General features: G+C 44.7%; 1 protein-coding gene and 1 pseudogene across 1 annotated transcript; one reads left to right on the forward strand and one right to left on the reverse strand.

Moving 5' to 3' along the window:
- Positions 1 to 14,830: 14,830 nt before the first annotated feature.
- Positions 14,831 to 15,518, forward strand: LOC136454210 (uncharacterized). The gene is made up of 3 exons (XM_066454718.1): positions 14,831 to 14,943; positions 15,028 to 15,180; positions 15,410 to 15,518. The coding sequence occupies exons 1-3, from the start codon at positions 14,831 to 14,833 to the stop codon at positions 15,516 to 15,518; spliced, it is 375 nt and encodes a 124-aa protein (XP_066310815.1).
- Positions 15,519 to 19,720: 4,202 nt separating this feature from the next.
- On the reverse strand, positions 19,721 to 23,005 carry LOC136451457 (uncharacterized; annotated as a pseudogene).
- Between the last annotated feature and the right edge of the window lie 49,084 nt (positions 23,006 to 72,089).

Consider the following 72,089-nt stretch of genomic DNA (forward strand, 5'->3'; position numbering starts at 1 on the left):
ACAACCACTGAGATTCAAGCAATTATAACTCAAGATCTACTTAACCAAAATTTATGATATTTACCTTTTTGAAAATCTTAATAAAAGTACTAAAACTCATGTATTATCATCAAGTCATGATTCATAACTTAACTGAGCCAATTAATTCAAACATGCAGAACTATTCAGAATAGGAGCAAATCAAAATAGAGCATTTGTTATTTTTATAACTCTTAAACTATAAATCCTAAACTCCTAAAATTTTTGCCAGACAACAACAATCACTTTATGAGCACTCCGTAAAAATTTCACATTTATTTGATCAAAATAACTACAGTTATGAAAAAGTCAAGACATAACTAGTATTACAAACCTAACTGCATAAATTGATTTTTACAGCAAAAAATTTAAACTAAATCATGCCATATTATAGATCTAGTGCATATAGAATTTCATAAGGATTCCAAAATGCCCTCATTTACTATTTTACGATTTTTCTACTAATTACTACGATTTTCCAAAGTTCAGCACAGAAATCTGCAAAAGAAAAGATTAAAACGAAAAAGGAAAAATACTTTTGCATTCAGAACCCTGGAGATCTCAGAAACAAACTAAGCCCATATCTGTAAATATATGAGTCTGGCATTTATGCAAAGTGAACACATGAAAAGGCTTCTATTTCCGATTTACTCCCTCTTCTTCTTCCTCTTGACGCTGGACGCAGGGAAAACGACGGCTGCGGTTGGGGAGGTCACCATGGAGGTGACCGGGCTATTCATCGGCGAGGAGCAGGCCAAGGTTGAGGTGCACCGGTCGACGAGGTGTGCTGGCAGCTGGCCTGATGACGCCGTGGCTAGGCCACGGCTGGTCGGGCTTTGCAACTCCTAGCTGTTGCGGCCGACCGGGCTTGGTGCAGGGAACGGCGAGGCGCGACGAGTCAAGGCCGCGGTGGCTGGCTGCGGTCCTGCCGTGGCTGGCAGCGATGGGCAGAGTAGCTTGAGAAAGGAGGAGGAGAGGAGCATGGTGGCTATCGCTTGCTGAAGAACGAAGAAGCACCGGACGGCCTGGCTTGGTACAAGTTCTTGGCAGCAGATGGGGAAAGGAGAGGGAGAGAGTGGAGAGGATGGTGCTGGTCCTGGACTTAAGCACGACAAGGTGGCAGCGAGGGCATGGCAGGTGGCAGCGAGGGCAGCACAGGCGAGCCACACGGCGCGAGCAGCCTGCACGATGACGACACTGTTCAGAAATTTCAAATTTCTAATTCTACCTCAAACATACCACTGAAACCCATATTTCGTGCCTCCGTAACTTCTAAACCACTTAGTTTTAGCACAATCCGTAGTAATCAAAATTGTAGAGCTACGCGACACTACAACTTTTCTTAAAGCGTCAAAGTCTGATTCAGCCTGGTTGGAGAGATACACAGCTACGAAGAGGGGTACATGAAAACTGAAATCATGAAATTCAGGCATCCCAGACTTAGCCAATTTTTCAAACTCTAAAAACCGCAGTAGATTCAAAGTTGGAGCCTCGGTTTGACTTGCTTACAAGATGATCTAGCTCTTGGTCCAAAAACAAAGTTTGTTCTACTCCACTCAAACTTCAACTTTTATTTAGGTTCCACTGCCATGCAAACACTCTAAGCCATAGTTCAAACTAAGTCAAAGTAGCATCATGATAAAGCTTAAATTACCATTTTTGATCTATTGGAGCATTTTCTGGCCACTTGTTCAACATGAACCCTTCATAACTTTTATTCACAAGTGTAAGTAGAGTTGTTTGAGCAAAGTTGCAATGTTTGTTTGTCATTACATGTTCTTATTCACCTAATAAATTAATTCAGGAGAGGACATAACTTGTCATTTCATGTGATTTCTTGATTCCAAACTTTATGAAACTTTTCCAATCATCCATGTGGGTGGAAATTGACGTGAGGCACATGAAAGAAGCACCTTCAACATTACTTAGGTATATATCTGAAAAGGGCCAATAAGCAAGCAAAGGTGTGTTGCCCAAGTTTAAGTTGGAGCTCGCTCTTGTAGAATTGATCTTGACACCGTCATCACCACTTAACATGTCATGTTTGAGCTCAAACCCATTGCTTAACTAGTGGCAAACACCTGTGGTGTTACATATAAGCCATGACGATACTTACAGATAAGCAGTGGAGGTCGACCGGATCGATGCAGTCGTACTTGCTGAAGAACTCGTCGAGATCTATTCTACTCCTACTCCTAAGGGGTGTCCGGAGCCAAAAAGTAAGTAACTTATATTTGATTGATTGTGTGTCCTTTACAATAGCCGGGGTTTGATATTTATACCCGGAGCCTAAACATGAATCCTACTCGAGTACGACTCATTACAATCTTCGACATAGAAGAAAATATTCCTAATTTAAGATAACTTGGACCCTAATCTTTCCCTTTTGTAGAGTCAGATATGTAGTTTCCTGGCGCCAACCACAACTCATCATCGCTATCTGCTGACGTCATTCAAAGAGATCTGACTCTAGAGTCATATCCGAATCAGCTGATATCAATCCTTATACAATCGATTCTTTGATTGGCACGATTTTGGAAGTTTTGAGTTCCCACGCTTTTCTCTCCAAATTTTGGTGTAAACACATGCCTCCCAATTTTAGGATAAAAATGATTTTATTCTAAAATTTCTATTTATCTGTTTACCACACCACAACCATTTTGCTCTAAGATATACGCGCGAGTCCTGACTTCCTAGGATGAGTTTTATATAACAATCCCAACAGTACCTCTTCCAATTGACTCGGCCTTTTCCCTTTTTCCTTTTCCTTAAACAAACTTTAACAACCGACGCTGTCATCGCCAAGGTCTCAAACCCTAGCAAATCCTATGTTCTATCAAGCCATCATCCAAGCAATCTTCATCAGATTCAAACCTATTTCGGTTGCAATGGCGACCATTGACCACATCCCTGAGGTATGCCTCCAAGTTTTTACCCTCCAAGCATCGGTCACCACCTTGTATTTCTTTTCTTCTCAAACTTATTTTATCCGATTCCTAGGAAACGAGGAACGAAATCTTGATTCCATCAGTTGTTGCTTCTAATATCTATTTTCTCGAGCCTATGGGTGATCCTGATCCATCCAATTTCATCCATCAGGAAACCAACCAGATCCCCTTCAAACAGTCCACAGTAGATTTATCTTTCTAGAACACTAAGACTCCCTTTAGAAATTGGCCCAAAATGCCCAAGGGATGGAGAGACTAGTTTTGTAGGGTGTCCGAGAGGAAGGGTGGAGATTGGAAACTTTATGATTTGAATCAATGCTTGACCCTTTTGTTGTCTAGGATGGAGAGGAATGACTCACTTCTGATTGCTACATCTTATTTCCGGTCTACCACCCTAAATGCATTTATATTTGGTCATGGCCCAATGACCATCACCCTGGCCGATGTCTACATGTTGACTGGCCTTAGAATCACTGGATCAATGCAGCCTTATGAGTACTTGAGTGCTGACTCTAAGAAATTAGCCAAAATAACAGATTGCATAGGATGGGCCAGTTACATTCTAAACCATGTTGGAGATGGATCATTTGTCAGCGAAAGGGAATACGTGGCCTTCTTGAACATGTGCCTAGAAAGGTTCATTTTATGTGGGTCATCTTGTGGTCCAACCTACAATCACAAACTCATGGCGGAGCACCTAGCATTAGGCAAGGATATCCCTCTTGGAAAGTATCTGCTATGAGCTGCTTATCATCTGATGTACCAGATGGCTGCTCAATTACTGAAGAATGAACCAGTGCATACTATTAGTGGCCCTTGGTGGTTGCTACAACTATGGCTTAATCTGTATATGCACAAGATTGTAAGGCCTAATCTCAGAAACCTGAGCTTTCCTTCCTCTAATTTTGATGAGGAATATGAGGGTGAAGATGGAAGAATCCACCAGTGCATGAGCTACGGCGAGGCTACATCAGCCATAGTAATTGATTTCGATGTTGGTCATCTCTTAAAAAAGTTCTACAAAGGGTTTGATGCAGAAGTCTTGACTTGGTTGCCATACGATGAGGATGAAAACAATGAGTTGATCTTTCTATTCAAATTTCAATTTGAATCAGGCTGTTCGGATGAGATGGCGGTTGCGATCTTCAATTCTTTTATCAAGCCATGCATCCATCTATTATCAAGCCATGCGTCCATCTAGTCGAATTTCATCATGGCCATGGCAAAATGGCTACAGGTTCCTTTACCCTAGGCAACCTTCCAACTTATGAGTTTTACAACCATTCGTTAGTGGCTCATCAGTTTGGCCTTGGTCAATTGCCTCCTCAACTGTTCTTCAAGAACGCACTGAAGCCATGGGAAGATATCAGTGAGGAGATGGAAGCCTCTAGAGTCTTTCAATTGGGATCAGATCTTCCTTCCATTCGCTTACATGACTGGATCAGGGCTATCTTATCTTCCACTCTTTTTTATTCTTGGTGGCAAGAATGATGCTCCCACCTCTTCTGTGGGCTGGTTCACCCTTTGTGTATAGCTCTAGACAGGAAATTTGCTTATGATAGTGAGGTAACTTCTATTTCCTTTTTAGAGAAATTACTTAGTGAATTTTCCTACCAACTGTTATAACCGACTCTTTCAGGATACTGTGTTCGATCCTCCAAGTTTGGATAGGAAAGGGCAGCCTATAAATTATCAGCCACCATGTCGAGTCTCAAGAATGGGTTCGGCTGCACCTTCACTGAAGAAGTTGATGAAAACTCATGTTGCCTCTACTATTGTGATATGTCAATCTTCAAAGGACAAGGTAGCTCAAGGGACGACCTAGAAAATTACTATTGGAAAGAAACTCCACAGAACGAGACCATCAACTGCTCAGGTAAACAATTTATCTTCTTCTTAAAAATGTTATCCAATTGCTAATCTCGTTCTTTCATAGTTATCAAGCATTGCGTCCCAACCTTCTCTAGGTGCGGGGCTGCTACCCCAGCCATTTGACTCAGCACCAACTGAACCCCCATCAGCTGATCCTCAAGAGGAGCCGATTTCGGTTGAAATAATCAATGCTTCCATATCAGCAGAAAATGTGAGTTTTATCCTTGATGCTTGTCAGAGCATTTTCTTTGACTTTTTATTTATTCGGCTTCCATTCCTCACCTGGCTTTCACCATGCCAAATACTTTTAGAGGAAACACTCATGCAAGAGCAGGAGCCTAACAATCCACTTAAGGACCCTACCAGCGTCGAATGTGATCCTATTAGTTCCCTAGCTCAGCATGCAACTGATGGTAAGGCAGTTAAACCCCCCTTTATTCTTCTGCAATAGTTATGAACTAAAATTTGACATTGTAGATACCAATGTTGAAAGCTCAGAGCTGATTCAACCAGATGCCATTGGTGCATCATCAACTGTTCCTTCTTTTCAGATAGAGGCTACTGCAGAGAAGGTACTGTATCCTTTTTGCCATCCATTCGTTATAAACTGATTTAAGCCTCTTAATCAAGATTTCTTTACACACAGGCACTCAATCTTCTAGCCCTAAGTTACTCATTCAATCTCGAGGAGTATTTTGATGGAGATGAAATCAGTTCATCAGCCACTTCCTCCAAGGAAACCTTGCTAGAAGAGATAAGAAATCAGCTAAGAGATGTCATGCCAATGTTTGAAAAGAATATAGCCAATCTAGTCCAAGACGCTGATCCAATGCATAGAGCTTTCTTGGCCATCATGGGTAATCCATCCCCAGCCCTCTCTAGAGTCTTGTCTCCTTTTTCCACTTTTGAAGATCAGGTCCTAAAGGTGAAACAGGCTCAGAGGAATCTGTTTGATCATGAAACTCTTTTGGCCAAGGGGAACTCAAACAGGCAAGAGGCTCTATCATAGTCAATTGATTACTTGAAGAACTCCTCCCTTAGTGTTGACCTAGAATTGTCTCGACTGGAAGCCTGACGTGCAGAACTTGAGAAGGAGCTGGGAGACATGAAAGCTGCCATTGATCATCATAAGTCCATCCTGGCTCAAATATCTGATGTCATTCAATAAAAGAAATGGGAACTACTGGTCAAAGTCAGAGAAGGTAGAGCCATCTAAAGTAGCCTCGAGAGCATTCTTGGATCAGCCGAAGAAGACAAACAACAGATCGCATAAGCTGATGCTATTCGGCTAGAAGTGTTGAAAGCGATCCAGGATGTTCTAGACCTATAATTCATAATCAACATATGTCTTGTGTAAAATCAATGACAACCACATTTTCCATTGTCTCACTGTGTTTTCTTTTGTTTCGGCTAAAGAGCTGATTTTGAAAATAGCTAATTCCAGACTCCCGATCTTAATCCCATTTAGGTCTAAAAACACGGCCTTTATTAAGAGATCCCTTCGATCTTCTATCCTTAGTCATCCGGCACTGTATTCTCTTTAGTATTAGCGAGGTGACACTTCGCCTCCTATTAATTATGGTTGCCTTCTGCGTGTCATGAGGCATCCACCACTTTGTTTTGTGGCTTCAAATACCAGCCGAGGGCTTCGGCCTTGAACACATCCACACTTGCAACCGTTTCCGTTCCTTTGCTTTTCTTTGCCCTCATAGAACTCTGTAGCAGCCTTTCTCTCTTCTTGTAGATCTAATCAACTTCATGGCCGGCGAGGAGAACCACGGCAAGCGCGTGGTGATGGAGGTCCCGGAGGAGAACATGTTGATGAACTAGTGCCTTCGACGCATGAGGTGAGATCAACATCTTTTGCTTGTGACGATGATCTATTTTGACTCACCTATAGTTTTGTCTTAAATGATAGTCTTCATCCCCTCCCTAGGGCCAGCAAGCCCTCTAACAGTGCATCTTCTGCGCTGGCTTTGTCGTCGGATTCTTCTAACTCATATAACGGCGATGATGCTCGGCGCTTCTTCCAAGAATGGAGGGCGACCGAGGACCGCTATTCTGAGGTGATTCAGAAAAATGGCTAGCTTGAGATCCATCTAGAGGTCTTCCAAGCGACCCTTAATTCGGCTGAGGAGGAGGCCATTGCTATTCAAGCGTGGTTGGCTGAGTCTGACGCCGCGATGGCAGGTAAGATGAGTTCCATGAATGCTTCAATTTTGATTTCCACTGTCTTTATCTTGATAGTTTTTTGTGATCGCTAGCCCTGACGGTGCAGTCGGAGTCTCTCTAACTGGTGGCGAACGTGGCCACGGACACCGTCAATGCTCGGGGTTCCCTCATTGACGCTCGTCTCCAAGACATCTTGCCCCGCGTTCAGGAGATCACCATCCACGACGTTTGCCACGGTGCGTCTGTGGCGCTGATCGCGGTGCAAGTCCAGACAGGGTATGAGCTCCATGCCATGGAGACTGGCTTCCCAATGGGCGATGGTCCTGAGGAATATGAGGACCTGCTCAAAGAATTCGTCGTTGCCACGGAGGCCATTGTGGACATTACATCCGCTCAGGATGTAGTGAACAAGGTCTTCGATTAGTTTGTACTTAGGGTAAACTGATGAACAAAGACTCATGTTCTTTCATGAATGTGTCTCGGCGCAATGCCCCTATATATGTCATGAATGTTTTTGTTTTATTCTTTGCTCTGGAGGCAATACATATCGTATCGGCTTTTATGTCTTTTAAGTTTCTTCATTTTTGAACTAGAGGCGATACCTTTCCGGTACCGGCTATTAGAGCCGATGACTAAATGAATTGGCTATCAAGTGTTGATTAAATGCTAGTGTAATATTCCTTCAAATATGTTTCGTCGATTGCTATTAATAGGTTGCACCAGAACTCTTCAAACCAAAGGTTAAACGATCGATCGATCCATAGCAAGCATCTCATCAAGTGCAACAAAACTTCATTTAAGAAATCCATCAATTCTGACCCGCACTTAGAATTCCATTTAGCATTCATATATCGGCCTAAACCCATATTCAGAACTAATGCTTATTTTCCCTTATTACAATGGCCTACGTGAAGCCATGACTACTAACTAAAACAAACTCTCGAAGCCGATTGCTTGCTTCACCTGTTGGCTTTCATTGCTAATCTTAATAAAGCCTCGTTCCCATAACTTGCTAGAAAAGCATTCAAAATCTCCTAGTTCCTAAAAGACTAGATTGGCTGTTGCGATGCTCATAGATTCATCAGCGCGAACCAGCTCGACATCATCTCCATGCCATTGAATCAAATACTGAGGCATGGTCAATGGTACACAATAGTTCGCATGAATCCAATCACGACCAAGGAGCAAACTGTATGACCCTTTTCCATTGATGATGAAGAATGTGGTGAGCGGAGTCTTACTCCTGATTGTTAGTTCGACATTCATTGCCCCCCGGATCCTAGACGTATTACCCCCAAAGTTTTTAGGCATCATGTTGGTCTCAATTAAATCTCCTGGTCCCTTGCCAAGCTTATGAAAAGTGGTGTAGGGCATAAGATTGACAGAAGCACCTCCGTCCACCAACATCTTATTCATCGGCTTCCCATCAACCAAATATTTTACATATAAAGCCTTTAGATGTCGATGCTTGATTGATTTATCAAATATTGCTTACTGTATAACTGTTAACTTGGCAACCATCTTTTCATACTCTGATTCATCGAAATCTGAATAAACTTCCTGATCTACCGAAGCTCTGAACTCTGATGGCAACAGAAAAGTTATTTGAACATTAGCCGATGTTTGCTTTCTATCGGCTGTTTGCTTAGCACGCCATACTTGAGATTTACTGGATGTCTTATCCTGTTCCAACTCTTTATTCCTTAGGCGTTGCACCCTTCTCTTCTGGCTTCTTGTTAAACCTCTTGAATACCATTGAACTTCCTACCAAACATATTCTTTCTCGTTGCCTTCTTTTTCATAATCAACCCAATCTTGATCGACAACTCTTTTTCCTAGCCGATTATGAATACTTCTATTTTTTGGCGCTGATCCATGTTAGATATGCACCTTGAGCATGGATAGACCGGCGGTTGGCTTGAGATTGCGTAAACTCCCAATACTGATCACTGCACTCTAGACAGTTACTCCTGGTAGGCAACTTCAAATCTTCGTTCTAGCAATGTTTGAAGAAAGGACAATTCCAATGCAATTTGGTTTGCTTTCTTTCATACCTCTCTTTTTCCTATTGACTCTGGTATTCTTGCTTTTCCAAACAATACTGATAATCTTTTTCCCTCTGCCGCTGCTATTTATTCAATAGAATTTGAGATGCAACGCGTGGCTTTGTCGCCCTTTCCTTTGACGTGTCTCCCTACTCATATCGGCTATTTTGCTTGTCGCGACGTCTTTTAATTCCCCTATATTCGTCGACCGATATTTGCCTCTTGGGATCGACTGTTCTAGCTTCTCTTGATTTGGTTGATGTTAGGACCTTAGTCTTTCCTTTGAGCAGCCTAGCATCAACCATGTTTTGATCTCCTAGGAAAGGATTATCATCAACTTTCATCTTTCGAGGCGTATCAAATTTGAGCCTTCCTTGCTGAATAGCCCTCTGTATATGCTGCCAAAAAATTCTGCATTCATTAGTGGAATGAGAAGTAGCGTTATAGAACTTGCAGAACTTCTTATTCTTCAACTGATCAGGGGGCAACATAACATGATTATCGGGCAGCTTGATCTGTCCCTTTTCGAGTAAGAAATCGAAGAGCTTGTCTGATTTTATGACATCAAAGTCATAGCTCTCCTCGACTCCTCTTCTCCAAGAATTTGGCACCATTACTGTCTTTTTGCCCTAATTCTATTTAGACGTAGCAACCTCTTCCTCTTTATCTTCATAGCCGTCATCGACTGAGTATGCATTATAAGCTTCAGCCACTATGGTACTCTTCTGGAATCAGGTATCTCTGCGCATACTCTAAAATTGGCTATTGAGCGCTGCCACTTGTTGAGCCAATTGACCCAAGTTGTTAAATTCTTGTCCCAGCAGTTTTTCTTTCCACATTGACAACATTTCTTGAACGGCTAAAGCAGCTAGCTGATCATCAGCCAAGTATAGTGAGAAGCATAAGTTCCTAGTCTCTTAGAACCTTTGAAGAAACTCAGTGCCTGATTCATTGGTCTTCTACCTTATAGTTGTCAGATCGGTAATCTTCTTTTCTCCAGTCCCAATATAAAAATATGTATGAAATTTCTTCTCGAGGTCAGCCTAGTTGGCAATAGAGTTGACTGGCAGTGATGAAAACCAAGTGAAGGCTAACCCTGACAGGGACAAGGAGAAAAAACAAACTCGATGGGCCTCTTCAACTGATGCCTCGCCCAATTGTGTAAGATACCGACTGACATGTCCTATTGTGCTTGTACTATCTTAGCTAGTGAACTTAGCAAGCTCTAAAAGCCTATAATTTGCTGGAAGAGTGATCAAATCATACCATTCTAGGTATGGGCGTTTGTACGAAAAGGTTAGCCCTTTTGACTTTAGACCGAACTGATTCTTCATCATCTCGGTCACCTTTAGCAACAACTCATCAGCATGTGAATTTGGATTCCTCTGCACCTGCTGACCCATCTGTGGATTGAAATCCCATGTGCCTTGATACCCTAGATTTGGAATCATGTGAAGGGTGTTATAGTCTATGCCATAATGATACTCTTGTGGAATCTCTATCTGTTGGGTCCTTTGCTGGTTTGTTGCTTGAAGTCTCTGATCGTAGACATGAGGATCTATATCTCTATGGATCCTTTTAATTGATGGTGCTATTTTTTGAACCGACGATGGTATGTGGCCTGATGTGCCAAAATTAATCACCTAGTTCTGACCTTGCCCCACTGACTGTTGCATACGCTGTACTGACGATCCAGGATTATACTATGTCTGATTTGTAGTAGTACCTTGAGCTTATTCAGATGAACCCTGAACTGCCTAGACATCATCATTACTAGCTGGTGCTGCTTCCTGATGGCTGGTACCGACTTGATTAGTCTCTTAGATCGATAGATGCGGAATGTTGTAATAAGCCAGCCCAACTTGACCAACTGGAAACCCATGAACCGCCTCTTTCATGGCGTTGTGGAATATGTCCAAGAAAGCTTTATTATGGCTTGATATGGCATCATGAATAGATTTGTTTACAATTTCCATAAAGAAACGTCTATCTTCAGCTTCAATTGTATCTATCTGCCCGTGTAGTAGAACTCTTGGTAGTAGATATTTCTAAATAATTGTGTTGTCATGTGTTTTGGTGTAGGACAATAAACACTTGTTCTGAAATTCTTCTATAGCTTTGCCGATGACATCTTTATCTCCATCAGGTAGATCTTCATAATGTACCATAAGGATGTCGTTATTGTTGTGAACTGCCATGACGATCGTGGGGTCCCACTGGGTGTGCCAAGAACGTGTCGGCACAAAATTTTGTCCCATGCCAAGGGCACACGAGGAAGCCGAAAGGGTCCACTCGATGGAGCTAGAGATCCGCCTAGCTTCAGCGCATGGATGGTCGATCCTGCGCACTCATCCCGAGATGTGCTAGTCAATTTGACCTTGCAATTGACAAGAAGAGAAAGCTAATCAGTAATTTAAGGCGGAACATGTCGGTGTTGCCAGACAGTCCCGAATGTGCGGCTCTAAGAGCCGATATGGAATAAAATCGACTAAATAGTCGATTCCAGCATACTCATAAAGATAAATCAATTAAAGCTCATAGAAGAGAAATCGGTTTTCGCTCAGGATAGATCTCGTTATTTAGACAAACATTAGTCAATGGCAAGTGGATATCAACAATGATTAGTTTATGCTAAGCCAATGACTGTAAGTAACCAAATTCCTTTTGTATAAATAAAATAGCTTATCGTCATTTAACCATTTAATAAAGATAAATCTAATGAACATATTATATCTCATCTATCGCTATGACCAGTGGGGCATGAGGCAGAATCATGTAGGCCGTAGTAACAAATTTAGATTAACAAACAAAGGGTTAAAAATATATAAGACCGATCTTGATTAATCCCAATAGGGCAAAGTGATATTGATGTAATTAAATAAATGATAGAAGCAATAAGCAATATCGGTAACTTAATGAATTTATCCGAAGGAACGCCACCCTTAGATAGTGCCGATAACTTGATCTTAATCTAGTTCGAGCAGTGGAGGTCGACCGGATCGATGCAGCCGTACTTGAACTAGACAAGGGTTGATAACTAGCTTGTAACAGAGTCGCAGTGGAGGCCAATCGGATCAATGCAGCCATACGAACAGAAGTATATGCCATGACGGTACTTATAGACAAGCAGTGGAGGTCGACCGGATCGATGCAGCCATACTTGCTGAAGAACTCGTCGAGATCTATTCTACTCCTACTCCTAAGGGGTGGTCGAAGCCGAAAAAGTAAGTAACTTGCATTTGATTGATTGTGTGTCCTTTATAATAGCTGGGGTTTGATATTTATACCCGGAGCCTAAACATGAATCATATTCGAGCACGACTCATTACAATCTTCGGCATAGAAGAAAACATTTCTAATTTAAGATAACTTGGACCCTAATCTTTCTCTTTTTGTAGAGTCTGATATGTACTTTCCTGGCGCCAACCACAGCTCATCATCGCTATCTGCTGATGTCATCCATAGAGATTTGACTCTAGAGTCGTATCCGAATCAGCTGATATCGATCCTTATGCAATCGATTCTTTGATTGGTATGATTTTGGAAGTTTTGAGTTTCCGTACTTTTCTCTCCAAATTTTGGTGTAAACAGATACACAAATATGATAGAGGATTCATTATTGTACCCTAATTTGATCTATTAAGTTATAGAGATATCCATAATAATGGCCTTCATATGGAGACACATGTAGATAATAAAGATGATTTTCTCTCTTTATTAAACTTACTGGATATGGCAAACATGTTTGTGAGAAAATTTCATCCCTTGAATTTAAATTGTACTATACATACATTAATCTGGTATAATTCTCCATAATAATGATACATTCCAAACTTGGCATGATCGACTTGGACACCCTATCATGTAGATGATGAGAGAAAGCAAATCTTTTGGTCATGACTTGCATAGCGCAAAGTTCTCATAATCTTTGAATTTCTTATGCGCTACATGTGCTACTAGGAAGTTGATTTTATGACCATCAACTCTTAAAATCAAGGTTGAATCACTAAAATTCCTTCAAGGATATTCAAGGTAATATTTATATATATACTCATCAATTCATTGATTAGGATTGCATGTTCCCATTTTACTGTTCTACTTTCCATATTTATACTATTCTACCCCTCCCGTTCTAAAAAGAATACAATTGTCATGTTCTAATGGGCCAAACAATTTTAAATTTAACTAAATTTATATAAAAATACTAATATTTATGATACCAAATATGGTATAGTAAACCTAATTAGAGATATAAATGTTGATATTTGTAAATGGCAGAGCAGGTCTCTAGACGGGCTGGTTACACGGCGCTAGTAGCAATCCTCAAGTCCTATGGTTAAAAACAATCTGTCCGTCTGTCCCACTCCAAAGTATAGATCTAAAAATTGGCCATGTTCTTATATGGGCAATGGTGCCATTGAACATAGGTTTGGAAACTTTTCTCTACTAAAACGAGAAGATTTCCTTGTGTCTTAAGCAGAATAGGTTGAGTTTTTTTCTTCTTCTATAAACTCAGTTAAAAATAGAAAAGTTTAACTTGTTTTTTTGACCAAGGGGGTATACTACGACACATTCCAGGGGCAAGCACACACGATTGGCGACATGTGGCAGAGAAAGAGCCAGTGGCCGACCGTTTCTGAGTGCTGACAGAACAACAATAGCCTTCTCTTCGTGCTGGAGCAACTGGGGTGCAGCGAGCGTGCTGCGTGCAGCCTACTCCCCCGTGCACACACAAAAAATGAGTTTCTAGAATTGCCTTTTTTAACAGAGGGAGTACTCCATAGCGTGCACAGCGGCAGGTGCAGCATGGGTCGACGAAACGGCATGGGCAACGTGGCCAGGCTTCCAGGCGGCAGCGGCAGGGTCCGAGCGAGCGTGCCGCGCGTGGCTAGGTCTGACGAACGAGCTACCACCTCCACCTCCCAGCCCAGGCCAGCTGGATCCATCTTTGAAGCCACCGCCCCTTCTATTGTTTGTGGCAGTCTGTGATTTATCTCGTCTCCTTTGTTCAATTTGCAATTTGATTCGTACGGGCGTTCATTCCAGTCCCAAATGTGGTTCGACATCCATCTTTGCATCAGCACAATTCTTCAAAATGCGCAACATTTCCCCAACCGAGGCCATTATCAAGATTGGCCACAAATGATAACAATACGGAGTACAAAAAAATGTAGTAGTAACAACAAAAACATGGGTATCTAATGCAACAGGCATGAACGGACTTCTGATACCTCCCTTTGACCACCAACTTTACTTCTCTTTGGGATGAGTTTTAGAACAAATGGCCTCGAATGATGCAATAAGCATCACCCTCATGACGACTGAGAGCCCCTTGTACCAATATATACCATGTGCTCGCTAAACCACCACTCTTGAAAAAGAAATATCCTCTTGTAATCGAATCCGTAAAAGGCGTCCAAATAATAGGATCTAAAACAGCAGGGGTACCAAAACTCTCACCTTGCCATCGTGTTAGTTCTTGCACTAGTGTACAGTTTTCAGAGCACCTTTAGTTCCGTTAAAGAGTAATGGGTTTTGCTCTTTTTTTAGAATAGTAATAGGTTTTGCTGAGCATCTTTTGCTGCAATTAAACTGGCGTTCTGGGCCTAAATGATTTGGCTCGAGTCTCTAATTCTCTGAAGAGCCAACTTTACTGCTCGTTTACCCAGTGGCGGGTCGCGGGCCCAAAGTGCTCGTTTATTATTACCGGCCAGGGCCGACCCGAGCCACGTCGTTACTCTAGAGTTCAACGAAGTAGGGGAAACTTTCAAAATGATGGCGAAGAGCCGAGCTCCGGCCCCCGCCGTTGGAAACGACGATGGCGAGGAGCAGCACCTCAACCCCTTCCTCGACGCTGCGTTGTCCGCCTCCTCAAGGCTCCAGTTCAGGTACGTGCTTTGTTTTGCTTGCAGATGCTCTGCCTTTTCTGTCTCTGTTGGCTCGTCCTCTTCCTGGGATTGTGACTTCACTAGGTTCTGCGGATCTAGGCATAGGAATGTGGCATCGCGCGCGCGGTGGGTGGAGGAAATCAGCGCTGCAGAGGTGGTGGAGAGGAGGGGCAAGCTGTGGCTGACCACCGGTGTCACTCGGGTCGGCAAGCTGTGCTACAACGTTGAGGAGATCAGGTACGACAACTATTTGATGAAATGCCGTATCTGTGCAGCGTTTGATTGTACCGGACTTATAGCCACGGTGTGCTGTGCATCCAGCAGACCAGCATAAATGCTGCACTACGTGAATCTCTGAAGCCATTTACTACTAACGTATTATGCATGAATTGCTTGCCATTGACTTTAGTTTTTGGAGTACTCAAGTTTGTTAGTGAAGGCTTATTGTCTGATGAAACCATTGCAGGTTCTTGGCTGAAAGAGGTGCATTGATTCTTCTCAGTGACAATGTTGAAACCATAGGGATTGAAGGCATCTATGAAAAACTTGTTGGAGGAAATTATGGGTGCTCCTAGGATGCCTTCCAGGCTTATAAGCATTTGAAATCCTTGGATATATTGTTGGAAGATTTGGCGTTCCTTGGACAATGAAGCATAGTGGTACTTGTGACACTGATCAGACCTTAAATAGAGTTGACGGAGCCTCCAATGACATAACCAAATTGCTCAAGAAAATGCAGATTGGTGGGATATCTCCATCTTTTGAAGTTTATCTGCCAAATAGCAAGTTCAAAAAGTCATCCCCAGGGTCCCCTACTTTCCTCTTATGTCTATTAAGGTAATAGTACTCTTTTATTGACTTAGTTAATTTTATGGTCATAGATTTAATGTAGTGTAATTTTTCTACAATTCATCTTCTGTGGATCTTTCAGTATTTGGGTAACAGGGCACATCCTCATTTCAGTTTTTTCTTTAATTGATGGAATTATCTATTTGTAAATATGAATGCATAAGTTTTTGGTGGTGGGGGGGGATAATATCTTCTTCATTGGAACATCTGAACATGTGAGTGCCTTCTGGTACACATGGCCCAAGTTTCATGGAGGCCAAGGGTGGCTCTGGCATGCAGCTCTATAAATGGGTTTCTTGTGCTTATGTATCTATTTGCAATGATCACCCATCTATTAGCTATATAAACTCAATTGATAACTCAGTTAATTGGACTCTGTCTTGCCAAGTTGCTGTCAAATTATATAATCAATCATCATTTCTCGCCTGCATATTCTCTGTGTTTGTCAATTGCAACTTATCACATTTTCTTTCTATTTTTCACCAACTTTTTTCCCAAAGAAAGAAATAGATGAAACCGAGCTGGGTCTAAGATTTAGTGCTAAGAGTTAAACTGCAAAAAATCTTGTCATGTAAGTCGAGGGCCATAGCTTACAGATAAAACCAGCATCATAGGAATCAGGGATGATCTCATATGCTCTGTTGATACATGTTTCTATAACAACTTCGACATATGATCCCATAAGAAATACATTGATGCATTATCTTTCCAATCTGGTGCAAGGGTAAACCACCCTCAAGGGTTGAATTGGAAGCAGTGGAAAACAATTCCAGGGGCATTCCTCTGAAATATTGTCATGTTGATAATGGACGGGTCAACTTTCTCTGCTTTGATGAAGTTACACTTCCAAGCTTGCCCTGATGGGGTAGTAGTAGAACATGTAACGATAGCAACAACCAGATCTTCATTCATCATTTTATGAGCTCAGTTGCAACAATTAATCTTCTTATAAGAAGCATGGTCAATTGGTCTGAAGCCTGATAATACATGAAATGTTAGATCTTGAGCTAAATGGGTCTTCTTGAATCTTGATCCACTAATTTATATATTCTATATGGTACTCCATCCGTCCCGGAACGATAAGCGTATTTTGATCATGATGAAAAGGTCCAACAAAAAAATGAAGATTTTGACTACTACTTTCTCTTACTATATATTGTCATTTGCTAAAGAACCAATATAACTCCAGAGGCAATTTGAATACAGATCCACTGATACAAGTTTCATGTCCTAAATTTTATAGTTTGAATAATTGTAGGTTAAAGTTTATATAAGTTAACTTTATACTGTTTGAAATATGATTATCATTCTGGAACAGAGTCAAATATGATTATCGTTCCAGAGTATATGTATGCATGCGCAAAATCTCTTTTGTTGAGATTGTCACAAGAACCGCCATAATTCTTTGCAGAGATCAATTACAAGAGCTTGCTTTTATACTCGATTACTGATTAACACTTGCACAATTGTAGAGCCATATTTTTTGTAACCCAAGTTCCAAATTGACATTTTTAAAATGAAACTACATAAGCAAGCACAAAATCACACAATGAATGGACGAATAATTAAATCTGTAAGGCAGAAATCTGCCAATGCAAACAAAAGTCAGTTGTATAAAGGTGTGCTGCTGACCATTGGCATGACAATGACCAAATACAAACCCTATAAAACAATCTTGCAGCTCATAATTTAAATCTCTAATAGTGCACACAACTTCTGAATGTTGATGTGAAGATGGGCATCTCCCAAATACTACAACAACAACAACAACAACATAGCCTTTCAGTCCCAAGTAAGTTGGGGTAGGCTAGAGTTGAAACCCACTAAGAGCCCCAAGTCATAGTTCAGGCACTTTAATAGCTGCTTTCCAAGTACTCCTATTCAAACATAGATCTCTAGGTATATCCCAAGCTTTCATATCTCTTTTTATTGTCTCCCCCATGTCAATTTCGGTCTTTCTCTACCTCTCCTCATATTGTTAGCTTGACTTAGGACTCCACAATGCACTGGTGCCTCTGGAGGTCTCCTTTGGACATGGCCAAACCACCTCAACCGATGTTGGACAAGCTTTTCTTCAATTGGTGCTACCTCTAGGCGATCACATATATCATCGTTCGAAACTCGGTCCATTCTTGTATGACCGTAAATCCATCGCAACATATGTATTTCTGCAACACTCAGTTGTTGAACATGTCGATCTTTGTAGGCCAACATTCTGCTCCATACAACATAGTCGGTCTAATCGCCGTTCTATAGAACTTGCCTTTTAGCTTTTGTGGCACCCTCTTGTCACAGAGAATGCCAGAAGAATGTCGCCACTTGATCCACCCTGCTTTGATTCCATGGCTAACGTCCACATCAATATCTCCATCCCTCTGTAGCATTAATCCCAGATACCGAAAGGTATCCTTCTTAGACACTACTTGACCTTCCAAACTCACATCTCCCTCCTCCTGTACAACTCCGCCAAAGCCGCATCTCATGTATTCAGTTTTAGTTTTGCTCAATCTAAAACCTTTAGACTCAAGGGTCTGCCGCCATAACTCTAGTTTCCTATTTACTCTCGTCTAGCTTTCGTCCACTAACACTACATCATCAGCGAACAACATACACCAAGGGATATCCTCTTGTATGTTCCTGGTAACCTCATCCATTACCAAGGCAAAGTGTCGGGTATCGATATTAGGGATACCCAAAGCAAGGAGGTTAGTGCCTACGCTGACGTCCCCGGATGAAGCAAGACGTATTAAAAGGTCCCATCCGACCCCAAGGCCGCGGGCTCTGCCTCGCCCGACCCCTTGGGTGCGGGCTCCGTCTTGCCCGGCCCCAACGCCACGGGGGTCTCACCCAAGGCCATGGGCTCCGTCTCGCCCGAACCCTTGGGTGCGGGCTCCGCTTCGCTCGACCCTAAGGATGCGGTTTTTGCCTCGCCCGACCCCTTGGGTATGAGCTCCGTCTCGCCCGACCCCAAGGCCGCGGGAGTCTCACCCAAAGCCATGGGCTCCGTCTCGCCCGATCCCTTGGGTGCGGGCTCCATCTCCCCCGACCCCAAAGGCGCGGTTTCCATCTCGTCCGACGGAGACCCATATCGCCGCCAACCACTCCAGGTCCAAGCGTATGGGCCTGGGTCAAAACTCTGACACCAAGGAAGAGACTAGCACGTCTTGATGTAACACGTGGCCATGACGGGCCATACCTGAGGATTCACATCAAGAACAGCGTTGGGCGTGCCGGTGCTGTTCTGCCTAACCCTCGTACAAACGCTGACATGCGCGTCAGTTCATCACGACGTCCGCCAGGATGGAATGGAATGCCATGACCGACAGATGATGCCTGCATATGGCGTCAGTGACGAACAGGGCCACGACGTGGAACCGTCCCTGTTGACATCTATAGGATCGACGGGACCCGCATGAAGAAGAAGGACCCGACAATCCTGGAAGCCTTCTTCTCTCTCTTGTTCTTCTCCTTTTCCTCCGTTGTAACCCGTGCTTTTCCTTCGTCTATAACAGGGGAAGTAGGGCACCCCATGAAGGGGGATCTAGATCCACACGAGACCGAACCACGAGATAAAAGCGCAAGAGCACGACACGAGCACACGGCTGAGCAGTGATCGAGCTCTCAGCACCCGTTCACTCCTTTCACCAGAGACTTAGGATCCTTTCCCTCTATCGCCTATTTGTAACCTCTACTGCAAACCAAGTGCCGGTAACACGAGCTGCAGCAAACTGGACGTAGGGACGTTCCGCCTGAACCAGTATAAACCCTTGTGTCCCCTGAGCACACCATCCGAGCCAGACGCGCAATACAAATTTACTCATCGGTGATCCGAAAACACCGACACAAAGAGATACAGGCTTAAGGTTGACCCTTGATGAAGTCTAATTTTAATCGAAAAGTAATATGTGTTACCATCGTTTGTTCGAACACTAGTCACAATATTGTTGTACATGTCCTTGATGAGGGTCACGTACTTTGATGGGACTTTATATTTGTCCAAAGACCACCACATAATATTTCTTGGTATCTTGTCATAAGCTTTCTCTAAGTCAATGAAAACCAAGTGTAGGTCCTTCTTCTGCTCTCTAAACCGCTCCATAACCTGTCTTATTAAGAAGATTGCTTCTGTGGTTGACCTTCTGGGCATGAAACCAAATTTGTTTGTTGATATCTGCATCGTTCCTCGTAGGCGCTGCTCGATGACTCTCTCCCATAACTTAACAGTGTGGCTCACAACTTAATTCCCCGATAATTAGTACAACTTTGGATATCTCCCTTGTTCTTGTAGATTGGTACCAATATGCTTCTTCTCCACTCCACAGGCATCTTGTTCGATTGAAAGATATTGTTGATCCCAAATACAAACGCTACAAAATAATCTTGCAATTCATCCTTGAAATTTGGTACAGAAATGATAAAGGGCCTCAGCTTCAGAACAGTGACCTATGCATTCGCACAATCACACTTTCCTACCTATTGCTTTTCCCCTTGATAAAAAAATTGAAGTATTAACTTTCAAAACTATTAAAGTTTGGAGTTCTATGCAGTCTCACAATCCAACAATTTGTTGTACAGTCCAGATTGTATGTTGGAAGAAGAAATCGTGGCTAGCCTTTGCTTCTTGTTCACCTCTGATGATTTTGTTTTTAAGGCTGCACCTGTGACTTTCAAATTTCCAACTGCTACAAATGCTACTCTCCTCCTAGTCTCGGCTTCAGAATCTCGCGAGTACTAAGGGCGTCAGGAACTGAACAAGCACCGCTTTTATTTTCTAGTTGCCCCCCGCTGTGAAAACCTCCAACATCACTGGAATGGATCATTTTATCTGGTTGCTCCGCTAGAGCAGCGTCTGGCTGGCTGGCTGGCCAGTTCATTTCTTCTAGGCTTTTCATATCTGAAATTGGTCACAAAAGGGCAATGGAATTAAAAAAGAATGCTTTTGAAGTTAAAGACCATAGAACCATAAAAATAGAACTGGTCATGTTCTACTTCTACATAATAATAAAAGGATGTTGCTACAAAACCTTTTGTTTTGTTCCCTAAAGCAATAACTGACTTTTAAATTAACAAACTTATAAGCTACAATTATATAAATAACTCCATATATAGCTGTAATAGGCAAAACATAGAGCATTTCAGTCAGAACCATCACCATGTTAGCTTATCATTCAAGTAGGCTATGTAAGGTTAAGTAGACTTTTTCCGCACCATAAATCATGCCACCATGTGTGAACCGTAACTGTTTAATATACACCCTAATGTGACATACTTCCAAAGATTGATGGACTAACCTCAAAAGCCATACTCGCGCCTTGGTAGTTGGTAGCTAGCTTGGGAATCATGGTAATTTTATAGTAAAATAATTCAAAATATCTTCAAAGATTTAATTTGAGCTATGTTCTTAACATTTAACAATGCAACGACGCTACTAAGGTGCTTGCTTTTCAATCAAAATCAGCAACAAAGCACCAGGCATTCTCATGATTCATGATCATGTCAACTAATTATGACAAAGGCAACAAATAATTCAAGATCAATGGATTATCATGCATTTAAAGAATAGAAGATAAAGCATTTCAACCTTCACTAATGAATGCAAGTGTTTCATACTGGATTGGAGATTCAGGATCACAGCACTTCTGATCCTTACCTTGGGTTTCCTGACAGATATCAGTAACCTTTTCATGCAAAATGAATTTATCTTTTACCCATACGCACTCCAGAACTGTACATGCATCATTCATAGAGGGGTAGTACTCTCTCAAAGCCTGTGGGAATAAGAGAAAGAAAAGAGGCAAAGTTATTTAGTGAAATCATTACATTCGCTAGCAAGATCAGTTTGTGTGAAAAGTGAAAACAATGGTCTCAGGCAGTACGGTTTCTCCATGACATACAAAATGACATCATTGCTAGTGTGGAAGTAAAATATACCTGCACTCTGCTGATGCCAATCTTAACAGCCTGCTTCCTATCAGTAAGATCATTGACCTTATTGTATATTGACACAACATCAAGTAGCATCTGTGAAACAAATACCAGAGGGTCAGCATCTATGGCAAAAGCTATGTAAGGAAAACAGAAAGAATAACAATATTATCTAGCATGTGATTCCAAGGTGACTTTCCTAACTTGTTAGGAGAGTGCATGTCAACAATGATTACTGAATTTTCTTGATACACTATTAGCCATGCTTATAGATTATAACCTTCACCTGTTGGATCAGGACCCTTACTCGTGCAAGCAAAGAAAACACTGCCATGCAAAGATCAACAAAGAATGATCTAGCAAGTAAAAATGTTATCTCACTGTAATTTAGGTTAAGGAACTTTGGACATCTTTCAATTGCAATAGTAATAATGAAATGGTCAATGCGAGACATATATGGTTTAAGGTAAGCCAAGTGCAAGTACACAAGCACAACTAGTCCTATCTGTGACCTAAGAAATTAAACAGAAACATGATATAACAAGCAAAACAAAAAGGATACATTGCTTCCTTCATAACAGGTTCAGACATCTGCACGGGACAGAAAAATTTTGACTGAGGTTCTATACGATATTAAGTTGGGCAAAGTCTGAAATCTCACTTTGAGTCTACTAGTCAAGATTCCAGTCACATCAAAGCTCAACAAACACAGAACACACCTGGGATAACAAGCGGGCAACACCCAAAAGCCTCTCATGATGGCTGTGGTTTGCACCAGGTTTCTTTTTAGTCTGCCTATATCAGAATTCAGAAAAAAAAGGTTTTAAGTAAAAATCCAAACATGCCAATAATCAGATAATAGCAAGTGAAATTTGTAAGAAGAGTAACTACAATAACAGACTGACTTGGTGGGGACGAGGATCGTGTTGGCCGGCTTGCGGCATGCGAGAACCGGGAACACGGCGTTGAGGACCTCCGTGAAGCCGGCGCCGAGCAGCAGCCTCAGGTCCCTCCTTACCTGCGCGCACAGAAACTCGCTACCATTCGCTCAGTGGTCAGTGGGATGGCAGGTATCATCAGGAGGTGTAGAGGAGCAGCCGGGCCTCACCTTGAGGAGGTACTGGAAGTAGGCAGCGCCACGGTGCTGGTTCTGGTGCTTGTGCTTGTACATCAGGCGCTCCAGCACCCCCGCCTCTGCCTGCAGGTGACGCTTCGCCGCCCGCAGCCGCTGCTCCTCGTCGTCCTCCCCTGCAGTAGTACTAGTACCCGTCTCCGACCTCTGCGACATGGTTTGACGGCGTGTGGGAGCGTGGTGGCGGGGACTTGGGGTCGGGATCGGGCCTCAGGGATGCGCTCTCTGCCTGGGCGGCTGGGCTGGTTGGGAGACTCGAGGGATTTTGGCCCAATGCCTGTGGAGATTTTTGGGCCACCAGGGCACTCATTTTGGCCCAATTCTTATAGGAGATTTTTGCGTCCTAGTGACCCTAGGCCTATATCCGCCCCTCGGCGGATCTAGAAATCGGACAAGGGAGCTGATCTTGAAGGCGGTTGCTGGAGATTTTTTTAACATATTTTTTAAACTAATTTTAAAACTAACACTGTTTATTTTTTTCTTCAAATCTAACACTTTTGGCCGCGCCTATTCGCACAGCCCGACGAATTAACGCTGTCGCGCCATGCATGGGGGCGCGGCGAGGCTGCCTACGTGGCAGCGACAGGGCCACTGACCGGTGACGTGGCCAGCTCTGCCGCGCCACCGATCAGAGCGCGGCTGTGACGCGCCACGCATCACGGCGCGGCAGTGACGCGCCACTCGCCAGGGCGCGGCAGAGCCAAATATAGGCCCGCGGCCAGTCCAGTCGTGTCACGTTACCGCCCTGCCCGCCGCCTACGCACGCCGGCCGCCCGCCACGCCCGCCAGCCACCCACCGCGCCCTCCGGCCACGCACGACGGCTGCCCACCGCGCCACGGACGCCCGCCGCGCCCGCCATTGCCTCCGTCGCCCTCAGTGCCGCGCCACTGCTATACACCGCTCCCAACTTTCACACGCCCTTCTCTCTATCCCGTGTCCACCCGCCGCCGCCGCCGCCGAGGCCAGCGCCCGCGCCTCCCGGCCCGGTCTAGCACGCGCCGCCGCGAGGACGAGCGCACGCTGCTGCCGCGAGGACGAGCACCGCCGCCGTCGTGAGGACGAACGCCGCTGCCGCGAGGTACTCCCCTAATGTATTTATTGATTGAATCGACATTGTTAGTATAGTAAGTTAGTACAATAAGTAAAGTTAGTATAGTTAGTAAAATATAGTTAGTTAGTTTAGTTAGTATAGGCAGTATAGTAAGTTAGTATAGTTAGTATAGTTAGTAAAGTTAGTTTAGTTAGTACAGTTAGTGAGTCTAGTTAGTTATTGTATTTAGTATAATTAGTTGTAGTTCGTCTTGTATAGATATTAATATTAGATTAGTTAGTATAGTTATAGTTAGAATATGTATTAATATTACTACGGATAGTACGTACGATGATTTGGACGACTTGATGAAGTTTTTTGAAATGCTTTTATAGATGGATTGTTGTGTTAGAGTTTTTTACGGAGGAAGTGTTAGGAGAGAAGACGGTATGTTTGAGGATATGGAAGAAGAATTGGAATAGTTTGATGAACCTTCTAGCTTCAACGACCTTTTATGTCTGTTTGAATGCAAAGTTTGGTGGTGATTTCACATTGAAGGAGAGGTTTGATACTGGGAAGACTAGGACACACTATGTCCTGACGTCGTACAGAAGGTGCCAATCTAGGAGATTGTTCCCACCTACTATAGGTTTGGTGTTGGGAGCGATGGCCAGTCGGGAGGCCCGTTGTTCACGGTTTACCTGTAAGTGCATCGATTTTTTATTTTTCTCAAACTTGATGTCGCACTTGTGACTAACTATCCTATTCAATGCAGGTATGGAATCACGTGGACATAGCACCGACTGCTCTGTATGTCTGGCAAGAAGCGAAGGTAGTTAGAGGGAACTCGAAGCGTCGGTACAGGCAGTACTCGGACATGCTAGACTTCCTGACACAGCACCAGGTAACGACCACTTTGATACTGCTAGTCGGTGTTGTTGCTTTTTTGTTATTCAAAAAAACTAACTATAGTTACCTAACTTTCGTTGATGTATATTCTATTCTCAGAGACATGACAGTGGTTAAATGGTTCCCATGACTCATTCATCCGTGTTTTTTTTTGCAGAAAGTGAGGAGGAGCTGCAAGAAGCTGGCACAGAAGCTCAGCTATGTGGATACTCCGTGGGAGATGCCCTATGACCTAGACCTGTCTAGTTCCTTATGCTCGAGCACTATGCCGGCATGAGCAGGTTCCTCTGACACGATGGCTGGTGGGACCTCTTATGTTCGTACTCTCGGCAATCGCGGCAAGGGTCCTACGGTGCACGACGTTGAGGAGGACAAGGATGAGGAGGACGAGGACGAGGAGGAGGACTACGATGAGATTGGGATATCTCAGCTTGGTGATGCACATTTCCTACATAGTTTGACGCACAGGTACTTGAAATAATCCTTCGCCATATACGTCATAATTACTTAAATATTGTAAGTAATGATGCCTATATTGTAATTGCAGGGTCCTAGTTACACTTAGCAGTATCATCGGGTGTACCGCCAGCGAGACCATACCAACATTGGGTTCACCCCTAACGTGCTGCCTTCACGTTCGAAGAGGCAGCGACGTCCGCGGTCACCATATACTCCTGGGTCGTAGGAGGTCTTTAGGATACACTTGTACTCGGACACCCATATACTGATGGAACATGTAGTATGTCGAGTAATGTCGAACTTATGTATTGATGAACTTGTGTCGTAGTTATGACTTGCTAAACTTATGTCGAACAGTGGTATTGCCGAACTTGCGATGAACTTGGGACACGTACAAGTTAGTATTGCTGAACTTGTGTATTGATTGTCTCGTGCACTTATCCTTCCTGTTGACCTATTCGTTAAATCGACATGACGATATAACAGAAGTGCCTTGTTCCTTTTGCTACCGCTTTGACCGCTGCGCCATGCTAGGCACGCCATGCTCAGCAACAGCATTGTAATACCATTTTTTGTGGTGAAAGTTTAATGAGATAACACAATGTCCGTTACAAAAATGAAACAGTGTTTGTTACATGGGTACAATACATAAATAGTTCAAATGAAACACAATACAACACCGAGAAACTTCTACTATGATACAAATACCAAATCTAAAATATTGAACTAGCACACCTGTACCAATCCTCAGTCTAAAACATACTGAGTAAGTAACTCATCATTTGAGTACCAGTCCTCTAACACAACCTCATTGCTGTGGCTAGGATCACCGACATTGCCCTGATCTACCTATCGCCTATAGTAAGCTGCCTCCGCTTCACCTGTGGCCTCTGTGGCCTGAGTCAAGAATGCGTCCTCCTCCGTCTGACTCATGTGGCTAGGCTCACCTACATTGCCTTGATCTGTCTATCACCTATAGTAAGCGGCCTCTGCTTCATCTGTGGCCTCTATAGCCCGAGTGAAGAACACGTCGTCATCCTCCTCCGCCTATAAGCCCTCCTCTGCTAGAGCGATGAGCTCGCTCAGTCTGCCAGTGTTGTCCTCAGCCTCCTCGGCCTGTAAGCCCGTCTCTGCTAGAGCTATGAGCTCGCTCAGTCTGCTAGTGTCATCCTCAGCCTCCTCGGCCTGCAAGCCCACCTCAGCAAGAGTAATGAGGTCGCTTAACCTAGCAGTATCATCCTCATCCTCGTCCTCCTCGTCAGACAACACAATCAGAGATTGAATGGTGCGACCAGCTCATGTTCTGTGCTCATGTAACTTCTTTTCCTCAAATCTTACATGGACCACCTCTGCGGCATGGTCCTCGCTACATCCAATCCCTTCATGTATGAAATGCAACAAGTTAGCAACACGATTATATTACATTTAAAAGCAGGCAATGAAAATAACAAGGCTTCCAATGACTCACTGGCACACAATGCAGCAACATGGTCGTTCAAGACCTGCATTTGTACTCTTTCCTCCTCCCTTGCCTCCTTCCTTGCCCTCTCCTCCTCTAACACCCTCCATCTCTCTAATCCTCATTTGTCAAGCCCAACATCGATCGGGTTACGAATACTGCGATATCTAGCAAACTCACGCATATTGTTTTTGTGATGTTTAACGAATAGGTTGACGTAGTCATATCCATATCCCCTCTTCCGTGTAATTACTTGTCTCCCCTTCAGTTCATCCAAGAACTTAGCTTGATCATCATAACATTCCCACCTGCATTTCCTAGTGCTCTGTTCAAACAAAAAATTATATCATATATGTCTTAGCAAAAGAAACAAAATACGATTTCATGTTTACCACAAAAATAACCAACCTCATCATAGTCAACCATATGGCCGCAATAATGGCCTATTCCAAGCTCTGAAGGGACTAGACCATAGTTGTATTTAACACCATATTCGCACTTGACTGGAGGTGTTTTGTAAATTAACCTTTCTTTCTTCTTTTCCTTTGCCTTTGGTGGCTCTGACCATTGATTCTTAGGACCGTACAGCCACTCATTGAAATGACACTTCATAAATCCATAACGCTACAAGAGAATACATTAGTACACACACATATATAGCTAAACTTTTAAACATATACACTTTCCACTTGCTTTGTGTTTGTTCGGACACATAAACTCCAACGTATTCTTAGGGTTTATCATAGCTTGATATCTGCATTCGCATAGAGGAGGTTCCTCGAGTCGTCTAACTATGGCTAGGTGCTTCTCCTTAGCCGTCATTGGTGGGGATTAGGGGGAGGTGGAACCCACAGCTGGAAGTTCTCACGTGGATGTCTCCCTCTACACCAATCATCGAAAAGGAGGTACCTAGGGTCAAACTTGTCTTCACTATCAATCCACTAAAAGAAAAAGCACCTCTTATGGTCCTACACAATAAGATTCCAACAAAATATTAGTAGCCTACTTATACAAATGAAGAAAAAAGATAGTGGAAACAATTACTTATATTAAAACGACTTTATGCGTAGAAGCAACGTATCGTTGTATCTGGTTGTCTCGATTGAAACACGTTGGCTGGGAAACCACAGTCACAGTTAGGGACAGAGAGGTCAAGAGGGACGGGGGCATCTTTGCTAGATGCGTCGGGGTATAATTCTTGAGGACGACCCCATTTTCGCCAAAACTCCTCCCAATACATTTTTTGCATCTAACAAAACGATGGTAATTTAACAAACAAAAATCAAAATATCACAAATTAATGTTAATGAGAACCATTTGCATTACAACAAATAAAATATAACCTACACTTTGGTGCAAACTCTATCTTAGATGCAAACATAAAAACTATATAAAAACTATACTTTGGTCAGTAAAAAATAAAATTTGGTACATCAACAGTGTGTCTATATATTTATTCACATATAAAAGTTGAGATGCAAACTCAAATAAGAAAAATACATGGTAATCATAATTCTAACTAACCAATTAACCTTAACATTGGCAATCCTAACCCTAATCCTTCAATCCAATGTTCTAACGAACTCATATTTTCCTCCATACCCTAACTACTCATTCAAATCATTCGATCCACTGTGGAGGCCGAGGAGGAGCTTCATTACCTTGACAAGGCCGAGGAGGAGCTTCGGGGAAGGTAGGGAGGAGAACAGCAAGGGAGGCAATGGCGCGGCGGTGCGGGCTAGAAGGCGCGGCGGTGGGGGCAGGGCAGCATAGAGGCGGCTGTTGTGCGTCGTGGAGTGAAACAGAGAGGGAGAAAAGGGACTAGGCCGCGGGCCTATATTTGGCTCTACCGTGCCCTGATGAGTGACACGTCACTAATGCACCGTGATGCGTGGCGCGCCATAGCCATGCCCTGATCGGTGGCACGGCAGAGTTGGCCACGTCACCAGTCAGTGGCCTAGTCGCTGCCACGTATACAGCCTCGCCGCGTCCCCATGCATGGCGCGGCAGCGTTAATTCACCGCGCGCGTGCGAATAGGCGTGGCCAAAAGTGTTAGATTTGGAAAAAATATATTGAACAGTGTTAGTTTTAAAATTAGTTTAAAAAATATGATAAAAATAAAAAAAATCTTACTGGATTTGAGGGGGTAGGAGGGAGGAACGAGCGATGCGAGCTTCAGCCGCACGTGAGTACGTGACGACTGTGCTTGGGGGCGGAGCACCAAGTGCACGACACCGCATCGGAAACCATATGCTCCGAACGGCCGAACTGGAGGCGCGCGCCAAACAGAGCGCGGGAACGATGGGCGGGAGGCCATGCGCGGGAATAGTATTCTGGAGACCAGGCGCGGGAGGCAGTACAGTACGTAATGTTTCCTTTTCTTTTTTTCTTATTTATTTTTTCTTTCCTTTCTTTTTTCTTTTCTTTTCTTTTTATTGTTTTATTTCCATGCTTCTATTTATTCTTTCTTTTTCTTTTCTTTTTTAGTTTTCTATGTTTTTCGTTCTTATTTTATTTCCTTTTCTTTTCTTATTCTTTTCTTATTTTTCTTTACCTTTTATGTTTCTTTTTATTTTAATTGTTTTTCCTCGTTTCTATTTATTCTCTCTTTTTCTTTTCATTTTAAGTTTCCTATGTTTTTCATTCTTATTTTTTTTCTTTTTTTTCTTTTCCTTATTCTTCTCTCATTTCTTTTCTTTTTTTCTTTCTATTTTTTCTTTTTTCGTGCTTCATTTTCTATTTTTTATTTCTTTTTTGTTTTATGAAATTCTTTAATTATTCTTTTAATTTTTTTATAATTTATGTTTCTTTTATTTATTTTTTCTTTTTTCTTTTTCCCTTTTCTTATTATTTTTTATGTTCGCGTGTTATAAATGTGATGTTTTATTTTTATCTTTTCTTTTCTTTTTTTTTAATTTCTTTTTATTCATTTTATTTGTTTCTTTTTAATTATGTTTTTCATTGATTCATGGTTTTTATATTTTAATCTTTCTTTTATTTTTTTTTATTTTATTTTTTCTTTTCTTATTCTCTTCGTGCATCATTCATTTTTTATTTTCTTTTTATGTTTTATGTGTTTATTATTATTTTTCATTTTTTATATTTTTTACCTTTCTTTTATTTCTTTTTCTTTTTTTTATTATTTTTATGATGTTCTATGTTGTTTTTTTGTTCATGTGTATACATGTCATGTTCTATGTTTTTTTATGTTCACATGTTATACATGTAATGTTCTGTGATGTTTTTTTATGTTCACGTGGTATGCATATAATGTTCTATGCTGTATTTTGTGATGTTTGCGTAATATACGTGTGATGTTTCGTAATATTTTTTTATGTTCATGTGGTATGCATGGAATGTTCTATGTTGTATTTTGCGATCCTTGCACAATATATATGTGATGTTCTCGTAGTATACATGTGATGTTCTATGATGTTTTTTATGTTCACACGGTATACATCAGTATACATGTGATTGTATTTAGCGATGTTCACGTAATATATATGCGATGTTCTATAATATATTTAGTGATGTTCTATGGTGTATTTAGTGATTTTCACTTAGTATACATGTGATATTCTATAGTATATTTTAGGATATTTGAAAAGTATCCATGTGTCGAGGATCAATACTAGGATACTTGAAGAGGAGTTAATAACTATCAATATTGATTCATCCTAACATCAGGAGCACGACTGCACCTCTTGCTGGGCATCGCCTCATCCAGCAACCAAGGCTGCAGGCTCCGTCTCGTCCGGCCCCCGAGGGTTGGCTTGACCTTGGCTGGCTCCTGAGGGCTGGCTCCGCCTCGCTCGACCCCCGAGGGCTGGTTCCACCTCGCCCGATGTCTGAGGGCCGGCTCTGCCTCGCCTGATGTCCGAGGGCTGGCTCCTTCATATCTATACGCACAAATAAGGCAGGACACTCAAGTCAACCGCAATACCAAGGACCATATCGTACATGCTTGTAGAAAGTACTGTCAGGATATGATAAGACGGGCGCTTTAATCCCTTCCAGGCATGTCAGAGCCCGAACAGTGTTGTGAGCATCGACATTTGTCTTATAGTGTTATGGGCGCCACCATTTGCCCCCGGGCGTGGATCCTGACAGAAGCATATGGCAAGCACTATGGTCCAAGAGAAAACTCGCATCATCTACTGTAATGGACGAACGGTCACTACGCCGTCTACTCCTTGTAGGGTCACGGATCATCGCCCTGGTCCATCGCGCCGCCCGCCGAGGCGGGATGGGACATGACCTCTTGCTGACAAAGCTAGAACATGGCATCATCAGCAGATAGACACCCGGTGTAGCCCTATCAGGATCAGCGAATGTGCACCCAGCATGGAGCTATCCCTGGCACCATCTACCATGTTAGTAGGACTCGCTCAGAGGAAAAGGAAGACCTGACATCTTTAAAGGACCTCATTGGCCTCTGGTTTTTCTTCTCTCTTCCATTTATAATCCCTACTTCCCCTTGGCCTATAAAAGGGAAGGTAGGGCACCCCACTAAGGGGACGGATCGATTGAACACACCACTCATCATATCACACATAGCTAAGCAGCGACCAAGCTCTCAGCACCTATTAGACCTTTCCATCAGAGACTTAGGATCTTTCGCTCTCTCGCCCATTTGTAACCCCTACTAGGAGCTTTTTAGTGCAAATAACACGAGCAACAGCCATGAACTAGACATAGGGACATTCTGCCTAAACCAATATAAACCTTGTGTCTTTTTAGCACACCATCCGGGCCAGACATGCAATAACACAAATTTACTCATTGGTGTTTACTCGAAACACCAACAGTTGGTGCGCCAGATAGGGGACCTTTGCACGTTCTGACATTAACATTAGCCATGGATGGCTAGCCACAATATCAGCTGGGTCCTAGGTGCACACGTGCACTTCGGGGACCGGGACTTCATCATCACGGTGGGAGGAAGTTGGCATTGGCTCATGCAGCCATCCACCCTCTCCCGTCCATCGACCTCGACTATGGGAGGCTTGAGCGCTAGCTCAGCATCTCCCTAGGACCCCAACCGTCCAAGGAGGACCCATGCCGCCTCTCATTCTCTAACGCCAACATCATCGCATGGCTCACCAGAGGGGAACCCCTCTCTCTAGAACACCTCATACGAAGTGCTCCGATAGTGTTTCCATTCAGTCTCCACAATGCTGCGGCGACCGTTAGCCACCTTATGGCACAACGCATGGTCCCACCTCCCACGAATGATGAATTCGTGGGGGTGATTGAACACATCGTGGAATCTTTCCATGACCTCCTGGCAGAGGAGCCAGAGTCACCCTCTAACTCAGACTCTAGCAGGGGAAGCCATCACCCCTCTCGTGATTGCTTCATGATAGGTACCCCTGAGGGGCACATTGAAAGCGTCCACAAGGGGGAGGCTACCCCAACAAACAACCTCGACGATGAGGTCGAGAGGGAGACAGCGGCCCTGCCACGCATGTCATTGGAGCAGCTAAAAGCCCAAAACCAAGAGATCGAGGAAGCACGACTCTAGCTCGACTAGGAATGCACAGAGCTCGATTAGGAGATCGAGCACCACAGAGATGGTGGGCGCACCTGCGCCATGGCCCGTGATGTGAACTGGAGGATCATCGCTAATGATGAAGCCCTCTCTCGCTTTGCTTGGGTGAGCTAGAACATTGTCGCCAAGGCGGCCTTGCTCCATGGCCTTCTAGAGGCGATGACGCCTAAGGATCATTGGGCCCACCATGAGATTCACACGCTACTCGAGCATGCGGTGGTGCAGTAGGCCAAAAGCTCATTGTCTTAGTGATGTGAGCTCGATGCTAGCCAACGCATGCCCTCAGAGCGTCCTAGGAGGGACGTGTCGGTCCACCAGGAACCACAAGGAAGTAGGCAACACACCACAGTCCCAGTGCGTTAGCGTCGCGGCCATAACTATGACACGCGCAACACCCTCGATGCCCATAGATGCGCCTACGACAACCCGAGAGAGGGAGCCAGACGCGGCTATCACACTCATTGTGGCGGACACTACGACAGTGGTGAGGACTAAAGCCTATGCCCTAGCCTACCAGGGCCTTAGGCCTTCGGCCGACACATCCTCAACACTGCCTTCCCACTAAGGTACCGACCACCAACCAATATCCCGAAGTACTCTAGGGAAACAAACCCCGGACTATGGCTCAAAGACTATCGGCTTACCTGCCAAGCCAGTGGTGTAGATAATGATGACTTCATTATTCGCAACCTTCCATTGTTCTTGACCGATTTGGAAAGAACCTGGTTGGAACACCTTCTAACCAACAGAATCCAAAGTTGGGTGGACCTAAAGGAGATCTTCGTGGGAAACTTCTAGGGCACATACAAGCACCCTAGAAACCCATGGGACCTCAAGAACTGTTAGCAGAAGGTGAAAGAAACCCTCTGTGGGTACATCCAGTGCTTCTCCCAGCAATGCAATGAGCTCCCTAACGTTGCCAACGCTGATGTTATTAGAGCTTTCCTATCCGGGACCACGAACCACCAAGGAACTTTTGGACGTCGCCACTAGCCTTGCCTTGGGCGAAGAAGCAGTCAGAGCCATCTTTGATCGCCTCGATGGTAAGGTGAGGCGAGACAAGGACACCAGTGAAGGCACCTCCAATCGTCCCACCAAAAAGAAGAACAAGAAGCAATGATGCGAGGGCTCGCTCATAGACGTCGCTGACTAGAGGGGCGGTCAAAAGCCCATGGAGGGCACTCCAAACCATTTCAAAAAACTACTCGAGGGGCCATGCCCAAACCATGCTTTCCTAGTCAAGCATTTGTGCAAGGACTGCAGCCTCATGCAGCGGTTCTTGTATGGAAGCTCCAACAAAGGGGAGCATGGAAAGGACCTTGACCCCACCATGGATGATGCCAAGGAGAAGGATGATGACTTTCCAACACCGGATGGCAGCCTCATGATCTTCGGAGGATCGGAGGCCTATGACTCCAAGCACCGCCAGAAGATCGCACGCCATGAGGTCTATGCTACCGAACCGACCACACCCGCTTTCCTCCGGTGGTTAGAATCCGCCATAACCTTCGACCGGACCGACCACCCATAGAGCATCCTGCAACCGGGGAGATATCTGTTCATGGTCGACTCGATCATCCATATGAAGCACCTCACTAAGGTACTAATGGATGGGGGCAGCGGCCTAAAAATCCCAAATGCCAAGACGCTCGATGCCATGGGCATCGACCATGCACGCATCTGGCTGACCAGAGCGCCTTTCCACGGTGTCGTGCCTAGAAAGCAGGCCTTGCCACTTGGGCAGCTCGATCTGCCCATCACCTTTGTGGGTCCGTCCAACTATAGGACAGAGACCCTCACCTTTGAAGTGGTTGGGTTCCATAGAACCTACCACGCCATCTTGGGGCAACCATGCTACGCGAAGTTCATGGTCATCCCTAACTATACCTACCTCAAACTAAAGATGCTAGGCCTAGGTAGGATCATCACTATCGGCACCTCCTTTCAGCGCTCCTACGAGTGCAAGGTTGAGTGATGCGATCACATCACAGCAATCATCGCCTCTATAGAGCTCATGGACCTCAGGATGGAGGTTGCCAAAGAAGCATGCGACCCCAAGTGATCGACCGGGTCCTTCAAACCAATGGAGGGCTCTAAGGAGGTCCTCGTAGACCCCGGGAGCACCGAGGGCAAAACGGTGCGTATTGGTACCATGCTTTCCTCTGAATAGGAAAGCGTGCTCGTCGGCTTCCTCCACGCCAACAAAGACATCTTCATGTGGAAACCCTCAGACCTGCTAGGCATTCCGAGGGAAGTCACCGAGCACGCCTTGAAGATTCGCATAGGCTCCAAGCCAGTGAAACAACGCCTACATCGCTTTGACAAGGGGAAATGTAGGACCATCAGCGAGGAGATCGTAAAGCCTTTGGCGGCCGAATTCATCAAGGAAGTGTACCACCCAGAGTGGTTAGCCAATCCCGTTCTTGTACGAAAGAAGAGTGGGAAATGGAGGATGTGTGTTGACTATATGGGTCTCAACAAAGCATGCCCAAAGGATCCATTTCCTTTGTTGCGCATAGACCAAATAGTTGACTCTACCTCAGGGTGCGAAACCCACTGCTTCCTTGATGCATACTCTGGGTACCATCAAATTGCGATGAAAGAGTTCGACCAGCTCGCAACATCTTTCATCATCCCCTTTGGATCATTCTGCTATGTCACAATGCTGTTCGGCCTGAAGAACGCTAGGGCTACATACCTATGATGTATGCTTAAGTGCTTCGGGGACCTCATCGGGTAGACTATTAAGGCCTACGTTGATAACATTGTGGTCAAATCCAAATGGGCTGACCACCTCATAGCCGATCTTGAGTAGACCTTTGTAAAACTCCGAGTGAACAACATCAAACTCAATCCTAAGAAGTGTGTTTTTAGGGTCTTGAGGGGCATGCTGCTTGATTTCATCATCTCTGAGCGTGGCATCGAAGCCAACCCAAAGAAGATCTCAGCCATCACAAGGATGGGTCTGATTCAGAACATAAAGGGGGTACAATGATTTACGGGGTGCCTCGCTGCTCTCAGTTACTTCATCTCATACCTCAACGAATGAGGTCTCCCCCTTTATTGACTTCTGAAGAAGGCCGATCACTTCGAATGGACATTCGAGGCCAAGGAAGCACTTGACATGGTTAAGCAGCTCCTGTCAAAGGCCTCGATCCTGGTTCCTCCTACTGAGGGAGAACCCCTTCTGCTCTAAATCGTGGCCACCACATAAGTGGTCAGTGCCGCCCTGGTAGTGGAGCGGGAAGAAGAGGGGCACACCCTCAAAGTATAGCACCCTGTGTACTTCATCAGTGAGGTCCTATATGACTTGAAGACCCACTACCCCCAAATCCAAAAGCTTCTGTATGCTGTCCTCATCACCAGGAGGAAGCTACGCCACTACTTCGAGTCACATCTAGTGACGGTCGTGATGTCCTTCCCCCTCGGTGAGGTCATCCAAAACCAGGATGCCACGAGAAGAACCGTGAAATGGGCGCTCAAGCTGATGGGTTAGGGCATTGCGTATGCCTCCTGGACGGCCATCAAGTCCTAGGTGTTGGCTAATTTTATCACGGAATGGACCGAGGTCCAAATGCCACCAGCGGTCGTCGATCAAGAGTACTGGACAATGTACTTCGACAGATCACTAATGAAGAAGGGTGCCAGCATGGGGCTTGTCTTCATATCACCCCTCGGGGTACGCATGAGGTACATGGTCTGTCTCCATTTCCCCTCCAACAATGTGGCTGAATATGAGGCGCTCATCAACGGCCTACGCGTTGCCATCGAGTTGGGCGTCCGACGCCTCGATGTTTGAATAGATTCCTAGCTGGTTGTCGACTAGGTCATGATGGAGTCAAACTGCCACGACATCAAGATGACCACATACTACCAAGAAGTTTGCCAGTTGGAGGACAAGTTCGATGGCCTCGAGCTCAACCACATCCTGAGGCGTCTCAACGAGGCGGCTAGCACGCTTGCGAAAGCAGCATCCGACCGAGAGTCAGTGTGGCAGAACCACCTAATTTAATGTCTCCTAGGAGTGCTCGTCCACTATTAGACACTAAGCACCCAAGTGAGAACACTAAATTACTCGGTCTCGTCGGGCACACCCCAGGGGAGAACCAAAAAATCCATATTTTTGCCATTAGGATCACAAATGAGATAATAAAGCTTACATCATTTTTAACCATTTCTTACATCACTTTTAATACAACATCAGAGTGTAACATTTATTATTATAATAGTGGATTGCTACTTTCAACCATTCTATGTAAGCACCTATGCTACTTTCAAGCAGGTGGTAAGCAATTAGATTTCCTTTTTTCATTTTATCTTTCATCTTCTAGTTCTTACTACGGTGCTAGACCCAAAACAAGTCGTACTGGATCGCCCGGCGATTCATAAATCAATGCCCCCAGCTGGGTACCCCGAAAATACATGCCCCGCTTGTACCCTGGGCACAAGTAGGACCAACCCATCACTCTACTATCCTGGGTGTCCAGGTCCCCATCCAAACTAGGACTCCAAGCCCCCGCTCCTAAGTCCTAGACTCAGTGCGGTGCAAGGACCTCCTTCACCAAAAACAAAACCCTGACAGTTGGTCCAGAAAGAGCCAGATCTACGACAAGAGAGCAACAAGTCTTCCAAACGCCCATACACAAGTATGTGCTCAGGATAATAAATCTGTGACTTGCCTCGAGACATATGCAATGGCCGGTCCTTAACCAACACAGATAGGGAAAGCAGTGTATCCAAGCCATGCCCCGCGTCCATGGCGACACAACCTCTTACACCCATCAATACCTAAACCATATCCTTGCCCGGTCACCATTTTTCCTTTCCACCATTTATATTTTCCAAGTAATAATAATATAGTAATATATTTCCTATCTCTCGCGAGTGACAGGCAATCACTCAACTTCAATCGAAGTCCTGTAGCATAGCATTCTACATGATCCTGTCATAGTAGTAAGACTCATATGATAAAGATATATATATATATATATATATGCAAGTGGGTTTCATTCAACTCCTTAAAACTTAATGCACAAATATAATTTAAACTATAGAAAAGTGGAGGTTATGCACCAGGGCTTGCCTAGGTAAGATATATATTAAAAGTTAGTTCTGCATCTTTTGATCATCCACCATCAACTGGATAGAAAGCCCATTGCATCATCTCCTGGAGAGAATACCATTACACATCTTTGGATTCCCAATCATCCTTCAATTGATATGTTGATCCATCATCGTACCTATATGATATGCATTGATGCAAATGCATAGATGTAATTAATTGACTGCAATCGTGACTCGTAAAATACGATTTACGCCTCTCAAGTTAACAGGCTAGTTCTAATGATGACCGTACTTAGGCTACATATCCATGTTGTCGAATAAGTCATTATTTCCCAACAATTATTTTACTTATACAAACCCAAGTTGTTTCTTTATTTCATTCTATCCATTTAATCTTTATTCGAAATAGGGCATAATTATCTATTTAGCAAACTACTTATTCCAGAGCTACAAAAATTACAGTGAGTACCTAATATTGCTAGGAGCCTACTGTACAAATTTCAGATTCAACAATATTACCAATTTATCTTAGAAATTCCTACAAGTTTATATTTTTCAATATTAAGTACCTTAAATTAATTATATAGCTTCCAAGAATATTATCGAACTATGTGAACAAAATATACTAACAAGTAGATAATGATTTTAGAAGAATAACAAAATTGGTTTCACTATTTTTGGACACCTACACAATTCTATTTTAATTTTACAAGTTTATTTCCAAAACTAATTTAACAAATGCTTAGAAAACTAAAGGCCAGCGACAAGGCAGCCCGGGCGAGTAGGCAACAGCCCAGGCAGATAGGTGCGCGGTGGCCTAGGCATGGGAGCGGCACACGGCTGGCCTAGGCGCAGGCAATCGGCCGGCCCAGTGCGCGGGCGAGCACGACCAGAGGCTCAGGCGGAGACAGACGGCCCAACAGGCGTGCGAGCGGCAGTGGCCCATGTGGCCAAGGTAGCCCAAACAGTGGGGCGCACGCGTTGATGTGAGCGACCCAACAGGCCGGCCCACGCGGCGTGGCCTAGGCGCAGGCGCACATATTTATAGAAAGAACCTTATGTTTTTCTCTATTCAACCCAAGATCTAGAGCACTATTTATATGAGTCTCGTATCTCACAGTAAGGACCCTTTATAAAATTTTTGCTTGGATTCATACCCTTTTCTACCTTCTCAAAGTAGAGCACGACACAGAGGAACCGACCTGAGGTGGCGACAACGATGCATCCAAGCAACGGGCACAGTCGGTGACGGCGCGGCATGGCGGTTGCGGTGATGGCTGAGCACGGAACAGAGGAGGCCATCCTCTAGCCACGGAAAATGGCTCGCTGACGATGGAGGTGAAATAGGGCGGCATGGGTGGATCAGGTGTGGGCGCACCCAGTTGGCCCTAAGAGGGTGCCGTGGAGCTGCGGAGTCAGAAACCCAGCGCGGCCATGGAGGCACACGTGCACTCGCGCGCAGGAGGGGCTAGCACAGGCAGCGTGAGGCATGGTGCGGCGGTGCATGACCACGGCAAGGCGACCTAGTGACACGACAGCGGTGGGGCGCTTCACCGGCTCTCGACAACAAGAGGGCCAGGGCAGAGCATGAGATGCTGCTACGGCAGGTGCGGTCAGCAGCGACCATGGGGAGGAAGATCATGGACAAGCCAGCTAAGGAGGCGGCACCTCAGTGACTCTAGCTTGGCTGATGGTGGGCGTGAGACGTAGAGGTGGAGCGGCGCTGTTAGGAGGAAAAGGAGGGGCACCGGTGCTTCACGGGCCCAGGCACGTGGGGAAGGCGTCGTGGTGCTGCGGCGTCCGCAAGCAGGGAAAAGGAGGGCGAGCAGGGTAGGGCAGCGCTGTGGGACCCATGTGCATTCATGCGCGAGCGAGAAAAAAACCGCCGACGATGAACTGGAGCTAGGACGCCTCCTCCTTGACAACAGAAATAGAAAAAGGCGGGAGGGGAGCAGCACGAGGGTTTGGCCGAACTTGGCAAACAAATAGAGGCAGTAGCAGCAACTCGGAGATGACCTAGCATAGACATGTCGATAGAGGTAGACAAAAGCAATCAAGGCAGGCAGAGACGAGCAAGGCAGTACATGGCAGCAACAGATCGATGGGATGATGCAAGCAGCCGACCAGCCATCTTTCTTAAAGGCAAAAGACAGCGGCCGTGAAGCAGCAGTAGGAACGCTCGCACAATGCATCGGGTGCAAGAGAACAGTGACATGGATGAGACGGTGAATAAATGCCATGCAACAAGTATGCTATATGCCAGAAAAAATAAATGAAGCTGCTGCGCTATCTCACTTCTGGAACGTGCTTTCACACCAATCGTGTTAAATTTATGAGTCGACCAGACGGCAGCTGTCGCGGGCATGTTACCAAATTATTGTAGGGACTAAAACGAGTCTATACGTAAATAGGTCACTAGGCCAAGGCTATATATATATATGTCGTTCTATTTATTAATGGATTTTATTTTATTTATAAAAGTTGCTTTTCATGCTTAATCTAATAGAACACACCATTCGCCATTTACTTGCTAGAATCATTATCGGACATTCCTAAATATCTTTATGTACGGGGAATTTAACTTAGCATTGGTTCGAGTCTACAAACTAAGTCACACACGATTCCCTTATCACGGCAAGTACATTTTAAATAAAACCCCGAGAAATTTGTTTCAAAAATTTTCTTAGGCCTAAATCGCGGTGCTAAATAAGCTCGTAACACTAGTGGTATTACAACCAACCCCCTTAAAAAGAATCTCATCTCGAGATTCAAAGCTAGAACCAGAAGAGGGGAAACACGATTATATTTCGTAGATCAGGGATTACACGTAAGATTACACGACTTTGAATGCTAACCACATGGGGATCTAGAGATACATAGTTAAGAGCAACTTAATACAACCGAGACTTAATCTAGAAGTCAAGATAGATGAGGGCAATGGAGAAACAATAGGATAATGAGTATCCAAAACATGGCGTATGACCAACAGATCCAAAAATAGTCGACTAAATAGTAAAACATCGTGAATCCTAAGACCGAATCAACCAACGGTAGACTTGAACTTCTTTGACAAACCAGATCCTTTCTTCTCAGATTACACCATCACCTCAGACTGATGAACCTAGCTCCACAATGGCGACTGGATTTCATAGCTCTGCCCCGAATGCGAGGGAATGGGAAGAAGAAGAAGAAGAAGAGCAAGGACCAAGGGGATCTTATAGTGGTGAATGGAGATGGAGCGCAACACACCAGAAGTGAAGACGGCGGGGATGAGATACATAGACGGTTCATGCTGTGGAGATAAGGTCAGACATGGTGCACTCCCTACACAAGTGAGCGGATGGGAAATAAATGAGAGGAGAGGGGGAGGTCCGCTCGATGAGGCAAGCATATGGGCGGCCATGTCCACAAAAGAAGAAAGAAGGGAGGGGAAAAGAGGGGGTCCGGTATGAGGGACGAGGCATGGGGGTCAAGAGCTGACCGAATGGTGGGAAAAGAAGAAACACACAGTGCACAAAGATGGCGAGTACGGCACGATGCCATGGCAATGCGAGAACGGGGAGCTAAGGGCCCGATACAGACAGCGTTCGCTGGGCACGTAGCGAAATGACCCAGCATGAGTAGCGTGGTCAACTAAACACAGACTTGAGACTTGACGTCCACTCAGCCTTTTATAATTACTCCTGACTATCCACGACTAACCTTTTTTTCTACTACTCTTCTTTTTCTTTCCCTTCCTTGACACATCCGTCTTTCATGCAGACTAAGACCATGTCATATGTTCTTCCTCCAAAACTGCCTCCTCTTGTTTACTTAGAGAACACTATTTCATCAACCCGTTGTGGATTTCCCATTCGAACACCTGAATATTTCCAAGGAGAATATTTGTAGCAAATGCAGTATGGCAAGGTAACTTGGCAAAGGTACATGGTTAACAACCTTGATACCAGCGCATGCTGAGCAGCGTCACCATGTGGCAGCTGTTCCATAGGGAGCCATCGGTTTTGTCACAGCACCATAAGGCAACTATTACCAACTTACGCGCCATGAAGGCGGTGGGGTCATAGACCACAGAATAAGGGGAGTATTACAAGGGAAGATTCAAACAAGGGTTCCTTTCACAACAAGGGACAAGGAATTCAAATCCAATGGTAGATTTATTTTAAAGTGATTCAAGTATTCTGCTAGGACATCCACAATTAGTCAATACAATGTCCAATATTATCCAATCACAGTTGGTCTGCTGTCATCTGAATGGTAGCTTCTCTTGTAACCAACCTAACATCACCCTTGAAAACTTTAAGCATGCCTGACGAAACTTAAGGTAGATGAACACAATAAACCTAGCCAAATAAACAAACTACATGTTCCCATGGTCTTATACGGGTACATCATACAGGCATTCAGGTTCCCATTCATGACATAGCATTCACCTTCCCTACGATGGATGATCCCAACAACTATGGACAACAATGGCAAGAGTACAATATGGAGGACAGTGGTGGAAAGCACTACTACTATGGGTACAGCTTCCCAAGGCAACTAAGCTACTCTAGCCATGCATCTTCATCCCTGGGCTCGGCGGATTCTTTTACCTCCCTGGCTATGGATCTACATCTTAATGGGGCAATGGCTGAGTGAGAGGAACTAAGGGTTCTGCTTCTAATAGTTCTAAAGGTGGAGGTGCTGGCGACACTACAACACCGGTTCTCCTTCTTTCTGGCGGGTGGATAGGGATCCCTTCCAAGATCGGGGCATCCTGCCTTTCAGCAACTAGCGTCCTCCGCTTGGCCCTGGTGACATGATAGGCCTCCTACAGCTGATGGGCATGCTGATCTTCAGCTTCCTTTAGGGCTTTTGACATGGTAGTCTCCCGGCTCTCAGCAGCTGTAGCACTGGCATGCGCTTCGACGAGCTGCACCTGGAGCATCCGGGTGAAGATCTTGGCTTCCTCGGCTCGATGGAGGCACATCCTCAGTTCCAAGGCTTACCAGTCATACTGCTCATCCAGAGCAAGTAGATACATGGTCAAGTGCACCACTGTAGGACTATCTTCTTGCAACTCCCGCCCTTGCAAGGCCTCCATGCGAGCCCTCCATGCCTGCCGATTCTTGTCCAAAGGTGGAAAGAACCTCATGGGGGTACGGGCAATGGCCTCCTCATATATATGGCAGAGGTACCGCAAGGCTTTGCGGGCCATAGCCTAGTAGGTGTCGATGAAGCTAAACCCGATTGCGGTCACACTCCAGGCTTCAGTGAGGTCAGGGAACTCTTCCCTCTTCCCAATGTAGACGGTAACCTCACACCGCTCGGTGCCACGCTCCTCATACTCATGGCCCTCATACTCAGGATGATCTTTGACTCCAAGCTTTTGTAGGGTGACATGTAGGATTCTAGGAAAACCTTCAACGTTCAAGCAGTAGCTACTAACCCAGGCTCCCGCCATTCCTGGTGGTGGCTACAAAGAAGGACTGAGCGAAAAACTTGCTCAAAGGGAAAAGCTGGACTAGCTAAAGTGTGCTGAGTGATGGTACCAATGGCTAAGCTAGGCTCTACTTATAACGGCGGAGCGTTTAGCGGTCATGATGCGATTCACTAGGGTTCCTGTGTGGGATCACTACGATTGAATCGACCAAATTCCACGCTTTCGAGACGAGCAAAGTGCGATGCCATTACTGACTAGTACGACTGCAGGGCAAGGGTCCGACAAGAGCATAGAAAAAGGGGTATGAGGAGACATGGGTCACGATCGGCGTGAACCATGGATGAACATGGAGCACAAAGCCATAGTGCAGACCTAACTCTGGAAAAGGAACGCGTCAGTCGTGCACAATACGACACGCATGACACCTATAGATGGCATAGATGCCAACAATACAAGTACTACCATGAACAAGTAGGATATGCATGAATGCACGTCCAATATGTCCTTTCACTATTGTCAACATATAGGGCAACCATTCTCAGATTTTTGGCACATCGTTCTCTCCCTGTAACTAGTCGATACTATCGAACTATGCTCGGGGTCAGTGTACCTGCAAAAAAATTGATTAAGCCTACTTAAGTCAGCAGAGTGCCATCTATCCTGGATACATAACCATAGTAATAGGGCTACTTATATAACTTTGCATAACACGTCCTATTCTTTTGAAAAGAATTTGTTGTCCAATTTTATTTTAGAAAAGGTTTTTGAAGCTTTATTCCTCATTTATGCTTTGATACTACCTGTGGCAAAACCGCCTAATCTAGTGCCTCTCCGGAGTGCTCATCTACCATTAGACACTAAGCACCCAAGTGAGAACACTAAATTATTCGGTCCCATCAGGCACACCCTAGGGGACAACCCAAAAATCCACATTTTTGCCATCAGGATCACAAATGAGATAATAAAGCTTACATCATTCTTAACTATTTCTTACATTACTTTTAATACAACATCAGAGTGTAACATTTATTATTATAACAGTGGAATGTAATCATATTATCAGGGTTATGAACAATTTAATCGAACAGCAGAATATAAACATGTGATCAGAGTTACAGCGGAAATAAATACCAATTCATGAAATGATGAAGCATTGATATATAAACTATGACAATATATTATAATACTTTCATTCATAAAAATATTTAGTGAGAGTTATAAATAAAAACTATGATCACAACGTAAAGTAAATCCTCTCTGAGCCTACCAGGAGGAATCCACACCCAAGAGTCAACTCTAGCCTCCACCTGTCACCTGCAACAGGGGGAATAAAACCCTGAGTACTCAATTATACTCAGTAAGACTTACCTGATAGGAGGAAAGAAAAGACTCCAAGGATATGCAAGGTTATCTGGCTTGTGGGTTATTGCATTTGCAGGAAGCATTACTAAACATGCGTCCTTATATTTGATTTTTAATAATAGCTGCATTGTTTCATTAACTAGTACGCACTTGTGCTACTTTCAAGTAGGTGGTAAGCAATCAGATTTCCTTTTTCCATTTCATCTTTCATCTTCTAGTTCTTACTACGGTGGTAGACCCAAAATAAGTCGTACCGAATTGCCCGACGATTCGTGAATCAATGCCCCCAACTGGGTACCCTAAAAACACATGCCCTGCTTGTACCCTGGGCATAAGCAGGACCAACCCATCACTCTCTTGTCCTAGGTGTCTAGGTCCCTGTCCAAACTGGGACTCCAAGCCCCCGCTCCTGAGTCTCGAACTTAGTGCGGTGCAAGGACCTTCTCCACCAAAAACAAAACACTAACAGTCGATCCGGAAAGAGCCGGTTCCACGACAAGAAAGCAACAAGTCTTCCAAGCGCCCATACAAAAGTATATGCTTGGGATAATAAATCTATGACTTGCCTCGAGACATATGCAATGGCCGGTCCTTAACCGACACAGATAGGGAACACATTGTATCCAAGCCATGCCCCACGTCCACGGCGACACAACCTCTTACACCCATCAATACCCAAACCATATCCCTACCCGGTCACTATTTTCCTTTCCACCATTTATATTTTCCAAGTGATTATAATATAGTAATATATTTCCTATCTCTCGCGAGTGAAAGGCAATCACTTGACTTCGATCGATGTCCTATAGCATAGCATTCTACACGATCCTGTCATACTAGTAAGACTCATATGATAAAGATATATATATGCAAGTGGGTTTCATTCGCCTCCTTAAAACTTAATGTACAAATATAATTTAAACTGTAGAAAAGTAGGGGTTATGCACCGGGGCTTGCCTGGGTAAGATATATATTAAAAGTTAGTATCTGCATCTTTTGATCATCCACCATCAACTGGATAGAAAGCCCATTGCATCATCTCCTGGAGAGAATACCATTACACATCTTCAGATTCCCAATCATCCTTCAATTGATCTGTTGATCCATCATCGTACCTATATGATATGCATTGATGCAAATGCATAGATGTAATTAATCGACTATAATCGTGACTCGTAAAATATGATTTACGCCTCTCAAGTTAACGGGCTAGTTCTAATGATGACCATACTTAGGCTACATATCTATGTTGTCAAATAAGATGTTATTTCCTAATAATTATTTTAGTTATACAAACCCAAGTTGTTTCTTTATTTCATTCTATCCATTTAATCTTTATTCGGAATAGGGCATAATTATCTATTTAGCAAACTACTTATTCTAGAGCTACAAAAATTACAGTGAGTACCTAATATTGCTAGGAGCCTACTGTACAAATTTTAGATTCAACAATATTACCAATTTATCTTGGAAATTCCTACAAGTTTATGTTTTTCAATATTAAGTACCTTAAATTAATTATATAGTTTCCAAGAATATTATCAAACTATGTGAACAAAATATACTAACAAGTAGATCATGATTTTAGAAGACTAACAAATTTGGTTTCACTATTTTTGGACACCTGCACAATTCTATTTTGATTTTACAAGTTTATTTCCAAAACTAATTTAACAAATGCTTAGAAAACTAAAGGCCAGCGACAAGGCAGCCCGGGCGAGCAGGCAACAGCCTAGGTGGACGGGTGCGCGGCGTCCCAGGCGCAGGAGCGGCACACGGCCGGCCTAGGCGCAGGCAATCGGACGAGCACGGAACAGAGGTGGCCATCCGCCGGCCACAGAAAATGGCTCGCCTGCGGCAGAGGTGAAACAGGGCGGCATGGGCGGATTAGGCGCGGGCGCACCCGGTTGGCCCCGAGATGGCGCTGTGGAGCTACGGAGTTGGAAACCCAGCCCGGCCATGGAGGCATGCATGCGCTCACGTGGGGGAGGGGCCGGCACCAGTGGCCTGAGGCGCGGTGCGGCAGCGCGTGACCACAGCAAGGCGGCCTGGTGACACGGCAGCGGCGGGGTGCTTCACCGGCTCTCGACAACAAGCGAGCCGGCATAGAGCATGAGACGCTGCTACAATAGGCACAGTCAGCAGCAACCATGGGGAGGAAGAGCACGGACGAGCTGGCCGATGAGGCGCGGCTCCTCGGTGACTCAGGCTTGGCCGACGGCGGGCGTGAGACACAGAGGTGGAGCGGTGCTGTGGGGAGGAAACGGAGGGGCGCCGGTGCTTCACGGGCCCAGGCGCGCGGGGAAGGCATCGTGGTGCTGCGGTGGCCGCGAGCGGGGAAATGGAGGACGAGCAGGGGAGGGCAGCGCTGTGGGACCCACATGCGTTCATGCGCGAGAGAGAAGAAAACCGCCGACGACGAACTGTAGCTGGGACGCCTGCTCCTTGACAGTAGAAATAGAAAAAGAAGGGAGGGGAGCAGCACGAGGGTTTGGCCAAACTTGGCAGACAAACAGAGGCAATAGCAGCAACTCAGAGATGACCCAGCACAGACATGTCGGCAGAGGCAGACAAAAGCGATCAAGGTAGGTAGAGATGAGCAAGGCAGTACACGGCAGCAGCAGATCGATGGGACGATGCGAGCAGCCGGTCGGCCATCATTCTTAAAGGCAAAAGACAGCGACCGCGAAGCAGCAGCAAGGACGCTCGCACAATGCATTGGGTGCAAGACAACAGTGACATGGATGACACGGTGAATAATTGCCATGCAACGTGTACGCTATACGCTAGGAAAAATAAATAAAGCTGTTGCGCTATCTCACTTCTGGAACGTGCTTTCACACCAATCGCGTTAAATTTAAGAGCCGACCAGACGGCAGCTATCGTGGGTATGTTACCAAATTATTGTAGGGACTAGAATGAGTCTATACATAAATAGGTCACTAGGCCAAGGCTATATATGTTGTTCTATTTATTAATGGATTTTATTCTATTTATAAAAGTTGCTTTTCATGCTTAATCTAATAGAACACACCATCCGCCATTTACTTGCTAGAATCATTATTGGACATTCTTAAATATCTTTACGTATGGGGAATTTAACTTAGCATTGGTTCGAGTCTACAAACTAAGTCACACACGATTCCCTTATCACAGCAAGTATGTTTTAAATAAAACTCGAGAAATTTGTTTCAAAAATTTTCTTAGGCCTAAATCGTGGTGCTAAACGAGCTCGTAACACCAGAGGTGTTACAAGCAACCCCCCTTAAAAAGAATCTTGCCTTAGATTCGAAGCTAGAACCAGAAGAGGGGAAACGCGATTATATTTCATAGATTAGGGATTACACGAAAGATTACACGACTTCAAATGCTAACCACATGGGGATCTAGAGATATATGGTTAAGAGCAACTTAATACAACCGAGACTTAATTTAGAAGTCGAGATAGACGAGGGCAATGGAGAAACAACAGGATAATGAGTCACACCAGGATCCTACAACACTGCATCCCCTTTGAACAAGGGAAGCATTTGCTGAGCAATATCCACGGTGGGGTTTGCAGTCACCATGCCGCGCCTAGAACCCTAGTCAAAAATGCATTCTAACAAGGCTTCTACTGGCCTACCATGGTAGCCGATGCTGAGCAAATCGTACGCACCTACGAAGGGTGCCAGTACTATGCTCGGCAGACTCACCAACTGGCCCAAGCACTCTAGACGGTCCCCATCATCGGGCCGTTCGTAGTCTGGGGACTAAATCTAGTTGGACCACTCAAAAGGAGCCCAGGGGCTACACCCACTTGCTTGTCACCATAGACAAGTTTACAAAGTGGATAGAAGCTCGACCGATTTCCACGATCAAATCTAAGCAAGCCATACTATTCTTCCTCAACATCATCCATCACTTTGGAGTCCCAAACTCTATCATCATGAACAACGACACATAGTTCACTGGCAAGAAATTCCTTCGATTTTGTGATGAACATCACATCCGTGTCGACTGGGCCTCCGTAGCACACCCCTAGATGAACGGGTAGGTAGAACACGCAAATGGCATGGTCATATAGGGCCTCAAGCCTAGGATCTTCAACCGGTTGAACAAATTCAGTGCACACCAGGTCATTAAACTTCCTTCAATACTCTAGAGCCTAAGGACAACCCCTAGTCGAGCCACCGGCTACACGCCCTTCTTCACGGTCTACGGTTCTAAGGCCGTCCTCCCAACCAACCTCAACTATGGAGCACCAAGGATCTGGGCATATGACGAATAGGGAGCTGAGGCATCACATGAGGACACCATGGACCAGCTGGATGAATCACGTGACATCACCCTCCTCTGCTCGTACAAGTACAAATAGGCACTGTGATGGTACCACAGCCGACGAGTGCGGGGCCGAGCCTTCAACGTTGGGGACCTGGTCCTCCACCTTGTACAGAGCAATAAGGACTACCACAAGCTCTCCTCACCATTGGAGGGACCATACGTAGTTGTGGAGGTGCTCTGTTCAGGCACCGACAAGGTCAAGAACATCGATAGCGAAATCTTCACCAATGCCTAGAACATTGAGCAACTACGTCACTTTTACCCCTAATAAATGCACACTTTTCCTTATCAATTTCGTTATCAAAACTCCCCTATCCTTCATGACATCTGACCCCAGCAATGGCAAGGGGTCAGGCCTCACTCGGGGGCTGATATGATTACATTTATCCTGCAAACATTTTCTATGCCTGTCCCTCTTTTTACGTTAGGACTTAGGAGCTAGGCTTATGGGAACAAGCTCTGAGTATAACTGGTCAAACTATGGAATACTTATGCCCTAGCGGCTATGGTGTCTTTGCTCATTAGCGTAATCAGAATTAGCTTGCCTGCACTCCAAACTTTTATGACCTTAACTATGGGAAGGGTTGGAATGCACTAAACCTCTTTTACAAAAAAGAGAGAGATGAGCTAAAAGGCTATTTACTATAACGAAGAGCTCGTCCATTTTGCACAAATTTGATGCTTGGCTTATCTGCCTAACTAAATTCTTGCGCGGGACGTTCTCACCCTCTATTTACGTAGGGAAATCTTGTCTCAATAGGTAATGTGAGTCGATCGGATGGCTTGGCCACCAATGAGAAGCGGATAAGGAGCAGATAGGATCATGCTCATATCTGGGGGAGGCTTTTTGAACCCATCACTCTTACCAACGAGGCAAAATTGGTGCCTAGGTCAATCAGACGGCTCAAGACCATTGCAGAAAGATAAGCATCCTCACTTACTTACTTTACATATCAATTTCACAACCAAGCCTCCGACCCCAGCAACGGTAGAGGGTCAAGAATTGCTCGGGGGCTAGCGAGGGTGTCTATTCGCTAGACATTCTCTTTGTCCGGCCCCTCCTTACGTTTAAAAAACTAGAGGCACGGTGTGTGGGCGTAAACTTTGAGTAAGCCTGCTCGGACCGCTAGGACCCTATGCCCCAGTGGCTATGACATTTTTATCCACCAGCACAATCAGAGTCCTTGTCTCTGCACACCAAACCTTTACCTCCACCTTCTCGGGAAGGATTTGGAGCCCTATGGTCTTAATGAATAAAAGAGTCAGAATACGTGAGCCTTCTCTTTTCGCATACAAAAAGGGAAGGAAACAAATTCAATCAAACAAAACAAAATAACAATGTTATGAATTTATTCTTATGATACATAAGTGTTGATAGAATATCATCGGCAGTCCTTCGAGGGGTATCCCACGAAGGTAGATTGATCGGCAGAGATGCGTGTAATCGAGAACAAGAAGGCAACAGAGACACACGAGTTAGATAGGTTCAGGCTGTCAGTATGACGTAATACCCTACTCCTATGGTCTATTGGATTGTATTGGCTATCGTATGATATTACGTGAGTATGGAGGGGGTCCCTGCCTGCCTTATATAGTCCGGGTAGGGTTACAAGTCAGTTAGATCTAGAAGATAACCAAAAAGTAATAACAGATTACATGAATCATGGGATCATACGTATCCAAACAGATCTCGTAGTATCTTTAGGATATCTTCTCGGTGTCTTGCGGGAGGCGCCGATCAGTGTCGTGCCCCATAAGGCTTCATCTTGTGGGCCGAGCCACCCCTAAGGGCGCAGCCCGTGTGGTATGCCATGGGTATCTGAGGTCATGCCCCCCACAGCTAGTCCCCGAGCACCTTGTATCCATTGTGCAACACCGTCTTGAGCTTGTCTGAGCAGTTGCGAACAAAGCCGAGCAATCAAACTCATAGTTCAATCACCGTGATGAGTTGCCTAGTAGTTGTGAGTCATCACTGAGCAGCATGAACCATCGCTGAGCAGCGTGAACCCTCACCGAGCAGTGTCAACTATCGCCGAGCAGCATGAACCATCACCGAGCGGTGTGAACCGTCGTCGAGCAGTGTGAACCATCGCCGAGCAGTGTCCTCAAGTATGGCTTGCCATAAGGATGTAAGGAGCTCAAGTTCAAAATAAAAAATTTCCTCGCAGTGGACCAAGTGTGCCCACTTAGAGTCCGACCACAAGAATGGGAGATAGTCATCTTCCGCTTCAAAAGGTGTGGAGTCTTCTAGATCAAAGCAAACACACTCACCGCAAGGTGAAGTGTGCTCACTTAGTCCCTGAGCCTGATAGTAGGTGATGCAGTCACGTGGTGCTAGGGTCCATAGTAGGAGAAAAGTAGAAGACTAGCCGAACAGGCAGCCAGTCCCCGGGCGTAGCCTCGAGATGAGAAAAGCACATTCACCACAAGGTGAAGTGTTCCCACTTAGTCCTTGAGCCTGACAGTAGGTGACATAGTCACGTGGTGCTAGGGTCAAAAATAGCAGTCAATAGGAGAAAGTTTGCTGACGTCATCTGACATGCGCATATCAAGACCCTAGACGTGATGCCCAAGATCAGCACCCTGATCTGAACAGCATAGAGCAGCTTGATAGCACACCAATGAGATGTAGCAAGATCCGACCACCAAGGGAGTCTCTGGTGTAGCTGGCGATGTCCGAGCACCGAGGAGTCCATGGCATGGCTAGTGATGTCTGAGCACCAAGGAGTCCCCAGCATAGCTGGCGATATCTGAGCACCGAGGAGTCCCTGGCGTAGCTGGCGATGTCCGAGCACCGAGGAGTCCCCGATGTTGCTGGCGATGTCCGAGCACCGAGGGGTCCCTGGCGTAGCTGGTGATGTCCGAGCATCGAGGAGTCCCCGGCATAGCTAGTGATGTCTGAGCATCAAGGAGTCTGGTCAACTGGTCAGTGGTGAAGTGAGCATTGAGTAGAAGCGACCGACAAATAGTCTGATCAACTAGTCGGCGACGAAGTCCATGAACCTAGCAGTCTGACCAGTTGATCTGTGGAGAAGTCCGAGCACCAAGTGGTCTGATCACCTGGGCGATGATTCTGAAATACAAATATGTAGAACAGGTAGTACATGATGTAAAAATATATGAACTTTGGAGAAAAATCAACAATGGTGATGAAATAGCGTATGTAGCTCAGCGATTAGTTGGTGTGAAGATGTATTTATATTTAATACAAACCGCCCGACCAGTTAGTGTGTAGCTGAGTCTCCAGCCCTAGCTAGCCTGTTAACCATAACACGGAGCGTGGAGCCCGTGTGCATGTAGGAAGGACAAAGCGTCACTAAAGAGCCGCTGCCGACCACCCATAACATAGAGGGCAGACACTCGTGCACGTGTAGGGAGGAGCCAGAGACAGGGCCGTCTCTGGGGACATCCGAGCACCAACATGACTACTCGGGGGTTCAGAAAATCATTTGGAGAGCAAACATGGAGAAAACAGCTTGGAGACACATTATGGTGATATACAGAGATTGGAGAATATTTAGAAAAATATTAAGTATGACTTAGCTTTAGACAGAATGTCTGGTCGGCGTGGTAGCAAGCGACGAGTTGTCGGCGAAGATGATCTCGGAAGTGGTTTCGAGATCGGATCTGCAGTAGTAGGTGTTGGGGTGATCGGCGCAGTATAGATCTGCATCAGCTCGATAAGCTCTCCGACTCTATCAACGTTGATGATCCATGAGATTGATCCGACCATGAAGATCTAGCCGGGCTGTGGGAGGGATGAAGAGCCTACAGAACGTACCATCTTGTTCGATATAGAAACAACACGCACACCCCTACCTGGCACTCCAATTGTCAATAGAATATCATCAGCAGTCCTCCGAGGGGTATTCCATGAAGGTAGATTGATCGACAGAGATATATATAATTGAGAATAAGAAGGCAATAGAGGCACACGAGTTAGATAGGTTCAGGCCGTTAGTATGATGTAATACCCTACTCCTGTGGTCTGTTGGATTATATTGGCTATCGTATGATATTACGTGAGTTTGGAGGGGGTCCTAGCCCGCCTTATATAGTCCAAAGGGTAGGGTTACAAGTCGGTTAGATCTAGGAGATAACCAAAAAGTAATAACAGATTATAGGAATCATGGGATCATACGTATCCTAATAGATCTCGTAGTATCTTTAGGATATCTTCTCGGTGTCTTACGGGAGGCGCCAAGCAGTGTCGGGCCCCGTAAGGCTTCATATTGTGGGTTGGGCAACCCCTAAGGGCGCAACCCATATGGTCTGCCATGGGTATCCGAGGTCATGCCCCCCACAATAAGGATCGACAATTATCCACATAGTACAATGACGTTCATCCAAATTCACAAAACCTAATTGATGAACTAGCCCCTCGGAGGGAGAACTATGTCTTCAACTCTGTCCGCCAGGTCCCACGCAAGAGGAGCCACCGCTATCTCTATCTCATCCAGCTTGGAGGCTTCGTAGCTAGGCATGAAGCCAAGGCTCATTGAATCCAAGTCAATACTATCCGCGTAGTGAGCATGGGCGATGGTGAAGGCTTGGGTAATCCCAGAGCAAAGAGCTTCCCTCTTGAGCTAGCGTAGCCGCACCATGATATCTACAGCATGGGCCATAAGCGAGCTGGTCCCCTCTGACCACACCACCTCTAGGTCATCGCAGACCACTCTAAGGGCAGCGTGTAGGAGATCATGCTCATCACCCTCCGCCTGAAGGCTCCTCCGCGCCTCAGTGAGCTCCGTGGCCAGCCCGACAGAGATGCTCTTGGCCTCTAGCCTTCAGGTTACCATGGTTCTGAGCTTGGCCTAGAGGGAGCCAATCCTCTGCTGCACCTCATCACGCTCTTGGATGGCCTGGTCATGCTCCTTGTGGGCCATGCCACGCTCATAGTGGAGTCTCTCCATGGTCTAGCATAGCTTGTCTCGCTCCTTACACAACCGGGAAACCACCTCGGCATCTAGGTTCACCCTCTGCTGTAGGGCTATGAACCTCTCCTCAGGTCCTAGCTTGAGCTCCTACTCCTTCTCTGCCTCAGCCAGAAGGTTGAGGATCCACTAGCGGGTCTCAGCGTCCCTTTGGAGTAGCTTGTCCCACTCCTTTCAGACTTTGGTGGCCTCCTCCTCATCCTACCACGCCCTCACCGATAGTTCCTCAAATGCCTTCTTGGCCTCCTCCTCGTCCCGACAGGCCTTGACCTCCCACAGCCAGAGAATGGCCGCCTCCTCGGCCAGGGGAGTCAGCTTGACCACCCTCTATTGGGTGGCAATGAGCTAGGCGGACATATCCCCACGCAGTTGGGCCTCTTTGACAAGGCAGTCCTAGCTCTCCTTCTGCTCGTGAAGGAACTGTGATTTCTCCCAGCTACGAGCGATAAGGGACTGAAAAAAGATGATGGTTAGAACACAAAAATAAATAAAGAAAGAAGAGGGAGAAAGGCAAGATTAGATGATTACCTGGCCAGTGGGAACGACGATGTCACATAGGGCACCCCTGGCCTAGTTTAGAGCTTCCATCACGGCTGAGATCCCCTCGTTGAGACTCTCCCGCTCTATGCTCTCGGTAGCATCATCGAGCAAGAAGAGTGTCGATGTCGGGTCTTGCGGATCTATCCACTAGAGCAGAGGCTCACCCCGCATGGGCAAGTGGCTACCTCCCGACGCTAGGGCCAACCCACTGGTCCTCTCCACCACCGCCATGATGCCCGGGGACCCCTCGGGTGCGTCCCCCTCTGTCCGGCCCATATTGAGAGCCATCATTTGGGCCACCAGAGGTGCGGGTTGTGCCACTGCCTTGGGAGCCACCATAGTGGCGTCTGGTCGTGGCCCACCTATCATGGCCACCACCACTTTTGCCTACCTCAACGGGGCCTCGTCCAACTGCGTCGCGCCCGCCAAGGTCGGCACCACAAGCACGGTCGGAAGCTCCGACCGACCCATCATTGGCAGCGACACCGCCTCTATCGCCGATTCTTCAGCGACCTCCGAGGGTGTCCTTTGAGCCCTTGCGTCCGCTTGTCCCACCGAGGGCATGGACACCACCGTGGGCAGCGCCTGATCAGTCGACAAGGTAGTAACACCGGCACTGCTCCCGCCCAAAATAGGTGCGACGTAGGTCGACAGCCGCCGCCTCGCCTGAATGGCGACGCTCTTCTTGGGCACCAGCGCCAAAAAGTTGCCCCATCTCAGGACGCTGCAAGAAACAAAAGGCATAAGTCACGTTGAAAATAGAGAAGAATAGAGAAAAACAGAGGAGTCAATGACTTACATCGGCGCTATTGGGCGGAGGATGTGTTTGGGGGATGAACCCCCAGGTCCTTGCTCCACCTCATTGGGGTAGGGCCATTTTGAGCCCGCCCCCTGCTCCCGAGCAGAGGGGCTCACCTCCCTTGCATCCCGGGGCACAATGACAGAGCCACCCCCTCCATCGGCACCTCAGGCATGGTGGCAAATCCGCTCGCCTCAGTTGGCTCTTGGGGCACGGCAGCGAAGCCACCCCCCTCTGCTAGCACCTCGGGCATGGTTGAAGATCCGCCCACCCTTGTTGGCTCTTTAGGTGTGGCGGCAGGGCCACCCCCTCCTCTAGAACCTCGGGCACTATGGCGGATCTACCCACCCCTACTAGTTCTGAGGATGGGCCAATGATCTGGCCTGCCTCCTCTAGCCTCATGGACTCACCTCCCCCTGCATGGAACGGTAAGGGTCCCTGCAAGGATAAGTGGATACCTATCAGCATATCCTTGCCCTCTAGGTCATCCCACTCGATGTCGGCAACTACCTCATCATCATCCTCGTCACTGTCCGTGTCCTTCCCTCGTTCCTATGCGCTTTCAGGGTGCTTAGTGTGCTCGACAGATCTGTCCAATGTAGCTCACTTTCAGGGCGCTTAGTGTCTAGTGAAAGACGAGCGCCTCCGAAAGTATGTTATTTTAGGCGGTTCTGCCATAGTCAAGTTCCTGTTAACGCGTTAGATCCAAGGAGCACTGACTAGACACCACTGTAGGTGAGTTAGGTCCTGCATCTGGTCACCCTTCAACAACAGATTCTCCTCATTTCTTCACAACGCTTTCTTCTAATCGAGTCCCAACTTCAACAAGAGCCAAATAAACACCAATTGGGACTAATATGAGAGACCTCTCTCAAACTCTCAAAGTTTTCAAAATAATTTGCCTTCGGCTATAATTCTTTTAGAAAATAAGTGACAAAAAGGGGCGAGGAGAACCATGTGGCCACCACATATGGGACATAACCATTAGGAGCTTCAAATGTTCCCCCTATCGGTGGGCGAACATAGTGGATGCTCAAAAGATAACAAAAAATTAATGACAAAGCAACACACATGCATATGCAATGCAATACAAGAAAGTAAATCTAGTTGCTTGTCAAGTTTGATCCAAGGTTAAGCTTTTTCACACGCTTTTCGACAGTTATCTTAACCATGTTAGACAAGCTCTAAGTGCATTACTAAAAGTTAAACATGTTTTATATTACAATGCAATGCAAGGGTCAACACAAGCTCATTTTTTAGAGAAGTTGCTTAGGTCAAGCACATTGAGCTCATTCCTCAACCGACAAAACATAGCCTCATCTAGCGGTTTTGTGAAGATATCCATCAATTGATCCTCGGTCCTTACATCTTCTAGTGATATATAATTTTTAGCAATATGATCTCTAAGAAAGTGATGACGGATATCTATGTGCTTGGTGTGAGAGTGTTGAACTAGGTTATTAGCAAGTTTTACTGCGCTCTCATTGTCACACAAAAGAGGTACCTTTTCTAGAACTACACCATAGTCTAGAAGAGTTTGTTTCATGTAAAGAATTTATACACAACAAGCACCTACGACAATGTATTCCGCCTTGGCGGTGGACAAGGCCACACTATTTTGCTTCTTAGAGGTCTAAGACATTAGTGATCTATCAAGCAAATGGCATCCTCCGGATGTGCTTTTTCTATTAATTTTGCAACCGGCATAATCCGAATTGGAATAGCCAACTAGTTGGAATCTAGCTCCTTTGGGATACCAAAGACCAATGCTTGGTGTGTGCTTAAGGTACCTAAGAATTCTTTTAACGGCAACCAAGTGAGCCTCCTTAGGATTAGTTTGAAATCTAGCACACATACACACACTAAACATGATGTCGGGCCTAGATGTGGTTAAGTATAACAAGCTACCAATCATAGAACGGTAGAGAGTTTGATCAACCAATTTACCTCACTCATCTAGGTTGAGATGTTCATTTGATGGTATTAGTGTCTTGATTGGCTTACATTCATCCATTTTAAACCTCTTGAGAAGATTCTTAGTATACTTTTCTTGAGAGATAAAAATTTCTTCTCTCATTTGCTTGACTTGAAAACCAAGAAAGAATGTAAACTCTCCAATCATAGATATCTCAAACTCCTTCGACATCAATTTACCAAACTCTTTGTAATAGTCTTCATTTGTTGAGCCAAATATGATATCTCTCCATTAAGCTTCTTGGTGAATAGTGTGGTGTTGACCTTCCCAATGGTGAAGCCCTTCTCAATGAGGAAATCCTGAAGGCACTCATACCAAGCTCTTGGGGCTTGCTTTAGCCCATATAGCGCCTTGGACAACTGAAAGGTCCTAATGGCTAGAGGGGGGGGGGTGAATAGCCTAATAAAATTTCTACAACAACACTTAATAAAAGGTTAGACAATTATGAGGCAAAGCAAGTGTTGCGCTAGCCTACTCAAAATGCAAGCCTCCTACCACAATTCTAGTTTAGATAGTGTCTATTCACACAATAACAAAGACACTATCCTATGTTAGTGTGCTCTCAAAGACTAACTAAAGAGCCACACCAACCAAGCAAGCAAGCTCTCAAAACTAGCTACACTAAAGAGCTTGTTAACTAGTTTGCGGTAAAGTAAAGAGAGTGATTAGGATAGTTATACCACTGTGTAGAGGAGTGAACCAATCAATCACAAGGATGAATAACAATGGAGACCAATCACCTCGGAATCAAAGGATGGACACAATGATTTTTACCGAGGTTCACTTGCTTGCCGGCAAGCTACTCCTCATTGTGGCGATTCACTCACTTGGAGGTTCACGCGCTAATTGGCTTCACACGCCAAACCCTCAATAGGGTGCCGCACAACCAACACAAGATGAGGATCACACAAGCCACGAGCAATTTACTAAAGTACCTTTTGGCTCTCCGCCGGGGACAAGGTCAAGAACCCCTCACAATCACCACGATCGGAGCCGAAGACAATCACCACCTCCGCTCGACGATCCTCGCTACTCCAAGCCATCTAGGTGGCGGCAACCACCAAGAGTAACAAGCGAAATCCGCAGCGAACCACGATCACTAAGTGCCTCTAGATGCAATCACTCAAGCAATGCACTTGGATCACTCCCAATCTCACTATGATGATGAATCAATGATGTAGATGAGTGGGAGGGCTTTGGCTTAGCTCACAAGGTTGCTATGTCAATGAAAATGGCCAAAGATCTTACCCTTGAGCCGGCCATGGGGCTATAAATAGAGCCCCCATCAAATAGAGCCGTTATACCCCTTCACTGGGCAAAATGCGCTCTGACCGGACGCTCCGGTCAAACTGAACGGACGTTGGCCCTCAGCGTCCGATCGCCCGATGGACGCCACGTGTCATCGCCTTCAAACGCTGTTCGTCAGATCCCAATGGTTATGACGTTGACCGGATGCTCCGGTCAAAACTGACCGGACGCTGAAGCCCCAGCGTCCGATCGTTTCCAGTAAGCTCCCCAAGGCATGTTTTTCTGACCGGACGCGTCCGGTCCACCTTGACCGGACGCAGCTAGCGTTCGGTGCTCAACCCTAGCCTACTGTGCCGTCTGACAGCTCGACCGGACGCAGCCTTTCAGCGTCCGGTCGCTGAGTGACCCAGCATCCGGTCAGTAGACCGACGCCAGCATCAATTCGATCAACTCCATTTCAACTCTAACTTCTTCACCCTTGCTCCAATGTGCCAGCCACCAAGAATTTTGCATCCGGCGCAATAGAAAATAGACATTTCATTTTTCCAAAAGCACCGAATCCCGCCTCGCAAGCTCGGTGGGAGGGAGAGAGGGACCCAAATCCATCTCAACCCTGCAAACACCTTGTGCACATGTGTTAGCATATTTTCACAAATGTTATCAAGGGTGTTAGCACTCCACTAGATCCTAAATGCATATACAATAAGTTAGAGCATCTAGTGGCACTTTGATAACCGCATTCTGATACGAGTTTCACCCCTCTTAATAGTACGGCTATCAAACCTAAATGTGATCACACTCTCTAAGTGTCTTGATCACCAAAACAAAATAGCTCCTATGATTTATACCTTTGCCTTGAGCTTTTTATTTTTCTCTTTCTTCTCTTCAAGTTTAAGCCCTTGATCATCTCCATGCTATCACCATTGTCATGTTATGATCTTCATTTGCTTCTCTACTCGAAGTATGCTACCTATCTCATGATCACTTGATGAACTAGGTTATCACTTAGGGTTTCATCAATTCACCAAAACCAAACTAGAGCTTTCAACAACCTATAAACATGATAAGGATATCTAGGGTCTTCAAACCCGGGAGGTTGATCAACATAGACTAGTTTATTTATGAAACCATTTAAAAAGCACTTTTAACATCCATTTGATATAGTTTCATTTTATGATGAGATGCATATGCAAGGAGGATATGAATGGCTTCAAGTCTTGCAACCGGTGCAAAGGTCTCTCCAAAATCTAAACCTTCAACTTGAGAGAACCCCTTTGCAACTAGCCTTGCATTGTTCCTCACAACAATGCCTTGATCATCTTGCTTGTTGTGGAACACCCATTTTGTTCCTATGACTCTTGCATCTTGTGGTTGCTCTTTAAGTGTCCAAACTTCATTGCGAGTGAAGTTGTTCAACTCTTCAAGCATAATATTTATCCAATCCAGATCTTAAAGAGCTTCTTCTACATTATTAGGCTTAATGCAAGAGACAAACGAGTGATGTTCAATAATGAAGCAAGTTTTTGAAAGCGAGTCATTACACCATTGGAAGGACTCCCTATGATGAGATCTTGTGGATGTGCTTGAAGTAGAGACGATTTTTTTCTATTAACCACTTGGGGAGGAGGTTGTGGAGCATCAACATCTTAAGCTTGTGCCACCATTTGATCATGGGAGACATGAGTATCTTTATTTTCTACTCTCCCATCTTTGTCATCATCTTGTGGCACATTTGATGAAGAAAGTGGATCAATCACTTGTACTTTATCTTCATCATCTTTAGGCTTGATGTCTTCAACCGGAATGTTCTTCATAGCCTCCCTCAATGGTTCATCACCTACATCATCAAGATTCTCATGTGCTCCTTAGGAGCTATTAGATTCATCAAATTCCACATTATATGTTTCTTCAACCAAGCCGATGGCATGATTAAATACTCAATATGCTTTGAACTTTGATGAATAACCAACAAGAAAATCAATATTACAATGTCTTTAGAACTTACCTAGGTGATGCCGCTTCTTGTAGATGTAGCATTTGTAACCAAACACCCAGAAGAATGAGACGTCTGGCTTCTTCCCATTGAGCAACTCACAAGGGGTCTTGCCAAGAAACTTTTGAAGAAATAGGCGGTTAGATGCATAGCATGCGGTGTTGATAGCTTCCGCCCATAAATCTTGAGGTGTGTTGTACTCATCAAGGATTGTTCTTACAAGAGTGATTAATGTTTGGTTCTTTCTCTCTACTACACCTCATGCTTGATCCTAACTTCATCACAATATGCTTCAATGTTTGTGTTGTTAAATTCTTTTCTATTGTCACTTGTTATTTTCTTGAGCTTCACTTCAAATTTATTTTTTGCTCTCTTGGCAAACTTCTTGAAACATATGCCCACTTCGGTCTTATCATGAAGGAAGAACACCCAAGTGAATCTAGAGTAGTTATCAACTATCACAAGACAATAAAGGTTGCCTCCCAAACTCTTATAAGTTGTTGGTCCAAATAGATCCATGTGGAGAAGCTCTAGCACTCTTGTTGTTGACATGTAAGCTTTGGTTGGATGAGTGTTTGCAACTTGCTTACCGACTTGACATACACTACAAAGCTTGTCCTTCTTAAATTTCACATCCTTCAAACCTCGCACCAACTCATTCTTCATTAACTTCTTAAGTGAGCTCATTCTAACATATGCAAGTCTAACATATGCAAGTCTTCTATGCCAAAGCCACCCAAGCGATGTTTTGGTGAATAAGCATGTCTTCAAGTTTGTATCTTCGGAGGTGAAATCCACTAGATATAGGTTGTTGTATCTAAAGCTCTTGAATATAATTTGATCATCATCTTTCTTTGACACAACGACTTCCTTCTCGGTGAATAAGCATTGAAAGCCAAGATCACACAATTGACCAACGGAAAGCAAGTTGAAGCTCAATGAAGCAACATATAGCACATTTAAAATTGAGTGATAATTTGATATTGCAACTTTGCCCAACCCTTGTACTTTGTCCTTTGAATTATTACCAAATGTAATCCTTTCTTTACCATCCACTTCTTTATCTAGTGAGGTGAACATACAAGGATCACCGGTCATATGTTGAGTGCAACCACTATTAATAACCTAATGATTTCCACCGGTCTTGTAGTTCACCTACACACATAAGAGATCAAGCTTGTTGTTTAGGGACCCAAACTTGATGAGGGCCCTTGACTTTCTCAACTAGTGACTTAGCGACCCAAATTTGCTTAGGCCTATTCTTGTTTGGTGGACCTAAGAACATGACTTTCATATTTTCACTAGAATCCTTTATAAGCATGTAGTGAGCATTGAAAGCAAAGGGTCTAGCATGCTTAGGCAAGGGTTGTGGTGGTGGAGTTTCACACTCATGAGCAAAGTGATCTTCTTGTCCACACTCAAAGCATCTCTTTGACTTAGGCTTTGACTTATGTTGTTGGTGTTGAGCTTGAGCCTTCTTCTCTTGATTTGCCAAGTATCCAATACCACTTCTATCTATCTTCATAACGGTGTTCATTAGTAGCTCACTTTAAAGATATTGGTCTCTTGTGAACTTGCTCAAACCAGTCTTGAGATGTTCCTTCTCCATCTTGAGTTTCTTGTTCTCTTCTCTAAGTTCATCATGAGTTGATTGCTTCTCAAGATCCTTCTCCAACTTGAGCCTCTTGTTTTCTTCTCTAAACATCTCATTCTCAAGTGCCATATCATGACCATTGTCAAGGTTCTCTATCACAATTGTGTTGGTGGTTGATAGCTTTTCAAGATCCTTCTTGAGCTTTTCATTCTCATTCTTGAGCTTGACATAGTCATCAAGGTTGTTGGACTCAACCACTTTCTTGCCTTTGCTACTAGAACCTTGCTCAATGCTCTCAACAATTAAGTCATCACATGATGTGGCTATATCAATCTTAACAACATTATTAGTAGCATCATGCGGCACATTGGATAAAACTCGTAAGAGAGAATAAGGTTGTCATGATTAATCTTGAGATTGGTGTACTCTTCTTTTAGCAAATTGTAACTAGTGGTGAGCTCATTGTGTATCTCCTCAAGTTTATCATGTTTTTCTCTAAGCAACTTTTTAGAGGTTTTGAGCTCCTTGAGTTTAGATGATATAATTTTATTTTCTTCTCTAAGCTCATCACTACCTTTTTGGCTATGTCATACTTTGCTAAGAGTGAATCATTCTCAAGTTCTAGCTTCTCATTTTTAGATCTTGTCTTTCTTATGATTTTAGTGTATTGATTTAGCAATTTGATAAGATCATTATAAGAAAGTGATTCAAATTCTTCATTACTATCACTACCATTCTCATCATCACTAGCATTGTTATCACCACTACTATTATCATCTCTTTGTACCTTTTGTTCACCTTTGGTCATAAGGCATAGGTGTGTAGAGGATGACGGCGGTAGTGACGGTGGAGATAGTGAAGAGCCAATCACATGAGCGGCCACTTTCTCCTTCTCATTATCACTTTTATCATCGGATGAGCCACTTGATGATTCAATGTCCATGATCCAATCAACAACAATATAAGCCTTGCCATTCTTCTTCTTCTTCTTATGGTACTCTTTCTTCTTTCCATCCTTCTTCTTGTATGGCTTGTTTTTCTTCTTGTCTTCATCATCATCACTTGAGTCATCTTTCTTGCCCTTGTACTTCTTCTTGAACTTATCTTTCTTGGGTTTGGGCGTTGATGAGCTATATGACCAAGATCTCCACAATTGTAGCAATCTATTTCAGAGATGGGCTTCCTTCTACTACTAGTGAAGAATTTCTTTTTTCTTGCCATCAAACTTGACACCATTCTTGTTTAGATTTTTGAGCATCTTGGTGGTTCTTCTCACCATGAGACCAAGACTTGCATTATCAACTTCATCATCACTTGAACTATCATGAGCAATCTTTTCTTTACTTCTCTTCTCTTGGCTAGCCTTGAATGCCAAATCTTTTTTCTTTGAGGATGAAGAGCCCTCTTGAGGAGTGATGTGCATGTATATCTCATGTGCATTGATCTTTCCCAATATGTGAGTTGGCGTAGCGGTGGAAATGTCACCTTGATGAAGCACTGTCATAATATCCCCATACTTGTCAATGGGGAGGATACTCAAGATCTTTCTCACAATATCGGATAGTTGCATTTATGTGAGTCCAAGCCCATTGACCTCCTCTACAAGAATATTCAAGCGAGAATAGATTTCATTAGCACTTTCACCAGGAAACATTTTAAATGAATTAAGCTTCTTCATCACAAGGTGATAGCGTTCCTCATGCTCACTCTTGGTTCCCTCATGGAGTGCATAAATGTCCAACCATAATGCATGGGCGTCTTTGTGGTTCCGCACACGGTTAAAGATGCCCTTGAAATGGCCTCTAAAAAGGGTGTTTCTAGCATTTGCATTCTACCACTTGTAGTTTGCTTCATCACCAATAAGGTTGGCGAGGTCCTTAGGTTTTGGGAAGCCTTGGGTGGCGGCTCTATACACTTCAACATCTATGCCCACTAGGTACGTCTCCATGTGAATTTTTCAATAAGGAAAATCATCTTCCTCAAAGATGGGAGGGGGCCTATCCCCGCGAGACATCTTGCTCTAGGCGGTTAAGCCTAAGTTAGGAGCACGAGGCTCTAATACCAATTGAAAGGATTAAGATACCCAAGAGGATGGGTGAATTAGGTTAATTCTAAATTTCTTGCATTAATTAAGCCCTACACTTAGCCCATTTCACCCCCTTGTGCCTAGAAGTGTTTCTATTGTTCTACCGTACAAAAGTTTTGCACCCTAGGTTCCAATCCTACTCTAGCATAGCAATTCTAAGAATATAAAGACATGAATTGAATTGCTCAAATGTAAATGCTCAAAATAAAGAGAGGGAGAGGAACACGGCGATGTTTTTCTGAGGTGTAGCTCCACTCTCCACTAGTCCTTGTTGGAGCACCCGCGTAAGGGTGTAGCTCCACCTTGATCTGCGCAAGGATCAAGTGCTCTCTATAGACTGATTCTTCGACACTTCGTCGCGGTGAATCGCCCACAACCGCTCACAAGACGACTTGGGTCATCCACAAGCTCCGTCGGATGATCACCAAGCTTTCAATCACCACCGAGCCGTCTAGGTGATGGCGATCACCAAGAGTAACAAGTGCAAACTCTCACTTGACCAAGACAAGCCTAATGAGAAAGATGGATGTACATTTGCTACTCTCTATGCACTAATGAGGTCCTTAATCTTGGATTCTCAAATCTCAATCACCTCACTAGGCTCTTGCTCTCCCTTGCACTCTAAATTGTTTCCTCAGCTGAATAAATGGGCAAGAGAGCTGAACTGGACGAGGAGATGTATTTATACACCTCTATTCAAAACATGACCGTTGTTGTCCAACTCAATAATTTTCGGGATGACCAGACGCACCGGTCGATGTGACTGGGCGCGTCTAGTCAGTACTCCACTAGCCAGCGCCGAAATATGACCGTTACTATGATCGGACTCCAAGATGAGTCTGATCCTTATCCACCTGATGCGTCAGGTCAACAAAAATCATCTCTGGACACTCTGATGTCGACCGGACTCGGCAGCTTGCGCGTCCGGTCACATTTTCTCGCTGTGTCAGGTCCTTAGTCAACAGCGAGTCCACGCTGCTACAGCTGGTCAAAACCTATGCATCTAATCCTTTGCCTGCACCAACGTCCGGTCGCTTCTTGGCTTCTGTTGCGCTTGCTGATCACTGACCGGACGCAACACCTGTGCGTCCAGTCCATCGTCCGGTCAACATTCAACAGTTCATTCACTTTCAATTCGAAATACTTCCTGAATGAAGTTGACTCCAACTGAACTTTGGGCTGTCCCTAAGCTATATAGTGCTAAGTTTGACAAGTGTGCACCACACCTAAACCATTAGACTCACTTAGGTCAAGCTATTAGTTCATACCCCCCTTAATAGTACGGCCAAAGGAAAAAAAAGTCATAAACTACTCTAAGTGTCACTCTAACGCCAAACGACACTAAGAACTAGTCCGTCCTTAACTTTGTCGTCCATCCTTTGAAAATCGAAACGATTTCCATCGATAGGGGCATAAAAACCATAATTGCCCAATCAATCATCATTATCGTGACCTAACTCAAATTGCCCCTGCAAAACACACGTTAGTCACAGTAATCTCGTGTCGTCATTAATCACCGAAAACCAACTAGGGGCCTAGATGCTTTTAATGCAACATCCAGATAAAACACTTGCAATATATGTGTGTAATATATACAACATCCAGATAAACACATTTGCAACAGACGTCTAAAAAAATAGATGAAACATTGAGAACAGACACTCGCAACATACGTGTAAAATCATTGCAACATATGCAACATGTCGATCTACTTTTGCAACATCCGCATAAAACACTTGAAACATACCTACGAAACATCTAAAACACTTGAAACATGCGCTTGCAACATGGACGAGCCTGTGGCCGGGCGATTGCGATTCTAGCCGTCGGGGTCAGAGCCGGCGCCGCGCGAGCACCACCACCACCACCACCATTGCGGGATCGGCGCGCGGGAGCAGCGAAGCGGAGTGGGCGCGCGGTGCCCGGACGGGAAGGCTGCGGCTAGAGAAGGCCGCCGCGTTGGAGAAGGCCAGCGGCAAGCGGGCGGCGTGATGGATCCACCCACGGCGGTCGCATACATGCGGCAGCGGAGAAAGGAAATATCGTTGTGTTTTTTATTTTTTTGATTGGAGAAACCACGTCGTAACGAAGGTGGAGCGAAGGAGGCCCTATTCGGTCCGATTGCTGGGCAGGCCCGGAAACGGCCATCCGGACGGAACACGTCTGGAAAGACGCCCAGTATTTTCGAAAAAAAAATTAAACACTTGTTTAGGACGGAGGGGTAGACTACACCAACGACACCACGATCCACAGGCACGCACGCGCTCATGTAGGCGCGTGCTTCGGTCGCTTTCATTCCAGGCCCCGGAGGCGGAGGCGGCCGGAACGCCACACGGTCTCTCCCCTCCCGCCCCGCTGGCATGGAGCTGGGCATGTATCTAGCCGACGCGGCGGCCGACCTGAGGTACGTCGCGAGCTGTACTGTACTGCACTGTAGCTGTATCGTCGTACGACGATTATCGGCGGCACTGCTTGGCCAGGACGACGGCACAAATGACGCTACCGATCCTTTCAGCTCGGTCGCCGGCGAGAATTTGACTCTGGTGCATCTGGTGCGGCACGCCGCACGCGCGCGCGTGCGACTCGATCCCTTGACCTACACGCTGCATGGTCGCTTTTGCCATCGTTAATTCTGTTGGAAAAAAAAGGTCATGGCTTTTGTATTTGTCACAAAAGGTTTTGACTTTGGTTGCGGCCGAGACGAAAATGTTGTCTTCCTGCCACAGAAAGACCACGGCACAGTTTGGATCGACGGCGACTTTGCCTGTTTGTCTTCCATGCCGACTAGCGTTTGCATTGATTTTTGACCATCTATCGACCTGTAGCTGGAAAGGCCATCAATCAATTTGATTTGAGTTATGCTGTGGTAAAAAAGATACTCAGTTTTTATCCTTGTCTCGTCGCCTCATTTTTGTACATACACGTGTAGCTAGGCTGCTTGTCAGCCCTCCAAGCTCACTAACCGATAGTTAATTTGACTGCAGATTAGTATGTTCAGTTCCTTTCATTCTTTACAGTCCCATTTTCTGATTAGTACTACTGATGCACGCGCTGCGCGAGGACTTTATTTGTGGCACCAGCAGCCGCTAGCAGCCGCTGACGCAAGTTGTACGTGCCTCCTTTTTGGTTGTTGCAGCTAGCTACCAGTACCAGATCTCTTTGTATAGCCGTGCCAATCTCCTGCTGACATCGGAGTGTGACACGTACATTGCAATGGTCTACAGTTAGCTAGGTGCCTGCTTAAATTTATCAGCACGTATAGTGCCTCTACCATGGAGCGAGAGCACACCTAACCGATCTTTCGTATCTCATAAAATACAAAGGCGATGAGATTGCATATGACCCCAATGCAAAAGGAGCTCGATCGATCGGGATTTGATGCCGTGCACAGTTGGATGCAGGCTTGGCTCCATCATTTGGAACTAGCCTCACCTACCAGACGCCATGTTTGATTTGATTCCCGTTCTGAGGCAGGGAGATGTGTGTTAGTAGATCTCTATATCTTCAGGGATAGCTTAGCCGAAGAATTTATGTCTGATCCCAGGCAAATCCACGTCCTCATGATCCTAAAACGCACGCACAAATATCCGCCGAAAAAGCTGCCCTCGATCTCCTCCCTCGAATAAAAAACGATCGGATCTCCTATGACCACGTTTAAGATTACCTCAACGTACGCAATTAAGGCACTCAGATGATTATGCAATTGACCTAAGACGTACGTACCTTGTTTTTTGGTCTACTCATTCAGCTGGTAATTATGCAATTGACATTTTCAGTCTGCTCTAATCAAAGACTAGAGCACGCAGTTTTAAACAATAACAACAACATGAATTTAAACAAAAAGAATAACAAGTGGATTGTCCAACCAGTATTTTAATTATTTTCTGAAATTATAGCGGTGTGGTAGTATGCTGTATGCACAACATGAATTAAACAAAAAAAAATAACAAGTGGATTATCCAACCGGTACTTTATTTATTGAACCTATAGCGGTGGTAAGTATGTTCACGTCGGTTCCCTCTTTTCTTTTTTAATAACTAGCAATTATCGCCGAACATTGCAATAGGAAAAAACTGTCTAACATCTATAGAGCATCTCCAAGAGACTTTCTTAACGTCACTATCTAAATTATCATTTGTTTTTGAAAGATCCGGTTAGACCGGTGTCATAATGTAACACCTCCAGTGTGCCAGGGGTTGTACCCTTGAACAGCAAACAGCTGTAGGGGTTACAAATGATAACTATTTTATTCACAGAGAACCACCCCCCCCCCCCCCCCCCCCCCCCCAAAAAAAAAAAACACAGACTACGTTAAGGCCGTAGAGTTTTCGTAAAGTCACCGCATTTCCTTTATTTCCATATGCACAACATGTCTGTATTGCTAATAAGGTGTGTGTCATCTTGGTGCCTGTTGTTGTTAGGCTCAAGAAACAGTCCTCTATGTCAGACATACATCTACCCAATTCGCTAGTTGTAGGTTGCAGCAGCCGCTAAATTACCATTTGGAGAGTCATTTAAATACAAAACCCATTTCTATATCTTTCCACACTCCAAAGTCTCTAACAACTTTTCTATAGCTTGTAAGAGTCATCCTCGCTCTCTGTATTTGGCTAGCGAGAAATTCGGAATAGAGGATGACTACATTTAAAGATATACTAAAATAAGCTGTTGGAGAGTATTTTTTTACCAAAATATCTATTCCTATTAATTATGAAGGATATAAAGAGCCTCTTGGAGCCGCTCTAAGTCCAATAAATATATATATTAAAACTTTTTTTATAAGAATTACACATTATTGTTATGCTATACTCATACTTTTCAATTGTAAGTTATTTTAGCTTTGTACTAAGTTAAGCTTATGTAGTTTTGACCAAGTTTATAGAATAATGTATAAACATCTATAACTCCAAACAAGGTTCATTAGATACCTATGAAATATATTTTTGTTAGTGCATCTATTTTATATTATATATGTTAACATTTTTTCCTATAAACTTGGTGAAAATTCGATAAATTTGATTTAGGATAAAACCAAAATGACCTGCAGTATAAAAACTTAGGAAGTACTCTCTCCATCCCATTGAAAGTGTCGTTTTTTACTTTTAGATTTCTTGTTTGACCATTCGTCTTATTCAAAATTTTGTATAAATATTATTTATTTTGTTATGACTTATTTTTATCATTAGAGATACTTTAATAATGATTTATTTATTTTATTATTTGCATAAAAAAATTGAATAAAACGAATGGGCAAAAAAGAAGTCTAGAAGTAAAAAAACGATACTTTCAATGGGACGGAGGTAGTACTCATAGAATTAAGCTGTTGGAGACTTGGTATGGTCCCAAATTTAATTTATTTGTATATATTGAAAAGTGGTCTAAAAATTATAGAATTAAGGTCATAACTTAAACTCGGTATGGTCCCATACTCTTTATTTAGCCCGTTCCTATGAATCCCAGCGGCTTAAATTAAAAGAAAACAAAAAACAACTTCGCAACACAACAATATACGTGTCTCACACACATCTTAGATTCGAAAACCAAGGCCTAATATGCCGTGAATTTTCCATGAACGGCCTACCATGGTGGCCAACTCAGACACTAGCCATTCGATCCTGAATGACTGAATGTACGTCTCTCCGCAAGCTACAAACACAACAGTTGGAATCCACCGGATTTATTATGGAGACATTAAATTAATCTAAAACATTTAGATGATCATAAATCTAATAGCATTGATAGAGTCCTAGGTGGGCCACCGAGACACGCAGGCGTAGCTTGAACCCACCACCTAACATTGGACACTAGTAGAGAACAGACCTTTCATCCGAGGTCAAAATGGACTCTAGTTCCGGCATTATTTGCGCCCGGGACTAGAGAGACCTTTAGTCCTGGTTGGTGTCTCCAACCGGGACTAAAAGTCCTCCAACCTTTAGTCCCGGTTGGTAACACCAACCGGGACTAAAGGTAGACCCTTTAGTCTCGATTGGTAACACCAACCCGGACTAAAGGACCCTTTAGTCCCGATTGGTAACACCAACCGGGACTAAAGGTCCCCCGATGAGTTAGTTCAAAAGGGAAGCGTCACATTCATTGTTAGATGTGTTGTGTAGGTGGGGTGGTAAGCTTCGGGAGTAAAGCCCATCTCTGTATTAGTGGGATGGAAGGGTGTATGGAAAAATCACTCTTAATACTATATGTGGAGACTATATATATACTACTTCCATAAAAAAAAATGACGCTACAGGATATGTGCTGGTCAAATTTATTCAACTTTGACTAGCTTTATGAAAAATATTAGCAACATTTGTATCCTAAAAAATTATTATGAAAATTTATTCAGTGATTCATCTAATGATACTAATTATGTATTATAAAATACTAATATTCTTTTATATATAATTGGACAAAGTTAAAAATGTTTGATTTCTCGGAAGTGAAAATGACATTGTTTATGGGACGTTTATGGGACGGAGGGAGGTTTCTACCTGTCGCTAAATAGCGTAGCCGACTTTTTAATTCTATACTGGTTTCAAATATTCCCTACATTTCTCTTTACAAGACATTTTTTTGTTAGGCAAAGCTTCACAATTACTCTTTTAACATGTTATTTTTGTCATACGGATCCTTCAATCCATTTTTTTACTTAGCAAAATGCACTTGCGTCTCTTCTATCAATATTTGACCTAGACCCATGGCTTGTGTCCATACGAGTTAGAACCGCGCATGTTTCTAGATGTAGCGACGGTATAGAGTCCAATTCCGGTACTTATTGGAACGAATGATGCGACCACTGTATAAATCTCGGAACCACCGTTCAGGTGAACATACAACAAGGCCTGCGTTCCGTTGCAAGTTGCAACACACACTAGGACGTTTGCTGGCCATGACTAAACGAAATAATAAACCTTGTAATTTCAAATACGAGTAGTATAGTATAAGGGTAGCCATTCCTTGATATAGCAGCACTGTAGGGATTTGGAGCCGGTCAAAATCTGCCCTTTTGGTGCTTTCCATAGCCGTGATGTTGACGTTGCATTTGGCGCTGCCGCTAAAGCCTTATCATCACTCGCTGCGTGCTGAATGCGAAGCAAGCAACGATGCGATTAAAAATGCCTCCCGCCGCTGCCGAAAACCGTCTAAGGGCCTCCGTGGTTTCTCCTCGCTTTCTGCAAAGCTGATTGGCAAAACCACAGCAGAGTTCGTTCCCACGCTCGCGCGCGTCCACGGATTTCCAGCGGCAGCGCCGCAGCGGCAATATCTGTATATGACCAGTTTGCTGCGCTTCCGACGCTTACGCACGCAGCATGTTGGGTAGCGTAGAAGAAGCAGACTTTTGGGGGCACCCCATGCCATGCCTCTTCTTTGCAAAACTCAGTCAGTTCGTCACAAAAAAGGACTGAAGCCGTCATTGAGCAACACCTACTATATTTTTAAAAATTGCACCTAATAACAAGCCGCAACAGAGAAAACCACACGCATTATAGTTTTGTAGATCTTAATCTAAACCCGTACTTGCCAATAATATGATTCCAGTTTATAATTAAAGAAGGAGGAGCTGGACGTTCCAGACGGCACACAGAAACAGCTAAAGCGAAGATTATACATTGGGCGGGCGTCGAATTACGCTGAGGCTTCCAGTGATCCGACGACCCTGATATCATAGTCCCTTCGTGGATCATGAGGTGGATAATCAAATGGCCGGCCAGCCGGTCTCGCGATCGGTGAGCAGATGGGCATTCTTAATGCCCCGCGATGGCTGGCGCTGGCGTCTCCAAAAGGTAGAGCCATTCTTTATGGATGGTTGCTGAGATTTGGGGGCAGGCGGGGGCAGGCAGAGCTAGACAAGTCGTCCATGGTGAGAGGGCTCATCGCCCTTGTTTAGTCGCTGGCCTCCGCCTCTCGAGGTCAAACACGTCGACTAGCTGTTTAATTGTCGTAATCAGACGCCGGCAAGTCCATGATCCGCTCTGTCACCACGCATGCATTACTCTACTATACTCCCCATGGTTCAGGCAGAACGGAGTTGTAAAACTCAACATGGCAACGGAGACAAAAGACAGCGCGAGATGTTTAGTTTTCAGTCGGACGCATGGATCGGACGCCTGGCCTATACTAGCTAGCGAAGAAGAAAAAGGCGATCCTGATCCTGTAAGAAAATTCCCGGACATGCGAGCCTGTTCAGCTCGTCCCTTTGCTGACAATACATGCTGTGAAACGAAACCGGCAAATATTCCCCTGGGGATTTCGATGGCGCCAAACCCACCAGCAACGCCATCGGCGACGGCGTCGGCGCGCGCGCGCAGGGCCATGACCTCCGATCGCGTCGCGGGATTAAACAAACGAAAGCGGCTGGCTGTCTCTACGCGATAAGGCGCCCATCTGTCCGCACGATTGCAGGAAGCACCATGCCTGCATCAGCCGGAGAAAGGCGAAAGGCGACAGCAGGAGCTGCTCTGCTCTTGTTGCCGCGGGAAACAGCTGGAC

Source organism: Miscanthus floridulus, chromosome 5 (genome assembly GCF_019320115.1).
Source record: "Miscanthus floridulus cultivar M001 chromosome 5, ASM1932011v1, whole genome shotgun sequence".
In the NCBI taxonomy this organism is placed as follows: Eukaryota; Viridiplantae; Streptophyta; class Magnoliopsida; order Poales; family Poaceae; genus Miscanthus; species Miscanthus floridulus.

Bases quoted from the DNA above. Each gene is read 5' to 3' on its own strand.
- LOC136454210 (XM_066454718.1), top strand. From the start codon at position 14,831: ATGGCGAAGAGCCGAGCTCCGGCCCCCGCCGTTGGAAACGACGATGGC. The intron at 14,944-15,027 runs GTACGTGCTTTG...TGACTTCACTAG, and splicing joins TCCTCAAGGCTCCAGTTCAG to GTTCTGCGGATCTAGGCATA. The intron at 15,181-15,409 runs GTACGACAACTA...AAACCATTGCAG, and splicing joins TACAACGTTGAGGAGATCAG to GTTCTTGGCTGAAAGAGGTG.